Here is a 67,779-nt window from a genome sequence, read left to right as displayed (position 1 = left end):
GTTTATTAGCCATTGGTCACAACAATATGAAATAGGCATCGTCAAAATATACAGCACTGATATTTACAACAACAAAATTAGTTATTACAATATTGTACTATAATTATACTAATTTTATGACCAAGTAACAGGTTTAATATAATCTATGAAGAGTGTGCACATGTTTGTTAATTACGTTATAGCTAATACAGTATAGAAAAATCAGAAATCTACAAATCAAAACTAATCAAAAAATGATATTTATGTCAGAATCTAAAAATTCTTTTTAAAGAGTAGAATGGATTGCATATGAGCCAGTTACTTATCTTTAGTTTAAAAATATTGAAAAGAGTCATTGTAGCAGATGCAGGCAGCTTATTATAAAAAGTTATGCAATTGAATTTAAAAGAGTTGCCGGTTTTGACTAGCCTGTGCTGAGGGAGATCTAATTTGTTTTTTAACCCCTGGTATTGTGTTGATGAAAATCTTGTCTGGTATTGAAATCTGTAATTTGTAATTTTGTATAGACTAGTATATGAAAAATGTAAAGGTTAATAACTGTCATGAATTTGAGATTGATAAAAAGTGGTTTGCAATGTTCTAGAGAGCTGCTTCCACTGATGGTTCTAACTACTTTTTTTTGAATGAGAAGAATATCATTCACAGCATTGGAGTGACCCCCACAAAACAATGCCATAGGAAATGTGTGATTGAAAAAAGGCAAAAATATGCCACTCTCAAATATTCACAGCTAAACAAAATCCCTCAGTTTCCACATTAGATACAAGACTCTAGATATTTTTCTACATACATGGTCAATGTGTGATTTCCAATTAAGCTTGCTGTCAAGATGAAAACCCAACAATTTTACAGATTGATCTTCATAATTTTCAGACAAGCTGAGAAGCAGATTTTGCGTTTTCTCTCCTGATTACATATCAGTCTATTAGAAGTGAAACCAATTTAAAGCCAAGCTGTGAGATGCATCCATGTTTTCTTTCAGAGTATTCAACTGCTTATTAGATGAAAAAAGAGTGGTGTCATCAGCATAAATAACAATGTTAGACAACACATTAGAGGGCAGATCATTTATAAAAATGATGAATAAGAATGGTCCTAAAACTGAACCCTGTGGTACACCTGTGGCCACAGAAAGAGTGGTAGACTGCTGAGCTTGAACAGAAACATATTGTACTCTATTCGATAGATATGACTGCAAAATATTAATGGAATTTTCTGATATACCATAGATCTTAAGTTTGTCAAGGAGGATGCCATGATTCACCGCAATCGAACGCCTTACTTAAATCAATGAGTGTCAAAGCAACTGACTCCTTTTGTTCAAAAGCATGAAGTGCTTTAACGACTATTTCTGTAACGGCAGAAGTTTGTAGATTTATTGGTACGAAAGCCATGTTGGTTATTACTGATTATATTATTGGACTCAAAATGTTGATTAAGTTGATGATACATTATAGATTCAAAAACTTTTGATAAGATGGGGGACTATAGAAATTGGGCGATAGCTTTGGGGCAGAGATCTGTCCCCTTTTTTGTTAGACTGGCAATACCTTGGAAATTTTTAGAAGATCAGGAAAATATCCATGTAATAAGCATTGATTGAAGATGAAAGCTAATGGTGAACTGATGTGTTTTAATTGTGTTCTTGACAATAATAATTAGATATACCATAAAAGTCGGAAGTTTTAGAGTTTGACAATTTAGCAGCTACCTTAGTTACATCAGTTGGGCGTGATTAATGACCAAGTAAATTGAGGTACACAGTTAGTTAAAGTGTTAGCCAGTAGGTTGGTTGCCAATATGTCAGTGTTATCAATGTTAGTTTGAATGTCTGCCACCGACTGTATGAAATACTGGTTAGTTAGGTGTGGATCAAGTGTTGTTGGTGTCACACCTGTGTTGTTTTGTGTTTCTGAGGAAATTACCTCCCAGGCAGCCTTACATTTATTACTAGCTCCCCTCTATATGATTTTCAAAACAAGCCCCTTTTTTGCTAGGTTGAGCTTTTTTCTATACTCTTTTTTGAAGAATTTATAAAGGTTATATGCGGCTTCCATATGCTGAGACCCAGTTTTTCTAAGATTCTTAAAAACATCAAAATAACCTAGCATTATTTCTCTACCTCTTTTTAAATCTTCATTGTACCACAAAAGTTTCTTTTTGTCTGCTTGCTTTTAACACCAATTTTAACTAATGGAGATGATAGATACCAAATATTGTTATATGTTTTTAGAAAAATGTTAAATAAAGTTTTCAATGTCAATCTCTTTTCTTTTATAGGTATCAATTATTTCCCACCTTTTCACTCTCCAAACTTTCTGCAAACAATTTAATTTGTGTCTCATTTTGCTTACGCATACATTTTTTTGAGGATGTGACTGTCTCATTTGGTCTACATGATCTATCAAGTTTTAGATTTAATAGAAGAGGATTATGATCGGAAATGCAGTCATTCAAAACTTTTAATTCATAACAATCCCTTGAAAAATTTACGAGGATGTTATCGAGACACGAATCATTTCTTGTAGGAGCCTTATTTATAGCTACAAGTTAAGAGAGCGTAAGATGTTTACAAAGGTGGTTGTCACTGTGTCAGTGGTTTTATGGAATGGTATGTTGAAGTCACCTCCAATGACTAACTTAGAGGTATGTTGCAAAATCTTTTTAATAGCTTGTTCAAAGTTATCAAAAAATAAGTCCATATTACCACAAGGTGATCTATACAGAGAAACTATTGCTACTTCTAAATTGGCCAAATTTTTATTCCTGAAATTTCTAAATTTTGCTCTAGATTAAATTTGCTTAGGTCTAGTTCACTATATTCAAGCGAATCTCTTATAAAAATACCAGCACCCCCATTTTTTGAGGCTTTGCGACACACCATACTTGCAGCTTTGTAGCCCTGAGGTGTAAATAAAGATATCTGCTCTCTAGTAACCAGTGCTCACAAATGCTTATAATATCTATATGCTTAAGTTTAGACAAGTGTTCTAATTCTAATAATTTTATTACGGAGACATTGGATATTAATTTGTAAAATGTTTAAGACCGATGTGCAAGTTTGATTCAATGAGTGAACTAGATTCATTGTTAAAGGTTGTTAAATTTTGAAACAGACAAGGGGTTTTTTCCATTATTTTCAACTAAGGTTTTTTTACATTTTGTACTTTTTTTCTTAAAAAATAACTGTTTCTACCTTGGGGTTTCTACTGTAATATTTCTTTTACATTCATCCACTAATTGTTGAGACACCACTCTTTTTTGTCTGTTTTGGGCGTTTTCAAAACCCTGAAAAGGTGAAGAAATAGAAAAAGAGCTATGCTTCACTAGAGTTGGAGACTGTAGACAAGTCCCATTGTCTCCCGACAGGTGAGGGCTGGTGGAGTGTCCAGGTGGTGGTGTCTGTAGGGACTCAGTCACGGTAGGGTCAGTAGTCAGCTTCACTGGTGATGTCTGTTTGAAATACTGCTGAGATGGACTGCTCCTCCAGAGTTGACTCCAAGCTTATCCTTGGGCTGACCTCTATCACAGATGGGCTGGTGGTTTGCTCTTGAGTAGGTATTTCTCCGCAGAGGTCAGGATCAGACTTTGATGTCGCTGAAGTTCTACCAATAGCCTGAACTATCTTCCTGCCAAGCAATTTTTTTTCCCATCTTGTTCAGATGCATATCCATGGCGAGTAAAATGCTGTCCTCTCAGTTCAGTCCCATCAATAACATTGAAGCTCTCCATTTCCTCCAGTTTACCGTTCAAAATTGCAATTTCTTTGTTAATGAAATGTTTTTTCTCCAGGTCGTGTCTTTGAAAACAATGGTACAAAAATAAAGTTGGTATGGTTATTTTGCTGACAAAAACCGATGTATTTGACCTGGAATTACTTGTGCAGCTCGACGGTTTCTGTAGGTAACACGGCTCATATCATTAGCCCCTCCGATTATTACAACCACGTCCTGGTCTGTGAGGTCTGTACACATTGCGTTAGTGTTCTGCAGTATGTGGGGTTATTGGGGCTCCAGGACAGGCATTGACAAAAACCTCAGAATCTGGTACTAGTGGTTGCACTGCGTCATACAGATTTTTACCATGACTGTCAGCAAAAATTTGGATTTTTTTGGGTATAAAAACTGTTTTAATTGTTTCTTGTTTTTGTGTATGTTTAGATTTAATAATAGGCCTTTTTCTGCTTTAATTTACTTTCATTCTTGTAAGCTACTGTTTAGTGTGTTGATTTCAGTCCGGTTTTGCAAAGGTTCATCTGTTATCAGCCCTGATAAAATGTCATACTTGTTTTGAAAGTGTGATAGAAGTATTTGGGAGGGTTGGCCACTCATTTCAAAGACTTTGTATTAATATGTTTACCTTTTCTGATTACTTCACAGAATGTTTTCCCTGATTCGTCCAGATGATTTTCTTTATGGGTATTAGAGAGGGTTTTTTAAGTCCTCTTCAAGTAGTTTGGTTACTTCAATTAGATTCCTATGATCTAGCATTAATTCTGAATAAAGGTGTTCAAGATTTTGGCATTTCATTTCTTTTAATTTATTTTTTAATTTATTTTCTTCTAATATATTTTCAAGTTTTTCTTCTTTTCTTGTATAAGTTGTTCTTCTGCATTTGCTCTTTGTTTAGATATCCGTTCTATTTTTCGTTCTTCCAAATTTTCTCTTTAGAGTCCCAGCCTTAATATGTCAACTTCTTCTGTAATTTCCAAATTTTTTCATCTTTTTTTTGCTGCAATTTTTCTTGGTTTCATTTAAACTTGAAAAGAATGTCTTCCTTTTCTAAATCCAATAATGACAGTGTTTCTTGAAGTGATTTATTTTCAATAACGCTTTTGTCAAAGCTTTGAAGCATATTTGTCAATAATTTAAATACATTGTTGAACATGAGTGGATCGCATTCCTCTGTAATCTTGTTAAATTCTCCATAAAGCTCAATTGCTAAGTGTTTCAACTTCCTCAGAAGCCAGTGCCATTTCAAGAGAAATCATTCTTAAGATAAATCACATTAAGATTACACTAGAATAAATGAGAGATAAATACTTTGTGTATGTGTAAAATTAGAATTTATATTGGATTGTCAAAAAATATAAAATTCAATTAATAAGTCATTGTATAATTGTTCACAAATTAATTAATTCATGCAAAAAGATATTATGTCAGTTGTGGGAGTTTTAACCATCAACTGTTTTACACTGTAAGCAGACAAGTTGTACAGCAGATGGACTTGACAGCTGATAATGTAAACAAACTGCTGCTATCAATTAGGCAACTGATAAGTGGACAAGCAGCTGGCAGAGTACAGCTGAGTAGTGCAGGTAAATGGTGGGGGGTTTGGCAGTACTGAACAGGAAATAACTGCTCCAGTCAGACAAATGCACCAGTTATTTACAATTTTAATTAATTTTTCTTTTTGTTCTATAAATTCCAAACTGTCAAAGTCTTAAATCCCACTTATATAAAAATAACTGTTATATCATGAAAGTGATTTGTTATGTGCTATTTTACACTTAAAAAAGGCTATTTATGAGTGGTTGAAAACATGTGCTATAGTAGAGAAAATAATGAGTGTTTAAATAATCAAAATATTATGTAGTCTGCAGTAAAAATAAGTTATATTTAACTGTGCTCCAGGTAAAGTACACTTCACTCAGTAAAATATAGTAAAATTCATCACTGATAATTTAGTATAACTGCTTTAAAATTAACATTAGTTTAAGCACTAAAATAAACACCACTTGAAACTGGCTACATATAATAATTAATTGATTCCTGGCTTTGATTACTACATTGTCAGATGATGGGAGGGGAACATTTTGAACACTTACTTTGATCACAGGTACTTAAAAACTTGTGTTTACTTGTAATACTTAATAATTTACATTGTTCAATTGTTTTAAAATTCAAATAGCTATAACTACTGAATGAATCCACCTTTTGAAGTCCGGTTTTGCGGCATTGTACTCTGCTAAGTAAGACCTTTAAATGTGATGCCAAAACTTGACCTATGCTGCTATTTAAGAATTTTGTCTGACTCCTTATGGACCGTCCCCCAAAGGGATTATCCGGTCGGTAATTGGGCAGATGTGTGCGTTAATATCACCAGTAAGCACGTGTGAACTTTTGGTATTTCTTTCTATTGTGGTTCAAAATTAAAAAAGAGAGGTTCCAGACTTAATTGTCACCCTGTATATCCGACACCAATGTTGTTGAGTTTGCCTTCTTCCCATAATCAAGAAAATCTTTAAAATGTGTATTTATGGTCATTGTAATTTACTCTGATCTTAGTATTTTTGTTCCATCGCTGATTTTGCCTCTTTACCAACCAAGTATATGTGTGTATATATATATATATATATATATATTGAATCTCTGAGTGGAGTCCACACTACTGTAGGGGCAAGAGTAACTTCAGTATACGTAAAGTGGATTTTCTCATTGTTTAAAAAAAAAATATGTAAACACATATATACATTCAGTACGCATCCTGCTGTGATAACGTGCAGACTGTGCCCCTCTTACTTTGCTATCTGTGATGTGTTAAAATGTGAGCTGCAATAGAAAATTCCATGATTTGTGAGATACATTCTAGTCGCTAGGGTTTTGATGGAGAACATCACAAACCAATTGAAAATTGTTCAGTTATTGTGATGTGATGTGTAATAGGAAAGGAATATTCAGTGAAATCCGAGGAAAGCAAAATTGAATTCATTTCAAAAATGGTCATAAAAATATTTACAACTACAGTGGTAGCAGGATTTCGGACATTTGCCATCGTTATGATTACAAAAGGCATAACACAATATTTCGAGGATTGGAATCCTTAGTATACTTAGAATCCAAGCAGCTTTTGGTATGTTTGAACCTTTTTCTTTCCCTTCTTTTCTTCTTTCTAATCTTTGTTTTTGTATGCACTAATATCTCCTCCACCTGACGAAGAGAATAGATTACAATCCTCGAAATATTGTGTTATACCTTTTGTTATAACATATAACGATGGCAAATGTCTGAAATCCTGCCAAACCTTCCATATTAACAACAATCTTTAAACAAAGGAATGAAATGGTAGATCTAGCCTATTTGAAAATTTTAGCCTTTGAAACATTTCCCCCAAAATTTTATGGAGGAAAAGCTTAGTTACCACAAAATTTGTGCTAGATGGATTCTGAGTGTTGTTGCAGATTTATACAGACATACTGAAAAACTTAAGCCACAGTATAATGATAGTTCACCTTTTACCCAATACAATTTGATTTTTTATTTTGTAATTTTCTTGAACAGTTCTCATGATTATAACTATTTCTTGTTCATTTTAATCTTACAACTAAATTTGATTGGGGAGGAAATAAAAACACTCGTACATAAACATAAAAGTTTACTTAACCCAAAAATATTACATTTATATGTACAGTATATAATTAAAATGTTGAGAAATGCTTTACCGTTAATCAAGACAATATAAATGAGCTGCATTTAAACGGCAATAGCAAAATACATAGATGCTGAAGAAAGATTAGATAAATCATTTAGTAAAGTTTATATTAAATATTATTAAAATACTAATTACAGAACATATCATATCACAATTTGTATACACAATCTGTATCAATATAATGTACAAGGCAATGGATGAAAGAACTAGGGTCAGGTTTTCTTATTCAATACCTTAATTGGTTGCATTATTGTAAATGAATACTTCTCTAAACCTGTTGGTGTTTACTTCAAAAATTAATTAAATGAAGAACAGATAAATCTGTGTTAACAGCTGTAAAAACATAATAATAAAATGGTTGTGAAAAAATAAAATAAGTTTTTCATTCGAGGGCCTCAATATCTAAGCTCGTTTTAATATATTTGGGCTTTTTTAGCACTTTGCCTGATTTTAGTAAGTAATTATTTCACTATAGCAAATAGTTTATCAAATTTCCTCCCTAACATGTAGCGATATTATATATTTAACAAATATGATTTTTAAATATTACTTTATCGTAAATCACTCATAAAGCTATACACAAATACAATTTTTTTCTGCATGTTGATTTAAATTTAGTCTTGAAATACATTTTTTTCATAAACTTGGATCTAGTAATGTTACCTATTTGTCTGATTAAATCTGAGATTGCTTGACACAAAAACTGATGTTGCTTCGTACAAAAACAGATTTTGCTTTACTTAAACGACATCCCTGCTTTTACGATGCAATTCTTTTGTTCATTACTGTTTTAAAATGTGATTTCAAACGTAAATCACAGTAAAAAATAGTTCTAAAATTTTAGTTTGCAAATATCAGATTGTAACAAATATTAAACTACAAAACGTTTGAATGAGCGATTTAGATTTTATATAAAACTTGTTTCAAGTTTAAAATTTGCACTAATTTAGTTGCTGAGATACAAATAATAGAAAATTATACGCTTCCTTTACAAATTAATTATTGACAGCAGAAGAGATGTAAAAGAATTCCTGAACCAAAATATTTCACAAAAGGTAATACAAGCTTTAGCCAGGACTGTTATTTAATTAGAACAATGGCTGTCTCAAGTACACGTCTCCCATTGCTAATTTTCTTATGTGTAGAAATGTCAGAAAAAAATAGCATGAAAGCTTCCTCCTGATGACCTTGGCCAAAAATGACCTGTTCCCTTATACAGATGTGTGTGGGTGGTAAATGTATTTCTTTGTATTATATATATTCATAATTTGAGGATTGTTGATCACGTGCTTTGTGGATTGTAAATAATCAGCTTTGAGGATTGTGGATAATCAGCTTTGAGGATTGTGGATAATCAGCTTTGAGGATTGTGGATAATCAGCTTTGAGGATTGTTGATCACCTGCTTTGAAAATTTATGATCATTCGCTTTGATGATTGTTGATCACCTGCTATGAGGATTGTGGACAATATGCTTTGAGAATTTTTATCATCCGCTTTGAGGATTATTGATCATCCTTGTAACTAGAGACAGCCGCACTGGGATTCAGTCCGTGGTATTGGAGGGTGAAAGCCATTGGTGTGAAAGATTCATATGATCACATTACGTTAGACATTTATGATTAGTAATATTCCTAAGTGTACAGAACAAAGTCATTCAAGTACAGACAATAAAATAATAAAAAATAAAAACAATTTTAGTATAATTTGAAAATTTAAATGTGTTCTTTTCCTAGAACCATTAATCAAGTAAAACAACAACATTAGTAGAATTACAAACTATAACAAACTAACACTTTAATCTCACCGAATCAGAGAAAAGAAGAGGAATTGTGTATTAAATACTATTCACCAACAAGATTAAACTATGCATAACCTAACAAACTAAATTGCACATTAATCTAACCAAGAAGTACCTTTAATACATTCAAATCTAATATCACATTCAAATAAAATTACCATGTAAGGTTATGAATGCACAGACAGTGACGTGACGCAATACGATGTGATGCAAAATGGCGTACAATTATCAAACAGATGTTAATCCTACCATACAAGAGGCCTAAGTTGACTCACTGGCCAAACGCCGCCTCCCGTACAAGTGGTCCATATTGGTATGCGTAGTGGTACAATTCATCAATACGCAATATGTTAATTCCTTGACACGTGCTGCACTCTAGATGAGATACTGGAAACTATTTTGAGTAGTTGGTAGTTGCTGAATATTGGTCTGTTAAAAACAATTTTTCCTTGCTTGTTTACGTTTCTGCATGTCATTTGCCGTTACATTTTAGTATCACAGTGAAGATGTTGAGTTAGTTGTAACATTAGTAACAGCGAAAATAGATCATGAATTATAGACAGCTTCGACACAAGCCAATGTTATAAGTATTCTGTTTTAAAATTATTTTTGCAACTTAAACATTAAAAATAATACAGTTTCACAAATGGAGACGAATAAACTAAAAATATTTTATTTATCATCTTAATAAATACCTTTATAACGCATTGTGTTGCTTTATTCAGTGTTAGTTTTAAAGGCACATTTCTAAGCTTTAAAAACAGCACTACAATCATAATTTTAGCTTAAAAGACAACTTTTTTATGAAGTAAATGTTAACCACTAAGTTTTTTGTTTGAGCGGCTGGATAAATAGGTCTTGGTACAAGCGCATTGGCACTACTTCCTGCGTACGGGAGAGAGTTAACATATGGAATAAAATACACAGAATACGATGTATACTTTATTCCATATAAACTGTATTTGATAATTTTGCGTCACACTGCATCATGTCACATCGGTGACTATGAATTCATACTCTAAGAACAAATAATTGCTTTTACGAGTGGTAAATATCATCGTGCATTGACTTTTTTGACATTACAAAATTATAAGAAACTTTTCCTCTTGTAACAAGGTTAGAAAGGTTCAATAGCTATTCAGTCAAATGATTTAAATTCATTTAAAATATTGCAACGAACACTGGCTTGAATCTTGAATTTTGACAAAAATATTTTTAGTGTGCTTAGTCATATGTAAGGTACAAATTATTCGGTTATACCGAAAGTTTTTTTATTGTATTTAAAAATAAATGATGAAATCGGATTATTTAGCAATTCACACAATGTGTGTTTTAGTTCCATATAAATGTATTGAATATCTGTTAGAATTAACATATCAAAACACAAGGAATTCCATGTCTCAAAATCTTGAGGAATGTAATGAAAACTAAAATCTAGAAGAATTAAGTAAATGTAATAACTAGCAAATAATTATACTGATATTGTTCACAAATTTGTAAATTTAAATTCAGTCCTTGAATTTATCCGATATTTTATTTCATTGCAAAAGTTATTTGGTGAAATTTAAATGATACAACAATATTTTCTGCATTACATGATAAACGTGTATTTCAGTCAAATCTATTTTTCAATTCTCGGAGAAAAAAAAACCGAAAAAAAACGCTAAAACCTTTTCTTGATTATGATTCAGTACTAAATGTTCAAAAAGACTTCATTAAAATATTTTTATAATTCATCACGTCAAAACTAATAAAACATAAAAAAAATTGTCAATGCACGATTTTTTTGGTATTCAGAGATTCAGTGTAATTTGAAATACTTTATTGAGTTCATAAAAACAATAAAACTTGAATCTAAATGTTCACAAGAATAAAATCGTACAAAATTGATATGATCAAACAATTTTCAAAAAAACAAATCTACAAAACATGAATAAAACCTAACGCTCTCATATAAATAATATGTACCAACTTGCAGACAAGAAAGTCAGTTTAAAGTCCTTGGACCAATCACAACGATGGACGAGAATCCGTATATCACTGGTACAGTTGGCTCTCACTGGCTCAGATAATCTATGTAAGATACGGGAACTATAAGAGTCATCAAGAGGCCGACCGATTGCTCGACTTTTCCCTCTTGAACCGATCTTCCAGGAACCCAGGAATCTGCAACAGTGTCCTTTGTCAGTGTATATCTACAGTGGAACCAGTTCCAAGATTACAGTTCTAAAAATAAAAGTCATCAAGAGGTCGACCAGATCCTGGACCTTTCCCTCTTAAACCGATCATCCAGGAATCTGCAACAGTGTCCTTTGTCAGTGCAACCAGCTACAAGACTGCAATTCTAGAACTAAAAGTGATAAATATGTCGACCAGTTCATAGACTTTTCCCTCTTGAACCGATCTTCCAGGAATCTGCAACAGTGTCCTTTGTCAGTGTACATCTACAGTGCAACCAGTCCCAAGACTGTAAAATTCAAGAACTACAAGTCATCAAGAGACCGACAGGTTCGTGGACTTTTCCCTCTTGAACCGATCATCCAGGAACCCAAGAATCTGCAACAGTGTCCTTTGTCAATGTATATTTACAGTGCAACCAGCTCCAAGACTACAATTGTAAAACTAAAAGTCATCAAGAGGTCGACCAGATCCTGGACCTTTCCCTCTTGAACTGATCATCCAGGAATCTGCAACAGTGTCCTTTGTCAGTGTACATCTACAGTGCAACCAGTTCCAAGAATGTAAGATTTAAGAACTACAAGTCATCGAGAAACTGATTGGTTGCTGAAGTTTTGCCTCATTCAACAAAAGAAGATTTCAGAACATCCCTGCACACCTTCATCAGACATGCTGATGGTTTGTAGTCTTGGAGTATATTCCAAACAGTAGCTATGAATTTATAGGCAATAAAAACTATTTTTCACAAGTAACACTCTTTTAATGACAATACAGTGTCACATACATAAAACACAGTGTCACATATGTTACATACATAAAAATTTGTGGAACATCAAGTCCACTCCTGATCAATTAAAGTTGTCAAGAGTTCATATGAAAGTCAATGTATCAGCCATTTGTACATAATAAAGAAAGTAAAGCAGCCTGGAATATAATAAAAACTTAATCATACTCCAGATTCACAGTATCAGAACAGAATTTTGTTGATCTGGCGTGTGATATGAATGATTGCATAATCAATGAAGTATTTATCCTGCCATTGATTTTGTTGATCTTTTCATACCAAGCTGGCTATGAAGTTGATTACAAGACCAGCTTTACATTTACTTTGCTCAAAATAATTACTTGTGTAAAGAACAGTTTGGTTTCTTGCCCGGTACGAATACAATTAAAACAATAGTAGAAAATATAATCGAGTTTTAGAAGCAATTTAACATCATCAGCAATTTTAATTGGTGTTAGTAAAGCATTTGACTGCATTAATCATAAATGCTGAATAAATTAAGTTGTTATGAGGTAAAAAATACTGAGCTAAAATATTATTTTCTTATTTATATAACTGAAAACAAATAATTATTCAAGGGCAGGACAAATCAGATTAAAAAAGAAGAACACAAGTAGAAATTCCACAAGGGTTGATTCTAGTACCTTTCTTATTTCTTGTTGCTGTTAACGACGTAACTTGTAATACTCCCTGTACATCTGTTCTAAATGCAGACGACACTACCCTTCTAAGTTGTTATAAAGACATAAGTCATATTAGGGAAGACACAGAGCAAGCTCTGAAAGTAGCTATGGAGTGGTTTGAGGTTAATGGTTTAAAGATAAATAATAGTACGACAGAATAAGTAACTTTTCATTAAAGCCAAGACATTCGCTTCGACAATGAATCAGTAAAATTGTTAGGAATACATCAAAACACTAAATTAAGTTGGAATAACCATATACAACATCTATGTACAAAACTATAGAGTTTTGTATCGTCTTAGGAAGTTAAGGGATTGTCTCAAATGATATGTTGATTACTGCATATTACGCATTACACATTTTTCCAATCTTATTTGGGGTATTGCGTGACTCTGTGGAATATAGTGCCAATGCTGAAAATATTTTTATTTGAGAAAAAACATAGGAATCGTTAAATATGTACCTGAAAGAGAGCCTTGTTAGGCAATATGTAAAGAGCTTAAAGTTATAAGTATGCTTTGTCTATATGTGTACTATTGTTTAATTGATATTAAAGAAATGTTGTAAAGATTTAATACGGTATAAGTAAAAAATTTGTCATAATTTTACTCGAAAAAACACACTTACTTGACTTAATGCCTATTAAATTTAAAAATACCCGTATTTTAAAGTTAAATTTTGTAATAAGCTTTCAGAAGAAGCATGGAAAGTGAGATTTAATTAATTTAAGTTAGTTTTAGAAAAATGGTTTTAAGACAAAGCTTTTTGTTCTATTACAGATAACTTAGCCTATGGTATTAGCTCATTAAGTTTAAAAAATTACAATACCTATATTTGTTGTTATGCTTATCTTGTTATATTTGTTAATTATTTGTATTTTAATTTATTTGGTAACTTTTAAATCATCATGTCTAAACTGAGGTTGTTTTAACTGTCTCATTATTTATTCATATTTATTTAACTAATGGCAGTTATTTTATTATTATATCTAAAACTGGATATGAAAATTATCTTCAAATATTATTATGAAGGATAATTTGACTTTGTCTATTGCATTCTGTGTTTAATGACAATAACAGTTCTTGATTCTGATACAATTGTAACTCTTGTTCATTGCATGCTCTACTACACAACTTTTAACTAAAGAAGCATTTCTGAAGCATTGTGCGCAATAGCGCATTTGTGACTTAATACGCTCGTTGATAGTATTAACTAGTAAAATCAAAATTCCAAACCGTTAGATAAAAAAATAGTTTTCATTATTAAAATACCTAATATTCACTATTTCTTAAGACTTGATTCTAAGATTTGTCTTAACAAGCTATTATTATGTGACCTACATTGCCATTTTTGTTCTACTGTTGTAAAGTTAAGCCATTGCTTAACACACATTAAACGATATTTTATTAAATAAATAATACTAAATGAGGAAAGCCCTTCTGGCAATGCTCACCACTAGTTTTTTTTTTTAGTACCCAATGATGTTTACTCATCCAGAGTTTTGTACCGTTTTTTAAACAGTAAACAAAAAGTACTAATTATGTATAATTAAAATTTGAAGAATATAAGGCAATACAACAGTGCAATGGATTACATGTAACTTTCTATTACACAGAAAGAGATTTCAGAAAATGGACCTCAAGTTGAAGTACAAGTTCATCAGTATATATCTGATTTATTACCCCTAAATGGCGAATTACCCTTATATGGGCAGTTATATTTTGGTTGCAACTAATATTGATAGGGCTATAACAGATCAAGTTAACAGACCTACTAAATAATATGCACCATCTAACAAAAAATCAGCAATGTAATTGAGCACAAAGAACAAAACTACAACTTACAAATTTGTGTTATCGAAAACATTTCTATAAATATAAAACTCTGATAAAATTGTTGCGGTTTTAATTCCACCGCTGGAAGCTGCTACAAAACCGTCACATAGGTGGTTTACCATAGAAAAGATGACAAACTTTCATCACCTATATATAGGCCCTAACTGCGACACAATGGTATATCCTCTTCCGCTTCCTCATGGAGAACTTGGATGGGATCCAAAATTAACTCACAATGACCAAAGAAGACAAGGAAACGAAAATGGCTCACAGTGGTTCAATTTGCATCTCTCGGTTCATCACTCAAAAAACTGTCTCAGTGGTTTATTGTAGACATATACATTCGAATCGAAGGTAAGCAGTTAAATTGCATAAGAAACTATACGGAAATCAAGAGAACATCAATCAAACAAAACTACGTGTTAAGCATCACAAGGGGCTACAGGAGTTGAACTAGATAATACCATGGTAGGTAGAATTGTTGTGCTACCATCTTCATTTGTAGGTAGCTTACGGAACATGGTTCAAAAATATCAAAATGTCTAGGAAATTGTCTAAAAGTTTAGGATAATCGTGAGTTATTTATTTAACAATGACCTGTAACCCAAACTAGCCAGAAATAATTTCATCTCTAACATGAAACGAATTCCCAGCACATCATCCTGACTTTGTTTCTAGGGTGTTCAAGGGTAAATCTATTAAAGTAAATTAGACACCTAAAAAGGTATGTGGTAATTGCCTAAATTTACATGATAGAATTAAAAAAACGTGGTCATATGCTATGATTTTTGCTTAGGAGTCGACATTTCAAGAATCGGCTTAAATTGATCGACTGCGACTGGCCAATTTTTTCTGTAGTATATGGAAACTATTGAATAAATTCAACAGGCTACCAGTCATTCCAAATGATTCAGTTATTTTTAACTGCCTACATTTGATCAAACTTGATGTTAACAGCAATTAACTGAATCTAAAATTACATTAAGACCAATTGTATTACTTGATATTTAAAATACAAAAGATATTCTTTAAGTAAATTCGTTGATGTTGTTTTTACTCATTTTAGAGATCCTAAGAATAATTTTTGTAAAATTAGAAAAAAAATCATAAAAATGTTCACAACTTGGTAGTTTTTCTTTCACATCTTTGGCTGTATGATTTATTCAAGCAGTAAAATGTTTAAATTTTCCAGGGATGGCCCTTTTTTTAAACCTCTTTGATATTTCAATCCACCCTGAACGTTTTGTCAATACAAAAATTAAAAAAGATAATATAAATATATTATATAATAAGACCTAACCTAAAAATCCTGTTTTGCTGTTTCAAAAGTGATGAAAGAAATAGTTACTTACTGGTTTAATGGTCAGGCTGAAGAGTTCTTTGATGATGGGATCCAAAAGCTGGTGCCACGACTTGGAAAATGTTAAAATGTTCATGGTGGTTACGTAGAGAAGTGAATAAATGTTAATAATTTAGTTTGTGATACAATTTAAGTTGATACATAAAGTTTCCCTAGTTCCATTACATAACAATTACCTTGTTCTTACTTAAACAATGACCATCGTATAATTCAGGCGAAAACGTCCATCACGTAAAACTACAGGAGCCACATTCTTTGGGAGTTGGGCCATTCTGTAAGGATCTGCTCTGAAAATGTTCAAGTTTTTTTTATGGAATCTAACAAACTATTATACGAAAAACAAAAGAATTCTACATAGTTTATTTAATGTAATAATTGCTTACCAAGAAACTCCACAGGAGTACTCGTTGACTTCACCGTGTCATACTACTGGTCATAAGGTTACACAAACTATTGAAATTTCACACTCAATACAAAAACAAATACAACAAAATTTTACAAATATGTGTATTAATTCATTTTGAAACCTTCTCCCCCCCCCATACTGGATTTTAAAGCTAAAAACTCCTCAAATTACTTAAAATACTGAAACAAATTCTACGTAATCATGCATACATTTTCAAGTAATCTCATGCTCGCAAGACAACAATTATATAAGAGTTTCTTTCGACATATAAATACATACCTCTGTTAAAGCTAAACAAGGCCATTATAAATACTCAAACAGCTCAGATTGGGGTAAGGTAATAGTCACAATAACAATAACAAAGTTAATTTTAATTCCTTTATTGGTTTCTACATGACAAAAATGTACATTTCATAATATGTGTATAAAACATACAAGTACGGGTATACAATTTCAAGACCAAAAAGATTGTTTATCATGCTTTTTATCATTTTATGATAATATTCATTAGAACAGTATGGTATAGAAAAATCACATTTGGTGCATTTATCACAGAAATTGATGGAATTGAATTCCATTCAAGTTATAAAAATTAGTAATCATGGTAAATACATATTTTAAACATTTTTCTGTGGTAGAAGAATATTGATTACTGATAGAAGTTGACCTATACAAAAGATTCCTCCTCTCTTCCCAAACACGTACATAATATACGTATTTTTATCAAATGTGTTCCAAGCTTCTTTAATTTATTATTATTGGATTTGAAATTTATCTAATCTTTGCCAAAATGGGGGAGGGTATGGGGACCAACTAAAAATTGACTAATTGGGTTTCACTTCAAAAGTGATGAATAGATTTAATTACCCCTTTGGGTACAAATGTCCAGATATTCAGACGTGTGAAGACGTAGGAAAATACTAACATAGGGACATGTCTTTAACTTTTGAAAACTACAAATGTTTGAATACCAGGACGATCAGAATTTTATTTTAGTATTTTTTTACTTTTCAATTAAATTAATTGTATTTACTATATATCTACTATAGATATGTACTCTAACTTTGAAATATGGGTTTCCACTGACATTTTGTTATTGTAAATACACTAAAAATTATCAACTTCAAAATGTGTAAAAAATTCAAACGCCCACATTTTTTTGCAAAGTGTAATAAAAAAATATGACACCAATAAAAATTTGTGATAGTGAACAGTTTTATCTATAGTATATAGTGAAAAAACCCATTTCATCTTAATATCAATTTTGATGTTTACATTTGTTTTATAAAAAAGGCCATACTTCCCGTTATAGAATTTATTTATGTACAAGTTTTCCGAAAAATCACAAATTTTTACAAAAAACTAAGGAAGTTAAAAACAAAAATGTAAGATAATATAAAAAGTCTGCTACTTTATAGTAATCCCTGAGTAAAGTTACTGGCATTCTTAAGACACAATTTTGGTCTGTTACCCAAAGTGTTAAACAGCATGAATTTCTACCAATTTATAAAAAATGGTAGCTATGTTCTTTTCCAGAGAAAAATTTTGGGTTAAAGACACGAAATTACTGGTGTAAAAAAAGGGTCCTGATGGAAAACGATTATATAGATACAAAACTATAAAAAATCCTTATTTTTCAATCATTCTACGAAAATGGCAACCATATGTCCATCCAGTAGCAAACAATTTGATTACTTAAGAAAATGTAATCACTTTCATACTGGACAGATTAAGGAAAATGGGTTTTTTTTTGGTACTGCGTAGTTTTAACTTATCAAGACTTTATATATTGTTGTGTTATGCAATGCTATTTCCAATTTAAGTTGTTCCCACTTCTTTAGGGAGAAGGAAGGTGTATTTTTGAAAACCACCATAACAACTATAAGTGGTACACTTAAAAATCTCCAAAGAACATTTGTAAGTTATGATTGGATTGGAGAGAGAGGAACTACTGGAAAATCTGGAATGCTTTAAACACGAAAACTGTTATAACATTGATTGAGTGTAATAAGACTCAACAAAATCTTCCATCGATTAATTTTAAAGTGTTGCTATTCTTTTAATTTTACTTCTTTGTAATATAATTAATTTCTACATTACAACACCAAATTGGAACTCATATCATAACAATAGTTTTGTTATTTGTTGTTCAAAATAAAGTTACAAGATATGTCCAATAACGACACTAATTATACAACATTGGATATCCACTCATTGTATAACATGCTCTTTGGATCCCAGGTAACCTTAAGCGCATAAGTCGTGTGGAATGTTGAATCGTAATTGTTTTTATTCTGCTTATTGTTTCTGTTCATTGATGAACAAATTGATATCATCGCTGACCGATATCAAATTTTAAATCAAATTTGTGAAAAAAATGGAGAAAAAATATTGATGTAAATGCTAATCAAGACAATAGTGCACTAAGGAAACAGTCAATTCAAACATTTAAAAATGACAGAGAACATTTGTGAGTAGGTGCGAAGTTAATGTGACATTATTTGACCTTTTGAGATGTCAAATGAGTCAAGCGGTTCGTTGCATGTTTGTCAGAAATGATGCAAACTACTTATTGAACTTATTTTAGGTAAATTATTCCTACACATAATCCTAACTGAAAGGTAACGAGAAATAATGTTCAAGTTCAAACTGGAATACGATTTTAGAGAACTGAATTTGTGGAATCGGGAAATAGTTTATTGAATGTTACAATAGTTTGGTAATTAAAAAAATTATGAGGTTAAAACCCCAAAAGGGTATTAACACATTCACGATGACGACTAATCTCTGCACTTCTTTATACGCTGTCAAAGTTTTCAATAATAATGGCTAAAAACTGTAATCAGTATTTTACGTTAAACGTCTAAGTTTAACAAGAAAAGTATGTAGGTTTCGCAATTTCGTTCAAACAAATTATTTCAATATGTTTCTTTTTCAATGCTTTTCCGGGTAGCCCAAGGGGTACCTAAAAAATTAAGTAATCGTGTGCCCGACGGGGTACACAATATAGTCTGAGGTATTTATTTAAACGCGGGATCAAATGTAACAAACGCCTAAGACGCAAACAATAAAAACACAATAAGTAAATGCATAGCAAAGTGTAGCCTACCGGCCACACGAAGCGCTTTATGAAAGCCTGGTGTGTACCCTATCGGGTACACGTCGTCGTGAACGTGTTAAACTTCACAAAACTTGAAAAATGAAATAGTTGATGTCGAATTGAAAGTTTGAATAAAATAAAATAATCACAATTCTGGTAGTTCCATATTATAAAAGGAACAAAGTTTCAGTCTGCAGACTATAGTAGTAAGTGCGGTTATATGTACCACACCCAAAATATGCCTATTTTTTATATTCTACGGTAAACTTAAATAACTCATTCAGCACTGCTTTAAACTATACTGAAAAAAATGCATTCGAACAATTTAACCGTGATTTTTATATACAAAATACACTTGATTGTTACATGTATATAAAACATTAGTGTAAGGCATCCCATTCAGCTGCTATAGTGTATAGTGTATAAATATTGTATTAAAACAGTCTTAACATTTACATCACAATAATGCCAGTAAGGCAGAAAGGAAAATAATATTGCACAGCAATGACCAAATACATAGACTATTTGAGCAATTACCTATTTACTATAAACATAGTTTATGTTAACCAGTAGAGGTTGTGCCAATCAGAGTAGTAAGGAAGATGGAGTAATTCTCGTTTTACTCCACCATGATAAGAATTTGCGTGACATCACGTCTTACGATTTAACCCTTTTAGTGCCATTATGTGAGACTTGTGATTAAAATGCCAGTCGCTTTACGTAACGTTTTGTATTTCATAAAGCACATAACTTAATATGGAACAAATTAAAACCCGTTCTACTACTATAAGTAAACAACAATATTAACTGTTCAAACATTCATGAGCTTGATGTTAAAATTCATGTTTTTACCACAATTGGTAATTCTGAAAGGTCTCGTTCATTAAAATTTTAGATGGTCAAAAAACTGAATGTGTATCAGCGTTGGAAAATTCTTTGTTGCTCTTGAGAGAACTGAACTGCAATACTCACAGCTGTACCTCATGCAATCAAACTTCTCTTTCTTAATGATTTGATAAAGGCTCTTCTCCAAAAATGTTCAATAATAACAATTTTATACTTTTTCCTAGCTCAAAATCTTAATCAAAAGTGGCTGGCTGCCATTAGAGATTAATTGTAACATGAGAATTGATCTTGACACTGAAAGGATTAAGTTGTAAGCACCACACAATAATTTTTATACTAAAGGCATAAGATACAAAGGCTCAGAGTTAATACCTCTTCCGTCAGATAATTAAATTTTGCATTACCCTTTTAACCCCAGCCATTATAAAAAGTAATGTGCTGAAAATTCCAAGTCACTTTCGACAATATGTATGTACAGTTCTGACTCTTAAAAGCTTTTATTATGGTCATGATTCAATAATAAATTTATCTTAGAGCAAAAAATAAACATAAATCAAGTGGTTTTGTGTTAATAGTGAGGACAAAAAATGAAAAAGGGGTGTTTTAGGTCTGGCAAACTTATATAAGAAAATCACTGATCCCGTTAACTTCCACCCACCGTTAATTTAAGGTGGGTTTTCCCACCGTCTTTACCACAGATCAGTGACTCTCATAAGTGTACACCAGACCACAAAAATCTATTTTTATGTCAGGCGCGTGGATCGAACTCAAGGCTAACTCCCGCGTCCAAGAGCCTTAGACCACACAGCCATCCTGACGATGTCTCTCATGTGCAGATAGCCTCCCTTAATGATTTCTCGATCACTAACTGACAATCACATACGAGCGTCGAGAGTTGATGCCATTTTTACAATGTCCGTATAATTCAGACATCGGGGTTAAAAGGGTCAATACGTGAACTTGTTACTATTCTATTGAGCACAACCTCTAATTTCGATGATAATAACGCATGAGCTGCTATTTAAAAAGTAAAACTCTAGAATGAGTCACTAACTGTTCCTATAGACATCTACTTCTAGAGGCAAAAAATAAATGTTCATGTTTAATACATAACATTATTCATCATAGCACCAATACTATTTATTAATAATGTCTCTATATAAAATCTTTTAGTTAAAAATCTACATTTGTAACAGCATTGTAGTACCAATAAAAATAAATTAAAATTATTTAAACAAATATAAAAAAAAACAGCTGAAAATAAAAACATTGAATCAGCTGTTTAATTCTACAGAATCAGAGTTGCCAACAGATTGATCAAATGACACTAATATAATGACTGCGGCACATAATCATTTAATATAATATAAAATTTTCAATTTCAGTATATATATCTCTGATACACTTATGACAAAAACTGCTTTTTACCTTTACAAGTTATTTTTATGGCTCTGAGTAGCAGTAATCTGAGGTGTTTAGAAGATGTAAATTATGTGTTTAGAGAAGATCTGAGGGTTGAGATAGGGTCAGATAGGGACAGACCTTAGTCAAGAAGTCAGATAGGGATGGTAAAATTGAGAGTCAAGGTATCAGACAGGGATAATAAAACTGAAGAGTCAAGAAGTCAGGTAGAGATGATAAAACTGAGAGTCGAGAAGTCAGGTAAGGATGATAAAACTGAGAGTCGAGAAGTCAGATAGGGATGATAAAACTGAGAGTCGAGAAGTCAGGTAGGGATGGTAAAACTGAAGAGTCAAGAAGTCAGACAGGGATAATAAAACTGAAGAGTCAAGAAGTCAGGTAGAGATGGTAAAACTGAAGAGTCAAGAAGTCAGACAGGGATAATAAAACTGAAGAGTCAAGAAGTCAGGTAGAGATGAAAAAACTGAGAGTCGAGAAGTTAGATAGAGTTAGTAATAAATTATAAATCTTGGGTAAGATTGGATTTGGCCCAATAATTATAAATGTTTTGGGCATTTTATTATTTTCAGAAAACCTATACCCTGTAAAGTTTAATAACCTTAAGTTGTATTGGAAATATTTAAAATGTCAAATAGAATTATGTAGGTCTAGGCAGAGCTAATAGTACAAGAACCAGACGACCGAAAGGAAGAAATCAAAGTGGTGTTACACAGTAGATTGTAAACTCATCTTTTATAATTAGATTTTAGGAACTATAGGCATATTTAAAACTGTTTGTTGAAAGAGTTTTGAATATTGAGTAAAGCTTGTACACACATTTGAATTTGGGCTTTATCTTCAATATGTTATTTATTCTTTTTGGAACTAAAAAAATGGAACTTTTGAAATAAAACCTACCCAAGTTTCAAAAATATTCTATAACAGGATTATATTTATTTAAAAAACAGGTAAAATAAGTGGCTCAACTATATACAAAAATATATTAACAAGACTATAAAATACCATCACATAATCATATTCTCCTCCAACAATAAAAAATAATAATATTTGTTACTATAAAAGAACACACATCTCTATATTGCTTTTATTTTGTTTTTTCATATTCTGACTCGTAATGAAATGGTATTTATTTACAAAAATATATGTTGTGCCTTTATCTTCATCCTTGAATCAAAGGAAAAATTCCTCAATACATGACATAACCAAATTTAATTTCAATGTAGTATTGAAAATCTAATTTAAAATGTGTGTTCAATTTGATCTTATGTGTTTGTTTCTTTCTATCAAGTCCATTAAGGGGCAAATTTATTTTGTTGGTCACTGGAAAGGTAACAAACAAACTACTAGAAAGTTGAGATTGGTTTTCAACTAGCTCATATTTTGGACTAAATAATTAAAATAAATATATTTCACCATTAAACTGTTTAATCTTAACTAACATCAGTCTTCCGGTTCACACCATCTCGAAACATTGCTTACACAATTAACTTCTTGAAACATTTCAGCCTTGCTGTGAAAAGCCACCTTCAGTCAACAGATGTTAAACTGAAACTTGCAATAATACATATCCCCTTTACAGGCAGGTGTGTATTATTGGCAGTTTCAGTTTAACATCTACTGAAGATGGCTTTTCACAGCAAGTCTAAAATATTTCGATGGGTTTCATTGTGTTTGCTATGTTTTGATGTGGTATTGCTGGAAAATTTTATGACGTTAATTAAAAGTCATGTAGCTAACCTCCAAATCACATTGCAAAAAACTGTAATATTAATAATAATAGATTAAACTACCTTTAGTCATAAAAAATGGATTCGAGCCTACTCATGAACAATCCAATGACTCATCTTTAGGATTTTCTGTGCTTTTACACCAAGGAATACATAAAAAGTTAACAAACCCACATTATTAACACAAAAAATTCACAATACTAACACATGGATAGAAAGCACACAATGATTACGTTAAACCTGAAACTGACAAATTTCAGAGGTACCTCACATGTACACAAGACCATTATAAACTATGTTGCAACATGTGTTGCAGCACGTGTTCAGCCCTCAGGGGAAAAATGAGTGTTCCTTGTGTGCAGTTAGTTCTTGAGTTAGGATTTTGAGTTTATTCTGTTGTGTTATTTTTAAGCTTTTAATAACTTATGACGTACTCCATAGAGTTAAAACTTACAAATAAAGTTGTAGTGAGCCTAAAGTAGTAGTACAAACTAAAATAAACGCTTAAAAACTTGCAGATTTATAAAATCTTTAAAAAAAATTATTAGAGCTAGTATTAAACATTTTGTTTTTATTGATGGATATTGAAAATTAAATATGATTAAAATAAGTAAAATGACTCATAGTACTGTTACTAGATACCTCAAAAACTATTCACACTTGCTTTAAATAATTTATTTATGAAAATTTTGTATGAATTCATTAATTATAAAGTGTTCTATTCTTACAATTTAACACGTAACGTTTACACATTTTATCCCTGACAAGGGGAATTTATAGTAAAAAAGAAATCAAAAAGATTAAAAATCAACATTAACTTGTACTTCTATATTTTTTAAATAGCAGCTCTTGCGTAAGTGGCAAGAAAATAACAGCACCAACCATGGAAATAAAAATAATTTAACCCTGACCAAGACTACATACCACGACTAAACTAGCACAACGATTGTCACTAAAGTCCCAGCAGAATGAATAGTTTGGTCTCAGAGATTCCCCGTTTTGAGATTATCGTCCGCTAACGTTGTACGAGACAAGCGTTCGTTAATCTCATTAAGGTCAGGGCCACCTTCCTTCGAGCCCTGAGAAAAAAACCAATTCAACTCAGACATTTGGAAAAATAAATCAGTTAACTTATCGTTAATACGCTACTAGTCTTAGCAAATTGTCAATAACACTGGTTTGTGCTTTTTTTTCAAGCTAAAAACCAGTTTTGGATTAATTGTACTTAAATTTCAATTCGTACCAAACCATCCAAATTGTGGCACAACAATTATTACTGAAAGATGATTCAATGTCGTTGAACTTAATAAAATATGATCCTGTGTCAGTCAATTCCTGCGGAATTTCTTCTTACAAACTTCGCAGTCTGCGATGTAGAGTCCAGTCTAGAATTTCTTGTTGGACCACAACTGCAGAACTTAGAAAAACCAACTTTCAATATTCGTCTTTGTGTAACTCCAAAAATGTTGCAAGTTCGTTCACAGCCGAAGTTCTTTACAAAATTGTCCATCCGATTTTTCAATTCACAAACATTTTTATACAATAATTTTTAAACAGGTTCGCAAAATACGTTTCAATCAGGTGTGTGCATATCAAAAAACAAAAAACATCAAAGTGCATACAGATACCAAACTAAAGTGCATTCATGACAAAACAAAATGGTTCACACAAACAAAACATTCAGGTAGAAAATATAACAAACTTATACACATTTATGGTTGTATAAGTAAACTGATACAAACCAGTCATGTTGCATATTTTGTATAATACATAATACACAGTAACAAAAAATAAAATTACTGTCAGACATATGATGTATACGTAATGTGTAAATGTCAAAATTCAGTTTTGTACGACCATTAACCATACAGGCTTCATTTACCAACAGAACATTTACATTCTCAACCAAATACCACATAGTACTCGTAAATTTTCTGCTAGAAGCTCAGGTATTTTCAGTTGAAACTAAGCAAAGACAAAAAGTGGAACATTGTAAACTACGCAATAAATTAACTGGCAATTTCACATGCAATGGTACATCTTGAGAAATACTGCTTTCTTCTGGATCTCAGAACAAAATAAAACAATACTGTCCTTCAAACTTTTGAAAAATGTTACTTCTTCACAACATTTTACGATTTAAAATACAGTTTTTAAAAACGTGAATTACTATAACTTATTGCGTTAACCAAAATGTCATACCAAACAATATTTTCAAAACTAATATTTTCTCACGTTCTATAAACAGCAAATACTTGATCAAATAATGCATGAAACAAATGTAAAATATCTATTCCAAAAGTTCTAATGTCTAGGAAATTTGCCTCCAAAGTGTTTGTTTCAAAACAAAATTTGCTTCAAAATCTCTCTAAACTATTTAATTTGAATTAAAAAAAACTTAGCTTCTTACTAAAAAGATTACATCCAGCTGGCCCAGATAAAATAATCATGTGAACAAAGTCCATTCAAATTACAGATAACCAATATTGAACTTTTCTACTACACCTCTAATTTTATATATCGTATTTTAAAAATATGATAACAGATTGTGACAGTAATAAGTATATATTACATTATGAAAGATGAGGTCGGCGTTGGTAAAACAAAGCGTTGATCTGTGGATTTAGAAATCAAAATCTCTTAATTTGTTTTCTACAAATGAAACAAAACTGCTTTCATTACAGTCACATTTTATGTGTTGACAATTATAAACCAAAAAATACGAATAAGCCAAATATCACTCTTTTAACATTTATTTTAGTCAAATTAACATCGACCAATAGAAGAGATGTGTTGCTTCGGCACGCGGACTAGTGTTTACCACACAAAGAGAAACACAAACAAACGCTAGGAACACAAATACTCACAGGAGGCTTGGGCCTGTGTGTATCGACGGCATCGATCCCAAGCTTGACGTGTTCCACGCGGCAGCCGTACGCAACCGGTGTCAGCTTGATCACAGTATGCAATGGCACAGTCAGATACGGCAGTTCATCTGCAACAGCACCATCACACCATGCATATTACATTGGTATACAATACGTGATTAATAGCTATCCAAATCAGCAAATATTCAGACATTAAAACAGACATCTGTCCCACAATTTCACCCTGCCTGAATGAACAATTCCGTGGATTTGGAAATTGGGATTTTCTACCTGTAACTGATGAAAGGTAAGAAACTGCTATCTTTCCTTACATATTTTCTCTCTCTCTCTCTTTGGAATTTGCCTTTTAAAAATTCTAGAAGAAATTATGGGACGTGTATAGAAAATATGTAATGGTTTGAAAAAAAAAAATAATAATAACATGAGAGATAGTGCCTTACACAATTTCAACATAATTTCACCACTGTTTTACACTGTTCAGGTACTTGTCATAGTGGCTGAGCAGTTTATCTAAAACTTCCACAGAGAGATACCTCCTGCAACTTGCTATGATCCTGAGCAATCAGTTACAATCTCACTTGAACCAGTTCTCAAAACTAGTGAAAATTCATCTAAAAACAACACTTTCACTGTGAATTCTCTAATTTTATCATCCACTCCTCCAACAAAGTCAATTCACAACATAAGGCCTCACAATTCACATTTCACCGTGTCCGTCCTTCACTGAGCTGCTTAACTTACTTGCCCACCATTTTCCGCTTGTTGCACTTTCACTACAAATCTCCAACAAATGATTTCGGCTGCCTTTACATCCCTAACTTTTGAAAACCGATAAATCTCAAAACGGGTGGAGTCATAAATTAATTGTTTCAAACACATAAGATGGCAACATAGAACACAAAACACAAGGCAAATTGTTATAATTCTTTCATTGTGGAGCTGATGATTTAAAGAAACAACATTTATACAAAGCACCGACAGGAACACTGCAATAGCATTACACTAATATTGTATTTACTTTCTGGGTAAGGCCTTAGTATTATATTTTCTGGTTTCTCCGAATGGCAAAATTAATACAAAAAAATTAGCTATTGTATTTGCTATTTTATGCACTCACATTTAAAGGATGCAAAATAATTTTCATCTTGAATGATGTTCCAAATCAAATGTTTTAAAAACTTATATCAATTTTGCATGGGAGAGAATTAAAGAAACAGAGTTGAAATTGATGTTCCTATACCACTCATACTAACCGAACTGCTGCGGCAGGGTATTATGGAATACTGTATCACAATAAGGGTGAATTGCAATATCATGAAGAGGACAAAGATGTGGGAAAGAGTTCTAAAAGAAGGAAACTAAAAAGAGAGAGGGGACCAAGCTGACACAGTGAAGTATTTACATAGAAGTTGAAATACATTTAAAAATATGATATTCTAAAAGTTCATAGAAAATATGCTAACAAATTAGAAGTCTTAAAATAAATTCTGGCTTAAAGACGTTAACTACTTACAAAAAAGATACAATATACAGCAATCATTTGTTCTGTAACTTAGGACTAAAAGATTTTAAAAATAAATGACAGTTTGGTTATTTTCATAACTTAACATTTATAATTATTTATTTGCAAGACAAAATAAAACTGCAAAAGCATGAATTTAAATTTAAATAGTTAAATACTATAAACTTTACTACACCATTTTTGGTCCAAATTTAATTTTTTCATGTAATGTTCCAAACACTATATTTAATATTCTACCACTAAAATAAAAATGTTACTGTTTATAAACTAATCTATCTCTAAAGAAGTTCTTTTCTTCATAGACATTATCAGTGAAATGTTGTCAACAAAACGATTGATCTAACTCAGGTGAATTTACAATGGATTTTGTATCAATAATATATTTAATAAAATGAACATTGGTCCTAGTATGGATCAATGTGGAATTCCATATTTTATTTCATGACTCTGAATTTTGCATACGTTTTGTTAGATTTGATTCAATATGAATTGAATAATTTATTAATTATATCTATAAATAACCATGACTGATTATAAAACTAAATATGAATGGACAGTACGTACCTGCGCTCTTATCCAGGAAGTAGGCCAAAAGGCATCGGATGACGGCTTGGTGACTCACCACCAGCACGTTGCCCTGACGTTCCAGCTCCATTATGACAGGCTCCAGCCTCGCCACCAGGTCCTCGTAACTCTCGCCGCGCGGGTAACGGTACGTGAACTTTGCTTGGTCCCTGGCAGCAAAGTCTTCTGGGTACTTCTCCTGGATCTCTTCATACGTCATCTCCTCGCAGATACCCTACAACAATGGACAAACTTGATGCAATTTGCACAACTGAACAGCATACAGAATCGCTACAAAGCATTCTTACAATTTTCAACTTTGACATCATTTCAGTATTAAACAATTATTCTGAACAATAAATACTCAAAGAAAAGCACCTAAAGTAATTTTCTATAAAATAAAACTCACAATATTATAGAATAATTTTTAATTCTCACACTTAAATTTAGTGTGAAAATTAAAAATTATTGGACAGTTGTGAGTTTTCTTTTATAGAAAACCATTTTTCTAATAAGGGGAAGAGCTCCTCTTTCAACTCCTCTTTCAACTAAAGTAATTGTTTAATTTCATAATTTACAGTTTTTACTAAATTGTTATATACATCCTTGATAGAAGAAGCTGGCTTATTAAAACAAAATATTATTAGTTTAATCTAAAGTTAGGTATACATTTTAAATTGAACATTGTCATATACCCTTAACAATAGTATTTCTATTTGAATTTTTGTCAAATCTTTCCTTTTTAATATTATCTGGAATTTTCGGCAGACATTTATTTCCTGCATATGCACTCTTTTTTATATAATTCCAATGAACACTGTGATTCAAAAAAATAATACATTTTTCTTATTTGTGAGATTTATGATTTTTTTTAATTATTGAACTTATTTAATTTTACAAGCAATAATAGGTATATATATAATAGCCATAAACCATTAACACTTTCACTACCGACAACTTCATTTGACCTTATGCATGGAATTCTATAGACTACGAACACCGACTTTTACAGTAACAAAAATCCATTTAAACGTGTTTGGACTTCAGCATTGATAGTGACTCGCTATTCCATGTTTTTATTTCTTACTCTATGGATTATGATTTATGAAATATTGTTGGCAGTCATCTGGAATATCGGAAAAAGTGGTTTGTTTACGAATTCGTCATTGCATAGTGTCAGCCGTTTGTTGTTGTTCTGCTAGTTCATCGTCTGCATTGTTATTGTTTTAGTTGCTATTACTTTAATTCACAACAAAATTGTTTTGTAAGTAAATACAATTAATTGTGACAGTATTGAAAACACTCCAGTGCCAAAAGAGTTACTCAGATTTTCAAGTGACAGTGAAAGTGATGATTATTACAAGATGACACAGATAATGATCCTGATTTTACTACCGAAGGAATTCTTGGAGATGCAAATAAGTTTTACTCAAATAACAAATATAAGCAAAATAGTAATAAACATTTTTATTATGCTCTTTAATAACTATAAAACAATCAGACAAGGCTGCAAGAATAAACAATTCTATCATGTGCAAAATTGCCATGTTTCCATGTTTCAAGACTTTTCACACTAAAAAAAGATCTAAACATAAGTGGATTTCAACTGTAAATATATGCTGCTATAGTGACAGTGATGACAGTGCTGAATACAGCAAATAATAATGAGAAATATACATGTATTTATGTTACAGACTAGTAAATGGTGATGTTTTTGGTCAACTTTTTACGAGAGTCGTCCACAAAGTAACCTCCGTTTTGAAATAAAAAATAAACCAGTTGAGATACAAAAAGTTTATTATATAAATCTTAAAACTACAGCTTTTCTCTACTTTTCTACATATTCACCATACAAATTCAAGCACTTATCATATCTTTTAACAGTTTTTGAAATTCCGTCTTTAAAAAAATCTGCCGCCTGAGACGTAGCCAACCTGTCACAGTGTTTTGAAGCTCTTCATCACTCGCAAACCTCTGAGATGCAAGCCACCGCTTCATGTATGGGAAAAGATGGAAATCACTGGGAGCCAAGTCTGGGCTGTAGGGGCGTTGGTCAAAAACGTCCCATTTGAACTTTTCCAAAAGTTCTGTTGTTCTTTGAGCTGTATGAGGGTGGGCGTTGTCATGGACAAACACAACACCAGATGTTAGAAGACCACAACGCTTGTTTTGAATCGCTCGTCGTAGCCGTTTTAAGGTTTCACAGTAAGCTGAAGCTGTAATGGTCGTACCACGCTTCATAAATTCAACGAGCAAGATGCCCTTAGCATCCCAAAAAACTGTAGCCATCAATTTTTCTCACTGAAAAAGATTGGCGACCTTTCTTTGGCTTGCTTGGCGAAGCGGTATGACCCCATTCCATTGACTGTTGTTTTGTTTTGGCATTCACATAGGCTACCCAAGTCTCATCTCCTGTAACGATCCTGTTCAAAAATGTTTCTCCTTCAACGTCATACCGAGTAAGAAAGTCTATGGCAGAACTCATTCTTTTCATTTTGTGATCATCGGTGAGCACTTTTGGAATCCAACGAGCACAAAACTTGTGATAGCCTAGTTTTTCTGTCACTAACTCATGCACAAAACTTCGAGAAATTTCAGGAAAATGATCAGAAAGTTCAGAGATTGTGAAGCGACGGTTCTCGCGAATTTTCTCATCCACTTTGTTCACCAAGTCATCACTGACGAGAGATGGCCTACCACTCCGGTCTTCATCGTGAACGTTCGTTCTTCCATTTAAAAAAAAAAGAAACCCATTGACGGAGTAAACCTTCGCTCATAATGTTTGGGCCATACACCACACTCAATTCACGATGAATTTCAGCTGCTGTGTAACTTTTCGACCACAGAAATCTTATTACACCACGCACTTCACACTTGGCGGGATTTTCTATCACGGCGCTCATGTTTTTACGTTGTAACAACGATGCTCTCCCTTGCACAGCTAGAAGCGTACTGAACGGCTGCGCACGCCAATGTGAGAATGGCGGCGCTACCCCCACTACTTATCGGGCTACGCCCAAACGGCGGTTACTTTATGGACGACCCTCGTATTTTTGTACAAAAAAACATTACGTTTTTAAATTTTAAAAAGACTTTCTGGTTGAAAATATTTATGCATGAGCATTTGTGTAGAAAGAGAAAGAACTCAGCTTTAAAAAAAATCTCACGATCTTCTTATAATTGGTTAAAAAATTATAGTTATTTGAAAATCATTAAAACAGGTGGCAGTGAAAGTGTTAATCAACATAAATATGACGAATGGGGGGGGGGGGGGTGGGGGGGGGGGGGGGTGGGGGGGGGGGGGGGTGGGGGGGGGGGGGGGTGGGGGGGGGGGGGGGTGGGGGGGGGGGGGGGTGGGGAACGTTTTCATTTATTTGAACAGCCTCTTCAACTGCAGTTCTCATTGATGTCTTACATACTTCTTCAGCTTTTTGTGATAGCAACTGCTCATCTTATATAGATAAAAATCTTGAGTCACGATGTATGTAGCCAATAAACCTCCAAAACGACTGAACCAATTTCAATCAAATTTCACATGTATCCGTAAATGTTAGTCTAACTTAGAAGATAGGATAGTTATTATCTGAATTATTCGCTTATGTCCGTGAATATAAACGAATAAAATGAAGAAAAGTTTTCAAAGCGCCTGCACATTATAACCTGCAATTACGAGATAGATACGTATATTAAAACAGTGAAACACTATTTTGAAGGCGCTAAGTTATGATGTATAATTGTCTAAACTAAATTTTTGGTTGAACTTAAAGGTTGAGTGGGTAGACCACTTTGTAATAAAATACATTATGCCATGTACAATACATTTTTGACATATTTTCTTGATCGTGACATCAAGGTAAAATCTACATGGGGGTTGGAAATATAATTTTACTTCAACCAGAAATGCTCATACGCGGGAAAAACTTACGAAAAGCGTGCCGAAGCCGCGGGAAACAAGCTAGTGTTTTCTTTATTTTTGTTGGCGGAGCAGGTAGGTTCATAATACCGGCAAAGCGACTGGGCCGCGGTATACCCTTTACCAATCACTCTGAGGCCATATACTAACCTCAAATTTAGTTCAAAGTACGTTTTGAGCTTTGCCATCATCACTAGTAGTAGTAATTTTGTCATAATTAGGAAAGGTCTTATTTACATCACATTGTTCACATGAATAAACAAATTCAGAACCTAGGCCTTCTTACTAAAGCTAAGCGTTCCGTGACAACTATTTCGTATTCTAGGCTATCATTTGTGCTTTATTTACCTAAGTTGGGCTGTAGCTTCGATTAAGAAGTAGAAGACTTCGATTCTGTGGTGACTGGATCAGTTTACTTCAGTAGGCCTAGGCCTAGGCTTAGGCTTACCAAACATTCTTCCTGACTTTGAAAGCCGAATAGCGGGAACCACTTTTCTTTTGGTTTACCCATAACTAATACAAAATAAAACAGTAATATTCACTGAACCAATTCACAAATAAACAATGTGCACTAACACAAAATTTAAAATAACTCAAACTAGGTAACCTCAGATTACTGTATTAATTCACTTTCAACACAACTGACAACAAGCAGAAGCATAACTACAAAAGTAAACCACAAGTTGGTAAACAGACAGTATTGCCAGCTGTAATAAAGCATAAACATTTTCTGCAGGGACTTTGTTAATTATATAGAAGTTTCTGTTACAAAAAAGTCGTAAGAGCTGGCAAAATCCACACGCTGAGATATCGTGCAGTACTTGTTTAAAAATATTTTTAAGTTGGGTTTATAAATTTATTAGTACCATGTGTTATACATCATTGGATTTAGAAACGTTCAAAGAATAATAATCAACAAAAAAAACAAAAATCGAAAAAAAATTTAATAAATTCGAGTTAGACTGCCCTTAACTTTTCTAGATTATATTTGACATTATTTACGTGACAAACTTGTGTTAGTTTGGTTGAAATTTATTGAAATGTACAGCATGAACCTGGAACCATAAATGTATCCCGAGCCATAGGTGATAAGTCTGGAGTGTCCTGTAACAACGTCTGTTTGTCCCTGAGTGTACACAATACGGTCTACATACACAAAGGTTCGGTCTACCTTTTGAGCTACTATTGGACAAATATTGCTTTACACGAGAAAACATGGATCAAATTTTAATGATGTTTCTTTCAAGGAAAGAGCAAGTTTTTGGGGACAAATAAATGTCTGTAATGGGGATAAAAATATATTTTTTACATGCTCACATTGTACGAAATACCTATTAAGTGTCCTATTTATAGGTTAATTAAAATTTCTTACACCAATAAATGGCTCAAATTTATCCATTTCAACCTTTTATATCCTTATTAGAGTCCAGTATCAGTATGATTACTATTATAGACAACTGTTCAGGTAAGATATCAGAGAAACAATGTTCTACAAAGATCTAACATCGTTGTATTTGACAACAATCACAGGTGTTTCGTCCACACTGGCATGTTGTTAGCCATTTGTGATCATAAAATAGTATCAATTGGCACTGTACATGATCATATCAGCAGTAAATATTAAATGTACTAAATACACAAAATTTAAAACTCAAATAAAGCCATTATAAAAGAATCGAACTAAAGAAAATTTTCTATGAAACTGATCCGCCGGTGATCCTGTCCTTGCAAAGCAGAACGTCTGCTCGGCCATTGACGGTGGTTCGAAGTTACCTTAAAGCCGTCGGTTCCCAGTTTGTGTTAAGAGAGGGTCTTCTTAGCCCCAACTAAAACCTTGGATGAACAGAATGGTCTTATTTAAGTTTAAGAAACTAACATATTTCTTAAAAACCTTTCTCTTGCCTTAAAAATTTTGCTCTCCTGCGTTAATCGAGACGTGATACTTTTCTTCCTAAACTGGACTAATTGTATAGGAATTTGTAGCGATTACATTCTTAAACGCAAAAATCCACATCCACTTGGAAGGTTTTTTGATGTTAAAGAGCCGAGTCCAGAGTAAATAAAGGCGGTCTCTGGCTTATAGGCTTCTCGTTTGCTCGATTACATTCTTAAACGCAAAAAATCCACATCCACTTGGAAGGTTTATTGATGTTAAAGAGCCGAGTCCCAGAGTAAATAAAGGCGGTCTCTGGCTTATTAGGCTTCTCGTTTACGAGCAAACGTGATTCTATTGTCGACTCGTTTCAACTTCTATGGGATCCTCCGTACTTTTGTTAGTACATAATAAATACCAAAATCCGTTACCTTTTATTTGTTTAATTAGCTTTCCAAAATAAATACATTATTTTTGTTCTTGAACTATACAGTGCATTAACATAGTATTACTGGTCATATAGTGATTTGATATAAAAAAATGTATGATAAACATAATATAATAAGTATATGCAGAATATATTTCTTTATCTATTTAAATAGAATATTAAAACGTCATAAAGCTTTTTTACACTATACACTTTTAATAAGAAATATTTAATTCCCATAAATAATTTCCGGTTTCTTACAAAACTGAAATAAATAAAATTTTCCTCGATATATAAAAACCCCTAAGTTTTCTTGTGCAAGTATTTTAAATTAACATACTAGGTCAAAATATTACCATCGTCAAAATTGTATTTACGTTTAGTAAAAATATTAAATATTACATATTTTTATGGAAGGATGAAACTGTATAATTTTTACATCAAATAGGCATACGATTTTTTTTAATCCATACTAATATTAGTGTTAAAAACAGTCAATTAATTAAATTAAGTGAAGTACTAACTAACATTTCGTAGTGAAAATTGTTTTTTTAAAATATTTTATAATAGTTTTATTGGTATGTAGTAATAGTTAGATTCCAATATATATTCAAATAAAAACATTATATATTTTGTGTAACTTATACCTTATGATTATAAATTAATTAGTTTATTTATGTAAATACAATAAATTGTATTATGTTTTTTATTTATTATTATTTATTTATTATAGTAATCCAGTCTTAAAAACACGATAATCTTACTGTTATAAAAGTGAATACTTACTTATTTGATATAGTTCAAAACTTTAACAAAATTATGTTTTATTTGTATGTTAAAAAGTTATCAAGAATTAAACTTTAAAGTTATAAAGTTATTACAGTAATGAAATATATTAAACTTACCATTGAACAGCTTATCTAACAAGGTGTAATTTATCATATTTCGTTTTCATTTTATGACATATTTGGTAAGGCTCCAAAAAAACTAGTATACTAATAATATATACTTTTTTGGAGTTTTAAAATATAATATACTAAAATATTCTAACATTTTAAAGATGAAATTTATATCACTGTCATAAAAAGTTTAAATATAATGAAATCACAATAAATATATGTTTTAGAATTTAGATAATGTTGCAACCAACCACATTAAAGAAGCTCATAGTTAGGAATCATAGTGGATCTGTGATTGCGGCCCAAAATTTAACACCCAAAAAACTAAACGAGTTTTTAGTTTTATTTTATAAAAATTTTCAATATAATACATAACATGTATCCAAATTCCTCCATTATTTATTTACATATAGCTAACCCATTGTGTGGTTTTCAATCCATGTTTTAATGATAGTTTATATTAAAATTTCTCAAACCGCCAACTAAAAATTATTACATTTGGAACCAATGATGTTAAAAAATCTACAATTCTATTTTTACGCAACAACTTTCGAAATACAACGCTCAGTTTATCTTTATAAAAATTAAGGGTAAAGGGTTATAAGTTAGTATAATTAAATATATTGTTTTAAGTACAGTTTATTTAAAAGTAAATATCATTCCTTTATTTTGCTACTTTTGATAAAAACAAAAAAAAGTTACAAAGATATATGCACTAATAAACTGTTTTATCACCTGCTCACAGTATTCAGTTGATAATTACCGACATAATTACTTTTATTCTTAGAGCTATTTTAAATCCAGTAAAATTGAAAAGGTTCCACAAACAAATGTTCAAAATGTTTGGAATTTAAATGAAAAATTGAAATTATATATAGTTTGGTGGACCACTTTGGACAAAGCCATTTTTAAAAACGGCAATGAGCATGTTTAGGACTATTATTCAAAGTACAAATGTCACTTATACTATAGGAAGTATCCCAACTCGTTTCCAAGGTACAAAATTAGTGATATGAATCGCTTAGACAATTTTCAGATAACAAGTATCGACCTACAATGTAATCATGTCATCATTGAAAATCTAAACATTGTCGTTACCTGGATGATAAAACGTGTTAAATTGCAAACAAACAAATATTTTAAAAAAAAAAAAAGCTAATTATTAAGAGACCCCAATGAAAAAATAAAATTAGAAATTAGGTAGTATAAAATTTAGTCTGACTGGCAGAGATAGTGGATCTGTATCTGTATTGTTATGTAAAACAAAACAGGTAGTGTTTTACTATGCGTAATGATGTTTTTGAATATCATTGCTTTCATAGCGAACCAAGTTATTGTTACATTAATATAGCTAATGGCTTTGTAACATGCCATAAAGTTAAGTACACTTTATGATGTACTTAATAGCAAAGGGCAAAGTGACAAATAGAAAGTAACTGTGGCGATTTAACTGAAACTTACTGTCGAAAAACTCATGAAAGGTAATGTAGAAGGGACATTTATGGACCATTAGTTGTTTAAATGACTTACAGTTCCAATTAAGGAATTTAATTTCTACAGTAAAAATGCAGTAATGTATTCATTAGGACTAATCTAAAAACAATAAAATATTCATAATAATTTACTGTAAGTTAATCTACATAATCTACATAGGTTATATATATATATGTATATATATAATATATATATATATATAATATTCTAAAATTTCAAATAATATATAAAAAATTTTTATATAAATTCACAGTTTTTTGGATCATTTTGTTATTGTATTGAATCTCAATTTTACAATAATTTATCGGAATATCAAATATGAACTGGAAAAATTAAAAGTGATTTATGAGGCTTTATTTTTAATATTTCAAATTTTACGAGAGTTGTTTGTTCTACTTATATTATTATGGTAGAACATATTCTAGAACTTCCGGCTCTGTCTGAAGAAACATAGATTTCACATGTGCCCGTCATTTCTATAGTAGGGACCACCAGAGAGTGCAGTTGAGGGAAGAGGCTATTTGGCCCGTGACCTTGGAGCAGCCAATGTTGCAATGAATTATAACTTTATGCGATGCAACACTCAAGAAGTTTACAACGAGCTTAGTCTTTGCTGTGGTGAGGTGTTTTATCATATACCTGATAGTCATGATTTTTTCGATAAGTTTCAAAAGACCATTCATGATATTGTTCTGAAGCATACTCTGTTGAAGAGAGGCGGTATGTGCAGATTTCCATCATGGTTTTCTCCTGAGTTGAGGAGTGCTGTCGTGTGCAAAAAGATCTTGCACAGAAAATACAAGGCTACTGGTAACTATGGGCATTATTTAGAATTCCAGAGGGCCCGACACCATTGTAAGAAGCTGAGTGACCTTTGCCATGCAACATACATGGAGCGAGTTAACAACTCTATTCCCCTAAATATCAAGGCTTTCTGGAGTTTTGTCAGGAACTTGAAATCTGAGTCTACCAGAGCAAACGAATATTTCTCGGATGATCAACGTGAATCTAGTCCTGAGGGTATATGTAACCTATTTGCTGATTATTTTGCATCAGTATATAGACCTTCAGCTGACCTCATCCCTCAGTTTGACTTCTCTACCCAGATCAATATGTCGTCTTGTTCGTTTGGGGTTGGGATGTGGAGAGAAAACTTTCTTCATTGGACACTTCCAAGGGAACTGGGCCTGACTTGATTCCTCCATCCGTCTTGCGCTTCTGTGCTCCCATTGTTGCGCCTCAACTTACAGTCATCTTCAATAGATTACTTGAGGATGGTATAATTCCCAATGTGATGGACTTAAGAGCTGTTTTATTGTGCCAATTCATAAGTCGTCTGATCCTTCTGATGTCCACAATTACCGACCTATTGCTATTCAGCCAGTTCTGGGGAAGATTTTCGAAAGCTTAGTTCTTGACTACGTGAGTTTCCAATTCCAAAATATCATAGCGCCGCAGCAACATGGCTTTGTCCGGGTAGGTCAACAGTTAGCAACTTGGTTGTTTATGTGGATTACATTTTGTCTGCCTTCTCGAGTGGCGTTCAGGTCGATAGTGTTTATATTGATTTTAGCAAAGCTTTTGATGCTATCAGCCATGGGCACCTTCTGGCCAAACTTCACGGTTATGGTATATGTGGTAGCCTACTTTCTTGGTTTCACTCCTACTTAAATGATAGAACTTTCCTAGTTAGTTTCGCTGGCGCCCTGTCAAGACCTTTTAACCGCCACTTCTGGTGTCCCTCAGGGGTCACGCCTGGGCCCCTTTCTCTTCAATCTCTATATTAATGACTTGGTCAAGTCATTAAATGTTGACTGCCTAATGTTTGTGGATGATGTCAAGGTCTTCCGTGCTGTTATGGACCCTTCTGACACTGAGAGACTGCAGATGAACCTATGCTTAATTGAGAACTGGTGCATCACTAACGCTATGAGCATAAATGCCGCCAAATGTTCATTGGTTTCTTTCACTCGCTCTGCCCAACCTCTTGTGGTATCTGACTACGTGCTCAATGGAACTGTACTATCTCGCAGTACAACCGTCCGTGATCTGGGTGTCGTCTTCTCTGCAGATCTTAGCCCTGATAAGCATATTGACTTCATCTGCGGCAAAGCCCTACGAATGCTCGACTTCATACTAAGAGCTTCAAGGAGTGGTCTTGGCATTGTGGCGTTGAATATCCTATATAAGTCCTTGGTAAGGAGTATACTTGGATACTGTTCTGTTGTATGGTCTCCTTATCAGCACAATCACATTGAACGTCTAGACAGGATCCAGCGACGCTCCGTCCGAGCTGTCGGTGTTAAGGCTGGGTTACAACTATTTTGATGTATCCATTGATCTAGTTGAGGCCTCTCTTGGACTTCTCCCTCTGTCTACTAGAAGGCAACAGGCTGATGCTCTTTCCTATGGGGAGTTCTTCGTGGCACGGTCGATTGTCCTGACCTACTCTGTCGCATTGATCTGCGAGCTTCAAGACTGACCCGCTCATGTAACCTGTTTTTTGGTCGGTCGCACCCCACCAACTACATCATGCACGGCCCTCTTCCACGTTTGCATCGACTGTGCAACCAGCTGTGTCGCCAGTTCGACTTCTTTGATGTCAGCCAATCTGTGATCAGAGGAGTCTTCCAGAGTCGGGTTCCCCGGTGAATGTTTGTTTTCCGGAACGGAGTTCTCCTACATAAATAAATATATTATATCTCGAGCTTACTTATTGTTTTATGTTTATGTATGTTATCGTTGTTTTCTTGTCATTGTTATGTTAGCTATTGCTATTATTGTAAAACTGTTATTGTTATTATTTATACTGCTTTCCTCGTATTACCTCTATTTATTGAATTGTTGATTTAGTTTATTAGTTTGCCTATTGAATTAGCTTATTGTTGGTTGACCAAAAAAAAATAAATAATTGCTTGGTTATTGAATTGTTGTTTTAGTTTATTAAGTTTGTTTATTGATTTAGCTTGTTGTTGGTTGACGTGCTTGCAATATTTTATTCTTTTGTTCTTTGTTGATACCTTTGTATTGTTTTTCTATAATTTGTATTGTCATCTTGATATCCTTATCTGTAAAATGGTGTATTACCGTTGATAAATAAATAAAATAAAAATAAAATAAAATAAAATGAGGAATGAGCGACGCTGCCAAACTGGACGTGTTGTGTGGCAACGTCGCATAAGCCTGTCCATTCTATTGGTCCCCGCCAACTGCACTCTTTGGTGACCCCCGCTGTAATTCTCAAATTCAAAATGCATTATTAGTTTAGATGTTACAAATTATTTGTAATAAAAAATTGATTATTGTGAAATATACACAAAGCAATATCGACATTATTGTAAAACTAATCAAAGTTGAGTAAAAGAAGGTGGTGTTTGCCGCCGCATTACTATTGTTTATAGACTGATGTGTGTTACGTGGAATGAAGTACGACTATATTAAAATAATATTTTTTAATTTACAGAGTGTTTGTAATTTGTAAATGTTTTCTCCGAACATGTAATAATTACACTTTGTTGAATAGAACAGTAATACAATAATTGAATAACATTTCAATTCGAACTATGTTAGATTAAAGTTTTATGGATTATTATATTTTCGAATTAATATATTTGATCCCCCGTGCATTTTAACATGGGAAGTACTATCTCAAGAAAGTATAGTTTTAATTTTACATTATTGTTGAGATAATTATTCTTCAGTTTTCACTGAGGAAATTCTGTATTGTTTAAAAATTGCCTATACTGTAAACATCTCGTTTTTTTTACTGAGAAAGTCGAGCTAAGTTTCATCCATTTCAGACTGTTTCTTTTTAGTAACATCCAGAAGGAAATGTTTGTGGGTGTTCAAATCTGACTTTACTTCAATATTTCTATGTTTTCCTATGGAAGAATTATTAAGTAATAAGTGAAATTAGATAATGAGTGCTGATAATGTCGGAAACACAATTGACATATATTAAAATTGCGTTAGATTAAGGCTAAAACCAATTCTTCATATTTCTACTTATAAAGATACTACGTACAAATAAATCGTGCTTTATGCTTCTCCCTTCCACTAATTAAGTTAAATAAATGTACATTTAAATTTGTTATTAATATAATCATTTATTCTAAGAACTAAACATACCGTAATACCGTAATAATACGGAATAGGTAGCAGTTAATTAACTAATTTCTCAGACTTAAATCATGAATATATAATACATGTATGATACCATTCTAGCTGACCTGTGAAGCGGGTAGGTTTGACCCTAATAATGTAACCAGGAAGTGAATTTGTTATTGTTTATGTATTGTTGCCAGGGGTATTGTTCGAGTACATATTGATTTACTCGACTATCGCCATTTTGCTATGGAAACATCACAGTTTAGTTTCATACTGTACTGAAAGCCGGACATCTTTCATGTTCTCTTATGTCTTTCTTTAAATAACGTAAACGTTGAGTATACAGTTTGATTTTGTTTCCATTACACCAAAATAACATAACATACTAAAGTTAAATTTTCTGCTATGCTGACGGAAAGGTCTTTTGTAAAAGGTTATGATTTAAATCCCCTATCAATTCCTAAACTAATTGGTGCAAGAAAATTCTCAAAATGGAGCAAACTTGTGGTGGGGTCACTTCAAATAATTTGCTTTACTTCGGAAACAAATGTTTTTCTCTCGATCACAGTCAATAGCATCACTTCTTTTATCAATAAACTAAGCAGGGCAAGTGTCATACTGTCAACAGCGGTGAATACCTGGGCGTTTCTGACTGTCGACCGGATGAACACAATCGGCCTTGAGGACCTCAACAGCATTGACCGTGCTCTGGGACAAACTTTGAGTTATCAGACTGATTTCTTCTATCTGACCTTTGTTGGTCTCGCAGTCATCCAACTATTACCGTACCTAAGATTCGTACAATACGTAGATAATTTCTACATAATCAATACAGTTACAACAACATTTTCCATGATTCAAGCCGTCTTGATGAAGCACATGGTATCAAAGAGGATGAAATGCATTGTAGAAAAGGCAGCAGAAACTCATGACATACTGGACATAATAGCCACAACCAGAAGAACTCTTGGATTCAACCAGAAAGTGAATGAAGTCTTTTCACTGCGTGTGGCCAATGCAATAGTCAATGGTCTGATAGTGTTCCTACAGTGTCTGTCAGCTCACTGGACAGTCTACGGTTTACACCAGGAGGTCAGGTGTTTTGAGTATCATTCTCCAGTCCTTGCTTCGGTGCTTCAAAGCTACATTATTTTCCAATTGCTGTTCTTGACTGGAACTTCGTCAAAGATATCGAATTTTGTAAGTTACCTCCTCAGTTTTAACTTGATTTTCAGTTCTTTTAACCGTCATATTTAAATTATATACTTTTATATTATATGCAGTATTTTAATTAAGAAATATTTTGGTGGGGATAAATATATTCATGTCCTTTTACCATATACTGATGTTTGTTTTTGAGTGATGTAAAACTAGTTTGTTTTCTTAGAGTAGGAGAACTATCTATTAAGAATAAAGCATTGGGAGTCATGTAATTAATTAAACACAGTAATCTAGTTTATGTAAACTAAGGAAATATGGAAATCTCGTCTATAAAATCTATGATTTTTATAGATTCTCTTAACTTTGGGGAAACAACTAATGCATAAAACAAAAGCCAAACATTTATCTCTTTTTCAATGTATTGTTTATAAAATAACGATGAAACTCACATTCCCCTTTTTGTTCTGTTTCATAATGACTATTTAAACGAGAACGAGATATAAGGATAAAAATTACCATAAAAATAAAATTAAAATATTCTTTAAATGTACAAACATTTGCCTAACAATAACAATCAAATATGCAACAGGTCGATTCGTTGACGTGGGAGATCAACAGGAGAATAAGCTTTGGAGGACATTCAATGGAATACAGAAAGAAGGTATGTGAATAGAAGGTACTTCCTATTTACCTCAAACTTTAGCAATGTAGAGAAAGAGGTTTGTGTGGTTGTGTGGTTTAGTTTTAGAGTTTAATGACTTTAATACAATATTAATCGTAATTATATGAACGTAAAGTTACCTTAAAACCTTATTAAAGAAGTTAAACAAGACTAAATAAAATTTGGGAAATGTTTTAGTTAAAACATTCGTTTATGAAATAAATGCAATCATGAACCTTTGGAACTTTCCATGCGCGAGGCAAATTCCATGAGCCGGCCTTCAGTAGCTCAATGTCTTTGGTAAATATAAATCTCTGACAGCTCTTATCTTTTCTGCTTCTGGCCTTTTAGATCTCTCAGCCCCTAAGATCTTCCGATCTCTAGGACTTCACACTTTTTGCAGTTCCCATAGTCTAGGAGGTGTCAACCTCTAGGGTATTCCGGTTTTTGGCAGGACATAGCCTAAGACAGCTCGAGGCCCACACGAAGTCTTGGTCTCTGACAGGTACCCCTTCTAGTAGTTCTTAGCTTCTGTGAACTCTCAGACTACAGTAGCTTTCAATATCAAGGACCTCCCTTAGTTTGGCAGTTAATTACAAGAGTAAAAGAGGCCCATGGAGTTCTGCAGGAGTTAACCTCATGCATGAACCACGTCTGGTAACTCCCGGTCTCTGGAATTTCCCACTCTCTAGAATCGCATTGTTCCTGGCAAATCTAGGTCTCTGGTAGCTTTCGGCCTTGAAGAACTCTACTCTGCTCTCTTTAAAAATATCAATTCTGTATTGTGATTAATTCCACTATGCGTTCAAACCAATTAGGCCTACGTTTAAATATATCAAATGAAAATATACTAGGAACAAAATTGTTCTACTATCATTGATGTACTTTCATCACATGGAATGATCGGATGAAAGGTATGATTTGTTTTAAGGCTTTAAGCCGATTTTACATACCCAGTTTAATACAGACTAGTATACAACGTTGTTTTCTAATGGGCCAACATTTTTATTTGTAAAAATATAAGTCTGACAGCATAATTTACAAAACTGCCATCATTTTCAAATATGGCAGTCGCCTTACTTATTTTTAACGAATACCCTGTATATTTCTATTATTTTGGACATGCAACGTAAGTTTAAAATTTATTTTTCTTGCATTTTTTAAATATATGTCTTTATGACTAAGATATTAGAGCTGAAATTTTTATAATTCCTTGTGGAGTTTAACAGTGAGAAAGCACACTATATGTCCTTTTTAATATTCCTAACTGCAAATCTGACCTCAGACGTTTTGGAATTTTTGCATGAATTGAATACATTTACAATTTTTTTTCGTGTTGAGATCGTTTTGCTTTGATCAGAGTGTCTGAGTAGAAAGTAACAATGACCCTTTGTTCAATAGGAGCTTCTTATATACTTTAAAATTTCAACTACTAAAGGCCAATGTTTGGATAAAAATATAAATTTTTTTATGCAAATTTACAAATGTTAAAATATTCAACGTTAAAATTTGCAGTTTTGATCAGTTCATTGCAGCCCATTTAAAAAGACAGTACAACACTTATAAGCAACACTCGCCATTAATGAGGGTGTCTGTATTAGCGATAAGAGAGCAGATCACTTGTGAGGATCACCCGCAATTAATGAGGATGTCTGTATTACCGATAAGACAGCAGATCACTTGTGAGGATCACTCGCCATTATTGTGACGATCACCCGCCATTAATGAGGGTGTCTGTATTAGCGATAAGTCAGCAGGTCACTTGTAAGCATTACCCACCATTATTAAGGGTGTCTGTATTAGCGATAAGACAGCAGATCACTTGCAAGCATTACCCACCACTAATAAGGGTATCTGTATTAGCGATAAGACAGCAAAACACTTGTGACGATCACCCGCCATTAATGAGGGTGTCTGTATTAGCGATAAGAGAGCAAATCACTTGTGAGGATCACCCGCCATTAATGAGGGTGTCTGTATTAGCGATAAGACAGCAGATTACTTGTGACGATCACCCGCCATTAATGAGGGTGTCTGTATTACCGATAAGACAGCAAATCACTTGTGAGGATCACCCGCCATTAATGAGGGTGTCTGTATTAGCGGTAAAGACAGCAAATCACTTGTGAGGATCACCCGCCATTAATGAGGGTGTCTGTATTAGCGATAAGACAGCAAATCACTTGTGAGGATCACCCGCCATTAATGAGGGTGTCTGTATTAGCGGTAAGACAGCAAATCACTTGTGAGGATCACCCGCCATTAATGAGGGTGTCTGTATTAGCGGTAAGACAGCAAATCACTTGTGAGGATCACCCGCCATTTAATGAGGGTGTCTGTATTAGCGGTAAGACAGCAAATCACTTGTGAGGATCACCCGCCATTAATGAGGGTGTCTGTATTAGCGGTAAGACAGCAAATCACTTGTGACGATCACCCGCCATTAATGAGGGTGTCTGTATTAGCGGTAAGACAGCAAATCACTTGTGAGGATCACCCGCCATTAATGAGGGTGTCTGTATTAGCGGTAAGACAGCAAATCACTTGTGAGGATCACCCGCCATTAATGAGGGTGTCTGTATTAGCGGTAAGACAGCAAATCACTTGTGAGGATCACCCGCCATTAATGAGGGTGTCTGTATTAGCGGTAAGACAGCAAATCACTTGTGACGATCACCCGCCATTAATGAGGGTGTCTGTATTAGCGATAAGACAGCAAATCACTTGTGAGGATCACCCGCCATTAATGAGGGTGTCTGTATTAGCGGTAAGACAGCAGATTACTTGTGACGATCAACCTCCGTTAATGAGGGTGTCTGTATTAGCGGTAAGACAGCAGATTACTTGTGACGATCACCCGCCATTAATGAGGGTGTCTGTATTAGCAGTAAGACAGCAGATCAATAGTGAACTATTCAAGGATCGACTTTCATTCAAATGTGGCCACTCCACTGTTTTTAGGACATTCTCCATATTCGATGATGGCGAAATCACCTTTCTTTTCCATAACCAAGTGGCGGTGAGAACTTTTTAGCTTTAAGTTTTATAAGACAATATTTTTTCACTTGGGACCTCAGTCATCCCTTTCTCGCCAATATTAGATTAGCATTTTCTTACATGCTTCGCAAAAATTATTAGAAATTGTTCAACACAATTTTTATTTAAACTTGGTACCATAGCTACTATGTTAAGACTATGTTATTTACTGTTTTAAAATTACTTTTATTTTTTAAATTTTTGAAGAAATTACTACTTACTTGTAGATATATTATTTTATAAAACCCAGACATCATTCTTCTATTACGGCTTCATAAAAATAAATTATCAAATACACTGGTAAGGATAGCAGAAAATTTAATCTGATTTTAAATGATAGTTTTGGGAGAAAATAATATCTAAAGTTGCTAAAGCTGAAGTTTCTAAATACGCTCATGAAAGGCAATGTAATTAGGCACAACTCCTACATATTGAGTTCTCGCTTTCATTATATTGTTATATTAAACCTGAAATTAGAATTTAACGTTAGGTAAATGTCAAGTATTTGACATCTAATCGTTCAGAAAAAATTTAGGATAATTTTACGGAATACAAAACTAAACTTTATTTTCGATTTTTAGATACTAAATTCCCCTTACAATGATTGGGACCACAAAACATTACAGCACAAAACTAAATCAATTATAAAAATACTAAGAATCATAAGATACAAAAGTTATAGTGTTGTTCAAATAAAGTTCATTGATTACAATTTCCAAATCATAAATAATATGAAAAAGTAAACTACAATTATTGAATGTTGAAGGGATTTTGGTGCAGTAATATAAAGTAAACTGGTTTAAATGTAAAATATATTTCAGGTTGAGTGATAGAGAAGGCTTGATAGCCCTAACTCTGCCTCTTTAATAATGTCATTTTTCATATCATTATTTTCATATCATCTAATTTCATAATTTGTTCACAAAAACTACTCGTATTTCCAGATGGAAGTGTTCACACTAGAGCTGGCTCACACATCTACTGACCTGACAGCACTGGACTTGTCTGCGGTCGATAATTCTCTTCTCACTTCTGTAAGTATGTCACTTTATTGAATCAACTACGTATTTTTAACTAGAGTTAATATTACCAATGCACGTATTATTTTAGTATTTCAGTGGTCAATACACACACGCATAAAAGCAAAAGTAGAATTGTTGTACCTTGAGGGAAAATACTGGCACTAAACCAAAATTTATTTGAATATCGTGTTCAAAAATGCCCTTTCCTCTGTATAGTTCTACAAAGCATTAGTACGCCACACTACGGGTCGCGTAACAGGCTTATCTGACATTTCATTTCCATAGTTACATGAGTTATAATGTCATATGTTTGTTCACAAATTTATTTATTCTGCGATTTTCTCTTTGCCAAAATTGTTTCCCACAAGACCAAGATAAAAATGTTCACTAGTGCTCAGCCAAATCCCATGGGTTGACATGCTTCACCGTCAAACTAGATGTTGCTTGAACAGTAATGAACCTCCATGCAAATTTAAAATCGTTGGTCATTTATTCCTCGAACATGATGCGGAAAGACTAATTGACAGACGGAAAAAATTTAAAATTGTTCAAGCCCTCGAGTAATATGCTTGGCAAACGCTAATGAAACATTTAACGTTAGTAAATATTTTACGAGTATATTGCGTCCTTAAGGAGAGGATAAACTGAACGTAGTATATATTTTACAATTTTCTTGCAAATGCCTTTAGAAAACATACAACATGGCCGACCTACCCGTCAACTGGATAATAAAAACATACTGGCATGCGTAAGAACGCATCGTTACTCATGCTCAACATTTAGATGGGGATAGCTTTTTACATAATTAATTGGCGAGTGTTAGCGAAGATTATCATTCGAGGGACTGCAAAATAATATTGCATGCTCGTAAACTAACTAACATCCAGAATATACATTTTGCATGAAATATCATTTCTAAATGAGCAACACTGAGTTGGGTAACGTGTCCCTTCAAGGCTTAGCACTAGTTAGTTTGGCTTAGCACTAGCAAATACATCTAAATTGGTATTATGGGTAACTGTGATGGCATCGGGAAAATGGCAGAATAAATACATTTTTTAACAAGCTGAGTAATATTATGAGAGATTTCAGCATAGATGTATTAGTGTGTGTAGGTTATTCATACGGTAAAAAGTATAAAAATAGAATGGAACAACAATGTTAAAAATCGGTGATAGTGCATTTCCTCATATGCTTGCATTTTAGTGCCCTCCTTACATCATTAGAACTTATAAAACTTGACCACTGGTATGACACTTAACTTAGAATTTAAATATTGCATGCACACTTCATTTCGACATAGACAAGACTGAGTTCTAGGATTGTTCTTGTATCGGTTGGGTAATGAAACTTCTTCACTCTATGATGTCCGCTGGACATTTTGGTAAAGAAATGAGCATCCAACCTCAGCGAAGATTGTTACGTAGTATGGCTTTTTATTTGTGTCCAAAAATCAAGTAATTGTAACCGTATTTAATTACTTACATTTAATTTTGAAGTTTCAATAATAATTTTTAATTGGAAATAAATTATAGAACGTGTCTATTTTATGAATTAGTGATTAAAGTACATGATGTATATTTCTAGATTGCGAGTTTCACTACGTCAATGATGATGATTATCATTCAGTTCATGACATAAACTGTGAGACATCAACTAAGTGAAGAAATGAAGAGGAGATCTTCTCCGACATATAATGGCAGTAGCACATTGCAATGTAGAAATAGATCTTATTGTTAAATGAAAAAACTTGGTTATTGTAAAATAAAGATAATAATATTAGTTCATTAAATAATTTGTTGCAGGTTGATAGTTGAAGGACTGAATTATGATTGTTGAAATACACTTTAAATTAAGTTTTAATTTTAATATTCAATGCTTTAAAATTGTATGAAGCGTTATTTCTAGGTTGGCATGAATGAGTTTCATGACCGTGCATGTCTACCCTTGGGATTTGGCTGAGCGTCATTGAAACATATCACTCAGTAAGGTGGCTAAACTTCTCTTCTGCCTATCAGGAGGCTGTAAAACATCTTTTTTGTCTTATTTGCTGTCCACATCACAATGAGATGAGCTATGGACAGGAAGCTTTGCATGCAACTTCACGACACATGATCTAGCGTAATCTACCTTGTTCTAAATAATAGGATGAAAATTAGTAGACATCACTTAATTAATAATTATACCTGTGTTTATACATATACAAGGTAGGGGTACGCCACAAAAAGTTTCACGTCATATAAAAGACTTCGCATGTGTTTCATGTAAAACTTCTATAGCTCATCTCATTCTTGAGATGGCCAACGGAGAGATGAGACACACAGACATGCTTACAGAAAATAAATTAAAAACTTACATACAGCAAACATTTTTGGTTAGCTATCCACCACCATAGAACGCATGCTTTTTCTATGTAGAAATTAAATTAGATGCATAATTTAAAATCTAGAGATGAAATCTTGCTACGTAATACCATCATCATTTTTTCATTGCGTTAGGTTTCATAGCAGTGTTCAAGTAATACAATTTATGGTGAGCTGAAAGGGTATTCCAAAGCCAGAAAGCTCTGAAATCAAATCTTGTAATCTTTTTTAACATTTTTTCCATTTTATTATATTTTTTTTTTACACTACAGTAAAAAATGTTTTAACACGTTAAAATCTCATATCATTGTACTCATAATGAATGTTCTACTATTTTCTCGTTTCCATCACGATTATCCATATGACCAATATAGAAATATTCGCTAATGCTTAGCAAACTCCCATAGAGTGACATGCACCATCATCCAACTCAGTTTTATCTATATAGAAATGAACCTCAATAATGCAAAATTTCAAGTCTCTAAGCCAGTTCGTTTAGGGACTATCCTGCCAACAGGCATAAAGACAGAGAGACAGACATTAAATTTCTCCAGCTTTCCTAGCTCTCAGCTAATCATTTTAATATGAGTTTTACAACTATGTATTTCCTTTTAACTTGGCATACAATAAAAAAAAATAAAAATCATAAAAATTAAAAAAAATAATACCATTAAACTAATCTACCATTGACTAATTGTCAAGTATAGTAAGTGACTACTGACTAAAAGTAAAATTTACAGGTTTATGTGGGTTTATAAAATGAGAGTTAGCAAAGATAGCATCAAAAAAGAAATCTCCAGACGAACTGATTTATAATTTATGAATGGTAAATTTGCCGCAAGTAGAGATAAAGCAGATGTGGTGTATGCTTTTACTTATATAGCCTCTGCAATACTAATATAAATATTACCATGGTCTTTCTTATCCATACATGCCCAACGTCTACAAAGACGTAGCCAGCGAGGGGGTCGAATGGGTCCGAACACCCCCCCCCCAATGTCCAATGTTTTCGATTACTTTTTTTGGTAAATGATTTAAATGTATTTAAATTATTCAGTATTACGGACAAGTACTGCTGATAGATCTCTCTCGAAAAAGAAACGGGTCAAGAACTTTTTAAGGAATAAAATGGGGCCTTACTCTCTGTCCACTACGGGAAAATATCAGTTGACTGTACTCTTCCCACAAAGAATATTTGCCAGGCTACGTTCTCGTCTACAAATATTATCAGATATGAATATTTAGTGTTGAAGGACCAAGAATTCTCTATACTGGTTGCAGTACACAGATTATTTATAAACTAAAGTTTATACCTAAAAACAATTAAATCAGCTAATCTCTGTCCCATTTATGCAGTGAATAAGAATAGCAATCGTAGTAAGGATTTGGGTTCCCTTCTTATTAATTTTCATTAATTGTGTTTACGTCAATAAAACTTTAATCGAAATTTATGTGTAATGGAATATTTTCTTTAAAAATGTACAATTTACATCACAAATAAAATATTTCTTACTGGAACACTGCACATAGCACCATCCGACGGTAGGACCTAGGGATACCATTGGGAGTACCAAGCGAATTCTGTTGATTGCATGTATTGAGTGACCTTTATGTATCGGTATATATTTCTTTGAAGCATATTTCCGCCGGGAATATATTAATTTTCACAGAATCTTATTTTCTGATATTGTTTTGCTTGGTGTATTTTAAAAGAAAACCATAATATAATAATGACTTGCTTTTATTTATAAATTACTAAACTATTGTTAATGTTTGAATAAATAATCGTGCCACCATAGGTCAGGATATGTAATGGTTTCTAAAGTAAACATTAAAGCAAAAGTAAATCTCCTAATCTAAAGATTCATTTTCTTACCCTATGTTTTTTAATGCTTTCCCTAATTACTACTTTTGTAAAAAAACAGCTATAAAAAAATAACCAAAGTAAGAGTTTTAAACTATAAATCTTTTCTTTATTTGTGCGATGAAAAAGTTATTGAATTGAGTGTGCAATGATCGCAATCAGAAACATGCCAAGTACAGAGAGTGCTGCCAGACATTCAGAGAGGCGTGTATCGTAAATCATAGACATCAAAGGATCCATGTGATGTTTATTTCACGTGCGTCACAACATCACAGAAACGTGACATCTATTATAATGTTATTGAAATCACATCATTTCAGCTTTTATATTAGTTAATCGTTTAATGTTATGTTATTCTAGCAATCGAATTAAAAAATTTAGAAAATACAATTTTAATTCATGGTTATAACTGGAAAATGGTATAGCGAAATATTAAAACCAGTTTTGTTACTGTCCCTTTACCATTGCACGTGTTGAAATAATAGTACATTTTATCATCGATGCATATTTGTGGTTTTCTCTATTTTAAGTCATTGTGCCCACTGAAGTATAAAACACTTTTATTATTTTTAGTGTTGTCCTTTCTTTGCCACAGTAACAAAAGGATTAAAGATTATATGCTCTGTGGACGGACACTTTAACACTACTGTTTTTACTCTTACTTTACTGCATTAAACGATCACTAATGATCTGGCATTGTCAGTTGTAATAACGCTACGTTTCGGGATTTGCAATCTGATGACTTCTTCAGGAGGATTACTAACCTAACACATACTTAGGACTCGATGATGAGGAACACTCTAGTTGCGCTTTCTTCCGGGCTGAAATATTATTGAAGATAGATAAGGTTAGGGATAGGGGCTGCCTCCTGTAGAGATCTCATGTTACATATACCATGATCAAGGGTAGTGCGGACTACTCAGATAGGGGACAGTACTCTCTCATGTTGAGGCTTGCAACATTTAACTCTAAAGGATTTCCAAGCACATTAATAGTCCTCCTCCACAATAGACCAGACCTGCAGACCACCTGTTTGCACTAATATCTCAAAATTTGCGGTTTGTGAACATTGATATATTGGGTTTTCCTGTACCCAGTGTAGATCAAGTTGAAGGTATATACCAGCCAGAAGTGAATCGTCATGGGCAACACTCGGGGTAACCACCGGGAGTTAAGTGATATAGAGGATTGAATATGGCTCTTGATAAAGAGCCCGAAATATTTCTAAAAATTGCATCTTCCACTTAGGGCAGTGTCTGAAATCTGACGCTGCCACAAACTTGACTCCTGGAATTTGGAGTCCACATCCATTTGAAGAAGGCACTAATCAAAAGTTGAAATGGAGCTGAACTCAATATTCACACAGAACCAACCCTTCCCACCCTTCGTAATTTTTTGAAAACTAGGTTGCTGCACCGTGCTTTGGTATCTTCCCTAAAGCATCGTAGTGCACCCAATTGTGCACTTATTAGACAATGGGAATACAAATTTAAATATATTATTTATCTATATTGCACTTGATCTTCTAGTCTAGGTGTCTGATTTTGAACCTAATAGTGCAATTAGAGCTTCTTCTTAGCCAATCTTTTCGAATCTCTTCAGCAGCTATGTCAAGAATATTTGTCACTGTGTGAGCCGGACAATTGTATGCTTAGTAGTGTTCAAATCAATATAAGTTTCAAGGTCACTCAATGTCACATGCTTATATAAAGTCGTATCACTTGGTTCAATCATGATTGGAACCATGAAACATCTATTGATCTGAACACTACCATAATCATTATGTTAAGTTGAACCGTTTCAATATTATTGACTTTTATTATTCATGCATGACGTAATGTTTGAAATAGAATGTACTTTGAATAGTTAGTACGAAAATATTTTACATCTAGTTAAAATAATCCAAATAAATATTGCTAACTAAAAGAAATGACAAATTTCACTAACTGACTGAATATTTCTAAGAGTTGAGACTGAAATATTGATATTACCTTACATGAACTCTGTGATTCTTAAAACAAAATCCATTGGGAGATACAAGAGAAAACAAACCAGCGCTCCCAGTGGAGGAACAGAAAACATCCATTAGCTGATCACCGCAACTCTCGTGGATCAGCAACTCTGGGACGTACAATACAGTCAGTCACTTTCTGTTTGATCACAGCGACTCTCTATGAACTTTAGCAGCGTACGATCTATTAGTCCTTCCGACTCAGTCAGTATAATTATGTAGATGTTGTGTAAACTGAAATATTATTAATTTATTCTCATGGGATTTGCATGCGCCTAATATCCCAAACTGTAAACAGTTTTGTTTTTTATTGCTTCTAACAAAAATATTTTAACATATTATGGCCATTCAAGAGCACTTTATTGTTGTACAGTTTTATAAATAGCGAAGATGAGATTTTTTTAAATTTTTATGGAGGCCATAATGAAACAAAAGGCGTACCAAGCCGGCGAACGAATTTAGTAAAGGTATTAATAAGATCATTTATGTACAAAGTTTGAGTTTATTTGAGAAAGTTATAATGTCTAAAAGCCGTACAATTTACGTTCCATCTTATAGGATGAATTCAAGGAAACATGATACCATTGAAGGCTACAATACATCAGGGCTCTTAGTTACGTAGATGGACGTGACCTGCAAGGTTACATTCCTGCACAAACTATGGATTTCTTTACTATAGAAATATTTATCGCCTGTGGTTCCAGGTGCCAATGCATTAAAAAGATATAACTTTCTAACGGTAATTAATTAATTTTAAAATTATTATAAAGAGAGCATTAAAAAAGAAACCATTTGTATGATCATTTTGAAGTCCGAAAAAGTTTTTTTTTTTTTTGCTGTTTTCATTTAATTTGAGAAATTTTGTTATATTTATAACTGTCTGTCCACAACTTATGATAAAAAACTAATTTTTGTACAGCCCACAATAGCTATGAGTGAATATTCTTGTAAAGTAAGCTATTGGTATTGGTAATATACTGTACAGATTTATAATTTTCTATTGAAACTGAGCATAGTATTAGTAATCATTATTATAAAACAAACATGATATATTGACAGGTGTAACGAATTTGAACGATCACTTTCTCTAACAGTACATTGTTTATACGCAACGGGGAATGCATTATTGAGACTGTTAAGTAAAACTCTGACATTTCGAAAAATTACTCTCTAATTTTGAGGAATTCCATTATTTTGTGAAATAAGTTTTTGCATCTTTTAGTTACATAAATGTGTTAGTAATATCTATAAATTAAAGATTTTAACTAACATCATATTTAAAAAAAAAAAAAAAAATGCTTTGATTGGCTTGATTAAACGACTGAGTTTCACATAATAAGAACAATATTATGGGCTTATCTTTTCCTTGTATCGACACCAAACATACAATTCACTGCAATAATATTGTTGCTACAGATACAGTATTAAGTTTCTTGCAAATTAAGATTTTTTGCTAAATTTTTAAGAAAGTGACTCTCCAAATAGACAAAAAAAACCAAGTGGATCAATAATTAAAGTGTATTACAAACAGTAATTTAACCGTTCCGGGATTTTGTAACACAAACAGAACATCGGTTACGTAATTTGGGATCATCAACATGATTGTGTCAAGTTTTCGTTAATTCAATAAAAACCCTTGGCTAATAATACTGACGTATTTTGTAAACTTTAATACTTTATAATCCTTAAAATTTCATAACAATTATTGAAGTATAATCCATCGCAATAATGATTTAATGTTTACTCAGTGCCCTCTGCTTTTGACTGCATTTCCCGCCGATAGAACTCTTATTACTAAGGTATTGTACTAATGATCTAACAAGTAATCAATGTTCGCTAAATAGATTAAACCAATACCAAGTTATTATCAATACCTGATTGAAAGGCTGTATAAACTGTTGTTAAATCGGTTGTTTTTCCTTTTCTCATTTTATGTAATATAATCAATGTAATATTATTTGGTAGTGAGTCTTCCCACGAAGATTCCGAGGTTGGTGTTAAGCTGATCAACAAGCTCCCTGATGAAATCAAAAATTTGAATGAACCAACAAAATTTAAAGCTCGATTGAGACACTTTTTGGTGTCGAGGGTGTTTTACTCAGTGGAAGAGTTTATGATGAGCCGCTGGGATGAAAATTTAAAGTAATTAGATCATCCTCTATTTCTGGTGGTAAAATTTAGAAGATTTTAAAACGTATGGCTGTAAGTATGAGTCTTAAGAATGAATGTGGACTGTAATATGAACGGGTATGAATGAGTGCAATTTAAAATAGATGTACATATTTCAAAATAATCTAGTTTGACGATTGTATGCAATTTTTATAATTGTTGACACAATAAAAAGTATTATTATTATTATTATAATTCATTATTGTAGTGAAAATATTTTTATTCAAATCACGGCAAAAACTACTACCTAGATTATTGTGACGAAATTTAGCTTGAACTAACTTTAAACTTTGGAGCGTCATAATGGCCTATTTATGTTGTCTTACTGTATGTAAACCGATCCAACAACTATTATTACTGCAATATACAACAAATAAATGAATTTTTCATTACACATGGTGATATGAAATAAGGTCTTCAATCGTTTTGAATAGAGTTACCACTCGGGGAACGCCATTGAAAAATTACTTTATTGACTTTTCACCTACAGCAAAAGAAATGTCACTTATCAAGGATCCTGACAGGTTACTTTATATATATTTTGTAACGGCGAAATATTTTGAAGCTTTTAGTAAATCGAGTTTGTCCTTAATGAAGAAAACAGGATTTTTTCCGGACATTTGCCATCGTTCAGTGAAACAAGAAATCAGTAACACTACGCTTCGAGATCTGCAATCTAATCTCTTCTTCGGGTAAAGAACTAACCTAATACATAATTACAGACTAGGTTAAAATGAACAAATCATACCAAATAATAAACAATCAACCTCACATTATAATGAAATGTTCGTGTAAACAAACATTACTTTAATTCTTCCACTATTGAAAAAAACCAACCATTTAACATTCAATGCCTTAACTATTGGATTAATATAAGATTAATTAGTTTATAAACCCTGAAGTTTAATAATTAATATTCCAAAAATATCAGTATTGAGATTGGATTCAACAACAATTTTCCTATTGCAGTTTCACATTACGTGTCTGCCAATATTTACCTGGGAAACTGTGTGATTCAAAGGGGAGGTTCCGTTTGATAAACTTTTAGTGGAAATTGAAATAATTTGTATTTGAACATTTAAAGTTCACTCAGAGTCTGTTGGGTTCACAGTTAGAAGTAGTGTATACAGTAGTAATACTGTATTTGCTTATGGTGACACTGTTATTTCAATCATACCTGACATATCGCTTACTTGATAAATACGAGTATACAGGGTGTCCCACGAGTAACCCGACAAACTTCTCAAGCGGTTTCCTCTCATCAAAATAATAAAAAAGATTCATTAAAATATATGTCCGGAAACAGTCGTAGCTGGTTGGTCGACGAATGCAGACGTATTGTGACCTGTATTCTGTAGTTCAGTTTTAATGATTAGTGTTGTGGATAGTTTTTTATTAAGTGCATGTTTTAGAGTTAGTGAAGTTGACAAACAACATGGTGGTTGTGATTCCTGACTTAGGCGTGCCACAACGCTTTGGTATGATTCGTTAATTTAAACTAGTTTGTAATTATGTATTAGGTTAGTTCTTTACCTGAAGAAGAGATCAGATTGCAGATCTCTAAACGTAGTCTTACTGATTTCTTTTTCACTGAACGATGGCAAATGTCCGGAAAATCCTATTTCCTTCATAATCCTTCCATCGTCAAAAACAACCTTCTAACAAAGAACAATTGATTCCTCCTTTTTCTCTAGGGTTCTGCAAACTTTAGGGGTTTCATTTCATCTCTAATGTTATTACTTGGTGCGTAATAAAGTTTTATTTCTAAAAATCTGTTCTAATATATTGGCTTCGATGATGCTCGGCCAATCAATTGAGGGGCTGAAAATTGTTTATTTGTTTGTCTCTCATCTATCTATCTTGCGAACGGACTTGTCTATAAACTTAAAATTGAGCATGAACTTTCATTTATATATGAGAAACATCGAGGTGAGGTGCATGTCGCTCGCGTTATAATATAATAAATAATATAATATTATAACGTGTTATATATAACGATGCAATATAAAGTGCACGCTAACGCTTATATTGGTCTTACGAATAACCACGATCGCAACGTATTCGTAAACGCTCAGCCAAATCCCATGGAGAGCCATCCACCATAATCTAACTCAGTGTTCCTCATATATAAATGCTTAATGTCTAGAGTTCGGTTCGTTTTTTAGATATCGTGCGGACAGACAGACAGACAGACAGAGGTGAACGTTTTCCAGCCCCAAGAGTGATAGACTTCGCTAACTCTCAGCGAATTAACGCCGAATAACAACAAGCTTCAATTCATCACACTGAAATATATCATTTACTTACTGTTCCAAAATTACTGTAGCACGCAACTTAGGATTTTACTGATGGTCCTCTTCGAAACTTAATTAAAGTTTGGATGATTGAACAGAAAAAAGTAATTCTACATAAATATACCCATAACACAAAAAGACACTTACGCCTCCTACGCAAAACCACTAACTCTGGGGCATTCAATCGTGTATGCAAATGTGTTGTAAAAATTATATCTTTCAGATATTTGGGTGTTATTTTCAGATTTCACGGAGCAACACGCTAGTGTGTAAGAAGAAGCCGTTTTAAAATATAGACAACCAAAGTAAAATTTATAAAAGATATCAAATTATATCAATTTCTCAGCGTAGAGGATACGGTGGTTATCGTGAGATAACCGTATCAAGCAACGTCCAGTGTGACTGCTGCTTGGATGAGTGACCGCTGAGCGATCCTGTCCTTGTAAGCAGTCCGCCTGGCCGGCCATTGGTGGTAGTTCGGAAGTCAACTTTAAGCCGTTGGTCCCCAGGTTAAGTTTTAGAGAGGGCTTCTTAGCCCTAACTTCGCCTTGTAAAATAAGGCATTAATTGACTTGTTTTACTTTAAATTAAAATAAAAAGAAAATAAAAGTGGCAAAATTCAATTTAAAGACGGAAGCACTAAAAGTCTGCGGTAAGTTACTTTACCACGAGACTTACTGGCAGTCACACCACATAATGTGTGTTGGTAATGTGAGTTGCACAAGGTGGCAGCACTGGAAACCCAGGTGTGTCTAACTACAGCAATTATTGTTGACAGATAGGAGTTACTTCCATTTGTCTTGCCAGGTGTGCAATGGTTCCTTAGTTAACTTAAGATGTAACACTGTATTTTTGTTTCTAGGTTAACTTTATATTTGTTCCGTAACGTTATCAAAGTAAAACATCTAAGTTTTGAACGTATTAAATAATCAATTATTTAAGATGGTTTGTGCTTGTACGTTATATAAATGAAATTTAACTTAATTTAGATGTTTCATAAAAATAACAATTAGTTCTTTTACTGTAAAAAATAAGGCTGTGACTACAGTACCAGTTGTTTTTAAACTCTGAAGCTACGTGAAAAATTAGTTTTAAAACAAATATTGAATTACAATGTTTATAATCAGTGTTGTAATTCATTTAACTACGTAATTTGTTTAATGTTTTGAGGGTACACATAATAGTTTAATTTCTAATGTAGGAATTAAATAATTTCTATAAATGTTTAAACTGAACAAAGTTGTGCCTTATCGTTGAAAAATCAACAAAGAGCATAATTTTATTAAAGCAATATACATGAAATATTAATCTACTATCTATTTTTGGTTACTTTGTGCAAGCTTTGTGTACAAAGCCTGTACAATGTTCATATTGACAAACAGAGTTATTAATATTACTACAGTTTTTCCCGGATGTGTTTTTGTTTGTGTATTGTGAACTGTTGGTTTTCAGCACTAATAATGTAGCATAAATATTGGCATTGGTATATTCAAAGCCAACAGAATGTATGCCTGTATAATATAGCTAAAAAGAAAGCATTTAGTACCAAGTTTTCTAAATATCAGAAATTAAGGAATCGACAAAGACTCCCGATAGACTTTGATCCTCGAAACTTTGACCTTGGTTCATAGGATATCTTGGTTCAATGAAGGTCCCTACTGATTTTATGATCACAGGAAAAACGGCTGTCCCCATGCCTGTATATCTTTTCGTATACAGTATCTGCGATAACTCCTTATAGAACAGTCCTAGAAACTTGGGACTTGGTACATAGGATCCTCTTCGTCCAATGAAGAAATCTACTGATTTTAGGATCACAGGAAAAACGGCTGTCCCCATGACTGTATATCTTTCCGTGTACATGTATTTGTGATAACTCTTGATAGAACGACAAACTTGGACCTCGGTACGTCGGATATCTTCGTTCAATGAAAATCCCTACTGATTTTAGGATCAAAGGATAAATAGCTGTTCCCATGACTTGCTTTCCGTATACTTCCGTATATCTTTCCGTATACACGTATCTGCTATAGCTCTTGATAGAACTTAGAGACTTGGAACATTGTAAATAGCATCTTCTTCATACCGTGAAAAATCGTATTGATTTTAAGGTCAAACGGACAAATGACCATCGATATGTCTGTATGTCTTTCCGTATACAAGCATGTGAAATTACGCTTGATAAAAAGGTCCAAAGGACTTGAAACGACACGTAGGCACACTCCTCTTCATTTAAGGAAGAATGTAATTGATTTTGAGGTAAAAAAGCATCCTAACCGGCGGGCTAAACTAACCCCTCTAGACATAGGTGCGCGTATTACATGATTGTATATACCAGTTGCATAGCAGAATTGTAGTAATATACAACAGTTTCTGATCTGCTCTTGTGATAGTCAAATCAGTAGTGTAATGTCATCAATTTGTGGCATCCCCACGACGATTCCTGTCACAGGTCGAAGCTTTCCGAGTTGGTGTACCAAGACGGAATTCCTCCCGAATTCAATAATTGTAAAGGACCTGCAGATATGAGTAGTAATCCTAGTTTTTATTGCTTACTTCAGAGTCTCGCATCAGGTAGAAAGTATCTAGTGACTTCCTGTTGAATCCCCGAAGCGTTGGAACTGAGACAAGGATGGAACTTTGGAGCTGGAGGCATATTTCTCTTTAACACGAAGGAAATTTAGGGAAGGTTTCTCGATAGTTGAATTCATGAAGTTGAGGATCAACAATAGCGAGAAGGTTTAAATCGAAATGGATCTTCGTATAATAAACTAACTTTAAATAACTTATGGTCAGCTTACCATCCAATGCTACTTGTTATAAGTCCGTAACAATTTGAGTATGAAGCGATTTGTAACAAATTGCATAGTTATTAACAATTTTAATGCTAAAAACGCATTGTGTTTTTCATTTATTTCACACGTGATTAGTAGAGTTCCAAATACAGTAAGACTTGCTTTATTTTAACTGAACATGAATTTCTAGCCCTTTATAGTAGATATACTCCCATATGACATTCAAAATAATATTTTATAGCTCGAAACGTATATATCTTATTCGAGGTTTAGTGTCAATCTTCAAAACTTAATATCGGTACCCATTAACTCGTAGAAACATTAAAATAGACCGTCCTTGTATTTATATATTCTTACCCTTTTCCTCATTACTATCTGAAAAGAGTTTTTAGATTAGCTATGCTTGAAAATCAAAATTATTTTCAATTTCATTATCGATTCCACAGACGAAATATTGCACGTAACAACCACGTTTTTAATGTAAAAAAGTTTAAATGAAACCAACTTTTAAATTATTGTTAATTAGTGGTAAAATGTTTTAGTAAGAATAAAAAGTAAGAATACAAGTTCCTCCTTAACTGAAATAAAATAAAATCAGATGTAAAGCTGTTTCTTTTTGCAGTTACAAACCACAACAGTTTAACATCTCTGAAACTGCTAGCTATACTTTTAATACTTCTATTTGGTTTTACGACATTACGCTTAAGGTATCCACGGTTCTACTTAATCCTATATTAACTTTGTTAGTAAGTGAACTAGGAACTATATGAAGATAGAAATGCTGCTTGTTCTGAAAAGAGAACCTTTGAGTATTCGTAATGATTTCAATAATTACATAATTTGCATGCAATCAAGTTTACACAGAAAGCAGATATTCTCATAGTTAAAGCATTTTAATTTTGTTTAATTGTAATAAATTTTCTTTTGGTCAATAATAAATGTATAATTTAAACATCAATTCCAAACTGATGTTCAATTTACATATTGTCTGTTACATTCTTCTATACACTTGAATATTAGACAATAGTGGTAGTATTTGGTTGAGTAAAAATAGAGAAATTTAAAAATATAAATACTTCTATGAAATGAAATTCAGAGGTTAAATGTAACCGGCATTCAGAAACGAGGCTTTGCTTTCCTTGTAAGGGTTGAGATAGTTAATACAATTTATAACCACGAAACTGAGATACACTATAGTGTAACATGTATCCGATTGTGTTCATTCACTACAAATTGACAACAGCACAATACAGGTACTGAAGTACGCAGTTCCGTTATTAACCCCCAACAGTTAGACATTGCAGGAAATTGCATACACAATTTCCGCTTCCTTATTCCCAGTTCATTTCCGCTGAAAGGTCTTTCTGTAGAATGTACAAATGGGTACGACCGTCTTCAGCAGATCTTTGCAAACATTATCAAAGATGTACTTCACAAGTATTTCATTCAAATTATACTTAAAACTAAGTAGATATAACATTAAATTAGTGCAACTCTATCGAACTACTTGTATCCTAATAACGTTATATTTGATTGTTTATTTTGCTTTCACGCGTTCACTATTCAATCGATTATAATGAAATTTTACATGGACATTTTTACGGCCCTTGGGATGAACATAAGGCTATTTTTATTTTAAAACTGACTCTAGGCTACGCCCCACTGGCCTCTAAAGCAGCAAAAAAATCCATCTTGGTGTCTAAGGTTTTAAAGTTAAAGTGGTGGTGTTGTAAAGTGGTGTGTAATATGAAAGAGTCTGTTAAATGTGATTATTCTGTGTAAAAATTGCAATATGACAGCACAAAAATATGTTTAACTTAACCAGTAACAACACTTCTTAGCAGCAAGCCATACCAATTCATATATTTTTGATTTTACCTATTCTGGATGTATGCCTACTAGATTGGAAATGTGTACATATATTTATATATATATATATATATATATATATATATATATATATAGAGAGAGAGAGAGAGAGAGAGAATTTCAAAAGGCATTGTATATGTAGCTGTGTGTGTGTGTGTGTGTGTGTGTGTGTGTGTGTGTGTGTGCGCGCGCGCGCGCGCGCGCGCGTGTGTGTGTGTGTGTGTTATTTCTTGGCGCAATATAGCAACATCCAATTTTGCGTAGGAAAATAAAACTATTTGAACTAGAAGTGAAAAACCTGAAATGAAAATTACTCGCAATTTTGTCTAACTTCAGATATTGTTATAATGAACAACGGAAATGGGTACCTACATAATGCATGATATACGACTAATTCCATTTTTAAAATGTCATAAGACCCTATCGTATTTCACCACAAGTGCTTTCTTTAAGAAAGCTAAGAACTTCGACTTTAGAGCTCCTCTAGATTGTTCTGAAACAGTTCAAGTTTTACTGAAATCATAGGAGCTATTCAATAAAATTACACGAAATATTACAATTGCGTTCAAAGCCGCAGGTATCTGGTCAAAGTATAAGTTTATATTTTAAAAATGCTACATTCTATGATATTAATTTTTTACTGAGGACTGACCATATTTTTATTCAATTCATTTTCAGTTATTCATCCCTGTTTAAGTTTAAATATACTGCTATAATATGCAGTTTTTAATTACTTTTATATTTCTTCAACGTTCTACAAATATTCTATAATATTTGATATCAACAGTGTTTCTAGTGTTTCACACAGAAATAATAACTTGGTTATTACAGTTAACGCATTAAACCATCATGAAAATTATTTGACGTGGTTTCAAACTGCTTGAGTATCCCAAAATTTATCATTTTTCACATAGAAATATATAAATAATATACTTAGTTTTATCATTATTCATTTAACATGGCTAAATTAATAAACACGAATTGTTAATGGGTGAAACCTTGTTAAAATAATAAGGCAAACAATGTCGAAAATCCGTTAAAAATTCACTTTTATTATTTTTTAACTGAAATCTAACAGTTATCAGTTTCTTAAATTTTAGTTGATAACTTGAATGGTCAAACAAGTTGTAAGAAGTTTTTTTTTTTTAATTGAAGAGCATCCGACTCATATTTATACCGCAAACAACGTCAGCAGTAATGTAGAAGTTTGCGGGAGTTGTTTGCATGAGGTCCAGGTGCGCTTCACAGCTAAATCTGTGATTATTACATAAAATGTTGCTTCCCTTAATCTGCATTATATTATATCACCAAAAGGTTTCCATAAAAGCTCAAATCCACGTCTGTTAAATGAATAAACGTTACACAACGTGGCAAAAACATATGGAATAGCGTTAGCTTAAATTTTTTGCCATTCAATCTTTAAGGAACATCAAGTAATAACAACTACATCGTTTAGAACAAATGTTTACTTAATAAAAAATAATTTATTCAGTTGAGACCTAGTTAATTATTTCTTAGATACAATGAACAAATCGATGACCCATTTTCTGACAATAGGTTCTCACATAATGTTTCCACTGGTTATGCTGTTATACTCATCACGTAGGAATATCGAGGTGTAAATCTATTTTTTAGAACATGTGGTTCTTTTTAGTAACTTGATTATAACATAAAAAAAGGAAACTTTACAAGAACAAAATACAAATTAAACGCTATTAATTGAAAAATGTTTCAGTGTTTAACCATAAAGTAAGCTTTTATATTATGAGCTTTTGCAGTCAGAGTACTTTTAGTTAAGCAAAATGTGAGTGATAATGTAATTAAAACTAAATAATAAGCTGTAAGAAAATTGTTCTGAATCTTAATTGTTAATACAAATATTTTAGAACTTATATAATATTCCGTATTAAACGTGTATTGCTTTCCAGGGACAAAACAGTAAGCGCGAGGACCAAGTCAGGTGCGCCGTCGCAGCCATAAAATTGAACGTATTCCGTTCAGTTGTACAGAACGATACCGAAAAGAATCGATTCCAACGGTGGTGATAACATAGGCGCCCAAATCAATAAAGTGAATGACAGACTTTTTCAACTTACAAATTTCCTGGATGTAGCATGAACATTGAAAATATGTAAGACGTTCATGTAGAAACATTTACTTCCTCTTAGTGCAACGTCTGGAATCGTATAAGTGATAAAGATCATAACCTTTCAGGATAGAATGGAATAAAAAGGCAGTTAGAAAATTTGGAGTTTGTAATTATGTGTGGAAATTTGGTAGTGATTGTGCTCTAAATCCCAGAGGAAAACCCGTTTTAGCGGGCCGGCCTGCGAATTTGACCCAAATTCAAAAGGCTGTATTATTTTTAGATGTAATACTGCTTGCAAAAAAGCCAACATGACTATAACTGCTCGGGAATGGATGGCTTTTATTGTTCTCTTGGGGCAAGAAGCTTAGAAAATTTCACCTTGTCCTGTAGGGACATTGTGCCGCTTCCGGAGTGACAGGATTGTTTTCGGAGTTACAGGTTAGGGGTAGGGGTCACCTCATATCGAGAGAGGAAGAGTTTAGGGCACTAATCTCAAGTCATGTCTCCTCTAATTAAGAGGACGCCAGGTCTGAACCGGCTTTTCTAGTCAAAGCAGGCAGGGGGTGGGACACCCTTATGTCGAGGCTGGAGAGAAGCTTTAACTCGTAGGGAACAAACCCCACCAACTCCAACAGTCATCTCCCGCAGTAGACTAGACCTATCGTATTACCCTTACGCCCAGAACCTCAACACTTGCGGTTAGTGATGTGCTGCTCCTAGACATCCTTAAGGTTGCCCAGATTTAAGTGACACATCGGTTTTTCCTGTACCCAATGAGGGTTCAACCTGCCAGAAGTGAACCCTCCTGGGGGGAAATGGATGGTTTTGAGTTTTTTTTACATTTTCTTTGGATGTTGCAAATTCCCTTGTACACTGAAAAGTGATTGAGTACGATCATTTTAGTTTCACCCGATTATATTCACAGAGTTTGGCACGCTTGGGGCTATTCAGCAGTCAAATGTAAATGTAAGGTTTCCAGAATACGTTTTGTATTGAGATCTAACCAGGTACATTGATTTAAGGTGAGTCACAAAGAAGACGATTATTCCTTAAGGATACTTCTTGGCCAACCTTTCGTTTGATGGAGATTTACAACGTCAGCCACGTTGGAAGGTTTGCCGCAATAACAAACATTGAACAAGTAATATTTGAGATTTCTTACAATGAATATCAAAGACTTTCAAGGACTGCTTAGCTTTCAAGTGAATGTGTCTGATACCACCATGTCTGTAGGCCCTAGTGTCTAATAAATGGAACTTAATAATCAACATGTAGTTTTTAAGGTACATAATGAAATTAGGCTGAATACGAGTGAGTTGTTTTTGGCTTATACTAAGTCTAACAGTTTCCCGAAGCTAATTATAAACTTTGAGTTAAACGTATTATGAGTTGAATAGAATAGAATGAGTATATTCATTTCACGTGATGTAAAGAGATAAAACTATGTTTATAATGTAGAATACCTAAAGGCGCTCATGCCAATAAAGAATTAATATTCTGCCCTCATCTAATTCCATAAGTATTTATAATGTTGCTCTGAATTAATATTAACAGAGAAATAAGTCCGTGTTTTTCCTTTTTCATCGGATCTTTTTCATTCATTTACAATATTACCTGCTCAATATTATCTCAAAGTTCAAGAGGTCTTTCCCCTTTTATTTTCAAAACTATAACTTTGGATCTTTCAAATATCTAATACTAATTTCCTCGAGTATAACGCTCGTACCGAATTGTTGGCTCACTAGCAATCCTAGAACGCCACCCTCATCTAATTATAAATAGTCTCTGTGTTCGCTGCCATAATAAAAAAAGAATCACCAAAGATATACTTTTAAAACATGACATATACAACCTTTATTCAATCAATGCTTGGCAGACTACCTTTAACCCAGTGTAGCCATATGGACACATCAGTATGAACAGTATGTTTACCTGATTGTGGTGCCCTCACATTAGTATCTGGACTATTAGTTACAATACTAAATTATTTTATTAAACAATTTTATTTCAATTTAATTCCATAAATATAACTTACTTGGTCTCGTATATTACTAATTTTCTAATCCATTACTTTTTCTTTATACTCTAGTCTCGTTTTATCATACCCTTATAAAATCAATTAATAATGAGGAGCCCACACTTTGCCCTCAAAAGTACCAACAAATTTTTAAAGTTAATCAACCAATTTCTTTAAAAAGCTTTAGCATTATAAGCCTAAATTTGTTAAAATTTTAAATCGTAAATTGTAAGAATTACAAAATCGAAAACTTTCAACTGACATGGAAAGCTTGTGATGCAAAATATAAAATTATTCAAAGTCTTAAAAACATCTGTTAATGCAAACTTAGTCTAGGAATTTCAGTTTTTACTTTTTGGGATCACGCTACTATCGTATACCTATTATTAAATGATGGGAGAAGGAAATACAAACAAGCATAATGTTTAAATTCTATATGAGCAAATCATTTATAATTTGCGAAACCCAAAAACAGCAAACACCAATATAGTAGAATTACAAATTTTCCTGTTGCACCGTCTCATGAATATCAGAGCAAAGCATGTTCACCACGTCATTGCCGGGTAGGAATGATATCATTTGTGAATTCCTATTACACAGACTGTCAGCGTATCTGTACGCGGCTCCTTTGTCAATTCCGTATTTGTAAAACATTTCATTCATGGATGGCTTTATCGTGTTGAAATATGAATATTCAATGGCATTTCTTAAACCTGGAATGCCGGAGACCTCATCTATTCCACCCGATTGTAGGCAGTTGGGACACAGTCTGGAAACCATTTGTAGCAACCCATGCTCTTCATTCCCAGTTGGAGCACTCCAGGTGTTGTAGGAGGGACTCTCAGGATAATCCTGCGTACAAAACAGGATGTTACATGTTGCTATAATGAAGTATTAAACTAACAATGATTGGTCAAATATATATTTATGATTTCATCTACTTGATTCTTGCTGTTTATTGAACACATTTCACTGCTTTGCAATGCAATGTAAAATTGTACATTGCAATAAAATATTATTTCTTACATTTGATTGATTTGATTTGTAAAATGTAAAATAATGGAGATGTTAAATATATAAATAACTATTACCACCAACGTTAAGGGATAACTGGAAATGGAGATTAAAATGTAGGCATAATGAATTAACTCATACCGAAACCAAGAACC

At 33.0% G+C, this 67,779-nt stretch overlaps 2 protein-coding genes across 3 annotated transcripts in view; both read right to left on the bottom strand.

Annotated features, from left to right (window-relative positions):
• Positions 1 to 7,359: 7,359 nt before the first annotated feature.
• On the bottom strand, positions 7,360 to 28,806 carry LOC124365790 (6-phosphofructo-2-kinase/fructose-2,6-bisphosphatase 1-like). Of its 2 annotated transcripts, none has more exons than XM_046821810.1 (3): positions 28,547 to 28,803; positions 26,440 to 26,567; positions 7,360 to 11,397 (listed from the first exon to the last, which is right to left on the bottom strand). In XM_046821810.1, exons 1-3 carry the CDS (start codon positions 28,764 to 28,766, stop codon positions 11,335 to 11,337), a joined length of 411 nt encoding a protein of 136 aa, XP_046677766.1. In that variant the 5' UTR covers positions 28,767 to 28,803; the 3' UTR covers positions 7,360 to 11,334. The 2 variants fall into 2 exon arrangements, with proteins under 2 accessions (XP_046677766.1, XP_046677765.1); XM_046821809.1 differs by lacking the exon at positions 7,360 to 11,397 and adding an exon at positions 16,842 to 24,651 and having other exon boundaries at positions 28,547 to 28,806.
• Positions 28,807 to 67,034: 38,228 nt separating this feature from the next.
• The window catches only part of LOC124366513, a 6,871-nt gene continuing 6,126 nt past the window's right edge, over positions 67,035 to 67,779 (bottom strand). Inside the window, exon 3 of the mRNA XM_046823101.1 lies at positions 67,035 to 67,462. Within this exon, the coding sequence (XP_046679057.1) occupies positions 67,106 to 67,462 (357 nt within the window). The 3' untranslated portion in view covers positions 67,035 to 67,105. The remainder of the gene's footprint in view (positions 67,463 to 67,779) is intronic.

The sequence above is a fragment of the Homalodisca vitripennis genome, chromosome 7, assembly GCF_021130785.1.
Source record: "Homalodisca vitripennis isolate AUS2020 chromosome 7, UT_GWSS_2.1, whole genome shotgun sequence".
In the NCBI taxonomy this organism is placed as follows: Eukaryota; Metazoa; Arthropoda; class Insecta; order Hemiptera; family Cicadellidae; genus Homalodisca; species Homalodisca vitripennis.
This window is presented reverse-complemented; position numbering and strand designations above follow the sequence as displayed.

Coding starts and splice junctions, on each gene's coding strand:
- LOC124365790 (XM_046821809.1), bottom strand. CDS start 28,766: ATGACGTATGAAGAGATCCAGGAGAAGTACCCAGAAGACTTTGCTGCC. Junction 26,568..28,546: donor CTTCCTGGATAAGAGCGCAG/GTACGTACTGTC, acceptor GTGCTGTTGCAG/ATGAACTGCCGTATCTGACT. Junction 24,652..26,439: donor CACACAGGCCCAAGCCTCCT/GTGAGTATTTGT, acceptor TTTTTTTCTCAG/GGCTCGAAGGAAGGTGGCCC.